The following is a 72,089-nucleotide window of genomic DNA, read 5'->3' as shown; positions in this document are numbered from 1 at the left end:
CTCTCAATACATCCCCGCACTCTTCCACAAACTCCCTCATCCGCCATCAATCCCACATCTAATCGCCAGAGTGCTCGCTGCTCCCTTTCCTCTCCTAGTTCCAGGTCCACCCAGTGTGGGGCATGATCCGAAACAGCTATGGCTGAATACTCAGCTTCTTCCACCCTTGAGATCAACGACCTTCCCAGAACAAAAAAATCTATCCGGGAGTACACTTTATGAACATGGGAGAAGAAGGAGAACTCCCTGGCCCTCGGTCTAAGAAATCGCCATGGATCCACTCCCCCCATTTGGTCCATAAACCCCTTGAGCACCTTGGCCGCTGCCGGCCTTCTTCCGGTCTTAGATCTGGATCTATCTAACCCTGGGTCCAGCACGGTGTTGAAGTCCCCTCCCAATATCAAGTTTCCTACCTCCAGGTCCGGTATACGACCCATCATCCATCTCATAAATCCTGCATCGTCCCAATTCGGGGCATATACGTTAACCAGCACGACCTCCATTCCCTCCAGCCTGCCACTCACCATTACATATCTACCTCCGCTATCTGCTACACTGCTCCTTGCTTCAAATACTACCCGTTTCCCCACCAGTATGGCCACCCCTCTATTCTTTGCATCTAGCCCTGAATGGAACACCTGTCCCACCCATCCTTTCCTTAACCTAACTTGGTCCGCCACCTTCAGGTGCGTCTCCTGGAGCATAGCCACGTCTGCCCTTAGTCCTTTAGCACTCGGGCCCTTTTAATCGGTCCATTTAGGCCTCTCACGTTCCACGTGATCAGCCTCACTAGGGGGCTACCTGCCCCCTTCCCGTGTCGACTAGCCATCACCTTCTCTAAGCCAGTCCCGCATCCCGTTTCCGCGCTCCCACTCGCTCCCCAGGCGTCGCATTCCATCCCCGACCACCCACTCTTTAGCCATTTCTTCTTTGATTTCCGCAGCAGCAACCCAGTCTTCCCTGTCTTCCCGCCATTATCTTTCTGGCGCGGGAACATCCCTATAGCTGACCCGCCTCTTGTGGCGCAGCTCCCTTTCCCCTCCCACTCCCATTCCTCATTCTCCGCCTATGTCCCTTCTTTCCCCCCCCCACCGGCGCCCACATTTCTTAGTGTCTCTCCTCTTCCCAATTTACTTCTCTATTTACATCGACAGTAACATTTCCTGCAGTATCAGTCCCTCAGTTCCGATCCAATTTCTCAGCTTTAATAAAGGTCCATGCTTCTTCCGCCGTTTCGAAATAATGATGTCTCTCCTGGTACGTGACCCATAGTCGTGCCGGCTGCAGCATCCCGAACTTCACCTTCTTTTTGTGTAACACCTCCTTGGCTCGGTTAAAACTCATCCTCCTTCTCGCCACCTCCGCACTCCAATCCTCCAATCCTGATACACCCGTACCACTGCATTCTCCCATCTGCTACTCCGTACCTTTTTAGCCCATCTCAGAACCTCTTCTCTATCTTTAAGGCGGTGAAATCGCACGATTATCGCCCTAGGTGGTTCTCCCGCTTTTGGTCTTCTCGCCGGGATCCGATGGGCCCCCTCCACCTCTAAGGGGCCCACAGGGGCCTCAGCTCCCATCAACGAGCTTAGCATCGTGCTTACATAAGCCCCACAATCCGCTCCTTCCACTCCCTCAGGGAGACCCAGTATCCGAAGGTTCTTCCTTCGCGCTCTATTTTCTAGGGCCTCAATCCTTTCAATGCACTTTTTGTGGAGCGCCTCGTGCGTCTGTGTTTTGACCGCCAGGCCCAGGATCTCGTCCTCATTATCTGTCACCTTCTGCTCCACCACGCGGAGCTCTGTCTCCTGGGTCCTTTGTGCCTCCTTAAGCCCCTCAATTGCCTGTAGCATCGGGGTCAGCACCTCCTTCTTTAGTAGCTCCACACACCGTCTTAAGAATTCGTCTTGCTCGGGCCCCCATGTCGCCTGGGCTTTCTCCGCCGCCATCTTGTGTCTTCTCCATTTCTGTCCCTATCGTCGAGGATTCCTCGCGCTGCAGCCGCCGCCGCCGATATTTTCCTATTTCGTTGGGGGGGGGGAAGACTCCCTATTCACTCACCCCACACCGGGTTTCGTCGCGCGAAAATTTCCCGTTGGGGCTCTTAAAAGAGCCGGAAGGTCCGTTGGAGCTGGAGCCGCCGAAACGTGCGGCTTAGCTGGTCATCGCCGCAACCGGAAGTCCATCCAATTCAGGTTCAATGACCGTATTAAAGTCCCCTCCCATGACCAAGTTGTGTGACTCAAGGTCCGGGATTTTGCCTAGCACGCGCCTCATAAAATCCACGTTGTCCCAGTTCGGGGCGTAGACATTCACAAGCACCACTTGGACCCCCTCCAGTTTCCCACTCACCATGATATACCTACCCCCTTTATCAGCCGCTATTCTCCCAGCCTCAAATGCCTCTCGCTTGCTGATCAAAATTGCTACCACCCTGGTCTTCGAGTCCAGCCCTGAGTGGAACACCTGACTCACCCAACCCTTCCTTAATCTCATCTGGTCTGTGAGCTTCAGATGTGTCTCCTGGAGCATTGCCACTGTCGCTCTCTTTGGTTGGCTCTTAATTTGGCTCTGTTTAATCACGTTTGCTCAAGAGTCGCCAGGTATCTTTCGACACTGCCACAAGGTTCAGAACCGAATACTGATCAATGACTCGATACACCAGTTAGTAAGTTCAAAAGCAATGCTCATTTATTTACACAAAGTCAAATCTACTCATGCATAAACTCTACAAACTAAACTACCACTATTACTAAAGCCTATACTTAGCTTCGGGTGCCCACTCAGTCAGAGGAACAATGGCCGTTGCTCGGTTCGGAGGCTGCTGGGTTGAGCTGTTTACAGGGTAGCAACTAGGAGCGTCTATCTCGTAGCGTGCGTTGACTTGGGACTTACTTGGTCTGGTGCAGCTGCCAGGCAGGTCTCTCTCTTCGGTGAGAGCCAAAGCCAAAGGAGGAAGATTCTCCCTTGGGGGATACCTTTTATACTCAAAAGGGCTTTGCGCGCTTTTTGGCGGGCCTTGAACTTGGCCTCAACTAATTGGGTCTTTCCCAATCATCTGTATCGATTTTCCTCCAATAGAGGGGTGGTTCCCTGACCGCTGCGTGTGTCCTGGTGACTGTTAATCTGCTTTGTCTTAGCTTCTTCTGGCGCCTGGGAGTCTGTCCTAACATTGTGTTTCTAAATGTTTCCCTTTTGTCCCCGGAGATGGCTCATTAGTATGTAGAGCTTGCACCTGCTTGTTTCTTAGCATTGTCCAATTTTCCCTGCATTCTTTGCGGGTGTCCATTTTGTAATCGGGACGTGGCTATCCCAGATGGCTACACTCCCTCTTTGTGATCCTCAACGCGAAGCGTGAAGGATCACACTACTATGTCGTCTTCATCCTCTGATCCCCGAGGCACCCATGCTTCGGCTCTACACTGTCTACTATGTAACACAATTTTACCTAACCATTTTAAATACATACATTATCATAAAACTCTACGGGGCGCTATGACATCAATACATGCACTACAGATAAATAAAAAAACTGGAACCTCTAACTATTCTCAATAAGCTATCCTCATTCAAACAATCCAAAAATACAAACAATCCAAAATTAATCTATACATCTTAAACTGTACAAAATAGCAGCACACAAATTTCTCTGGCCTGGCAGTCAGACACAGAGGTTTACATCTCTTTATTCCATAGAATACATTAAACAAAATGGATGCTCTTTAATCCGTCCCAATGGGTTCGGGGGTCTGGTGAAATCCGAAAATGGGGGACCTAAATCTGTATAACCGGGGTGCGAGAGCGATATGCTCTCCTTCGCCATTTCCTAACTCTAAACGTTTGCACGACACTGCAAAGTATCGCCAGCACTAAGAGTGCTTCGACTACATATGAGAGTGAGTACCAGGTGATAAACTTATCACACCAGGTCGGGGTATTGCTAGCTGTCGCAGGGCTAGTTATCTCGGGGTTCCGTGTATTGCAGGGGTGGGAATCATTCACGGCTTGTGTGGCAGGGGTCAGGGGGGTAGCGTCCGCGCGCAACTGAAGGGATCTCGCTAAGATCCATGTGAACACGAAGGCTGTCTTCATCTTTGTCGGTCTGCTTCTTTGTCTTCCTCTGGGGTTCCTGAGGTTCCAGAGTTTTATGAACACAAGCATAATATCTGTTATTATCTTGATTATCTCGTATGTCTGTCTGTCTGTCCTTTATTGCCAATTTCCCTTTGTAATTGGTCACCATCTGTGACTCCCTCATTTATTTTTTAAACTGAATATTTGGACAAGACATCTAAGAAAATACTGCCGTACTGCAAGCCGTCTCGCAGCCTGTGTGATTTACCATCCCAGTGTTTGAGGATGTAAATAGCATAGGGAAGCAACCTAAGGATTGCCAAAACCAAACAAAAGAATTTTAAAGGTAACAAGCCAAAATGGGGTGCGTATGGGCCGCAGCGGGTAAGAAATGGGTGGAATCCCCGGGTAGGACGGTGATCAATGCCGTATGTGCTCTACCCGAGCACAGCTGACCAGGGCGGGGACCAATGCCGTTTCTCCACTGCCTGAGCAATCGGCAAGAATGGGTAAGAATGTGGTCGTCGTGGGGGGCTGCCTCTTGAATTAGGAGAGCAACTATGAGTCGTGTTCTGTCGACAAACTAGTTCCTCTGAACTATTGTCTGGGGACAAACTTGTACCGTTAACAAGTTTCTGGGGACAAACTAGTTCCTCTGAACTATTGTCTGGGGACAAACTTGTTCCATTAACAGCCGGGGGCGTTAAAGGGGTGGTGACGTGGGGCCGTGAAAACTTTTGAGTTTACGAACAACACTTAACAATAACACTAACGAACAAACATTCAACAAACATGGTGCAGGTTCCATCAGAAAGGACACCGTATCTCTCCATCGGTTCCTTTTTTCTCCATCATCTGGACACCTCACTGCTCAATAGCGAACAGGGTCGCAAAGGGATTTGTTTGGTGGAGTCAGACTCTATGTCATCATCTTCTCCCGGCTGTCAAACTCTTGACTGTAGTAACCGTGCTAAAGCTGCTTGGGGCGAATTGGGGTCCATCTCATCATTCCGGATGAGCCTGAACGAATTGTCTCGGTGCCAGAATCGTGTGTCGAGGTTGGAGCTACTATGCTTCAATCCATAATCGTCGGGCGGTGGGTCTGGGTCAGGGGTGTAGTCATAATGTGGTGTGCTGTGGCTGTCGTCATTGTGATCGCTATCACTGTCGCTGCTGGTTGAGGGAAGGGAGAGGCGGAGTTGTGCCTCTGGGGGCGGAGTTGAAGTCGTGTCTGAGGGCGGGCTGGACTGGGTTGGGGGAGGGTAGGAATACGCCATCTGTGGGCGGGGTGTGCTCGTCTGCTGCTGCGAGCAGGATGTGGTGTGTGTGTTTATTCTGCGAGCCATAAGCCTTGAGCTGGTTTATATGAAACCACGCAGACTTACCATTGGGATAGGTTATTTTGTAGACTGAGGGGCTGACTTTGTCCGAAATGGAGTACAGTCCGGAAACTTTTTGGGAGAGGAATGAACTGGGGTTGTAAAGGGAAAGCATAACTTGTTGCCCTACTGTAAACTCAGTGGTGTGTACTGTTTTGTCGAAACAAGCCTTGCTCTGTTTCCTCCTGGTTCCAAGTCTCACTGCGGCTGCGAGTTGGGATGCCTTTATGTTCTGTATCAGTTGTTTAACCGCGTTTTCATGTGTGAGGACTGTAACTGCGGGGCTGGCCAAATCCAGTCCTAATAAATACTCAGTGCCTTTCATGGGGCGTCCGGTCATGAGGGTGTCATGACCGGACGCCCCATGACGTCCGGACGTGGGTACCGTGTTTCTTAAAAACATTAAAGCAAATGGGAGTACTGAATCCCAGGTGCTATTATTTTGCTGAACCATTTTCCTGAGGGTGGCTTTCAATGTCCTATTCATACGCTCTACAACACCACTTGACTGGGGGTGGTATGCGATATGGAACTTTTGTCTTATGCCAAAAATCGTGAGGACGTTTTTCATTACATGTCCGGTGAAATGGGAGCCTTGGTCGGACTCAATACTGCGTGGGAGGCCCCATCTTGTAAAGATGTGGTGTGTTAATATTTTAGCCATTGTCTTGGACATATTAGTTCGCGACGGAAATGCTTCCACCCATATTATGAAGGTGTCTATGACCACCAACACATACTTGTAGCCATTTCTGCACGGGGGTAGGGGTCCTATATAATCTATCTGGAGATTTGTCCAGGGTCCATTAACGGGGCGGGTATGACTAAGTTGAGCTTTTTTTGCATATCAGTCCGGATTGTTCTGGGCACAGATTAAACAATTCTCTACGTAGTGTGTGACATCGATTTTTAAATCAGGCCACCAACAAAGCGGTCTGAGGTGGGCTAGGGTGGGTTCAGTTCCTTGGTGTCCATGATTGTCATGGAACTGACAAATGATCTGGTTCCTGTCCTGGCTGGGAACTATATAAATGCCATCCTTTAAAATCACACCTTCATATGTGGTGATTCCATTTCTAAACTTGTCGTACGGGGCTGGGAAGGTTCCCTTTAAAACTTCCCTGAGTTTCTCGTCCTCTTTCTGGGCCTTCGTCAAATCCTGAATGTTGGTCTGAGACCTGAACTGCGTGTACTGGGGTGCTTTCGGGGGGGGTTCCAAAAATAACCATGCCTGGAGCCCGCCTTCGCTAGGGCCTCTGCTTTAACGTTACTAGGGGGGAAGAACGGTGATGACTGCGAACCTTAATTATTCCGTATTTCCTATCCTTCACTGTCTCTAAGATATGGCGGAGTATTGGGGCAGAGGGTAGGGGTTTACCGGCCGCGGAAACAAATTCTCTTGTTTCCCAGAGTGGTAGGAATTCTGTCAAATTATTACAGACATACAAGCAGTCTGCATAGATGTCTGCTGGGGTCAGGAACGAGTCTGGGTGGTCTACAATATATACAATCGCTGCCAGCTCTGCTGCCTGCGAGCCTAAGTGTCCTGGCAACTTCAAGGAAATTTCATCTAGGGCGTGTCCCTGCGCGTCCTCTACATATATACAGCAACTAGAGGGGTGGCAATACTGGTGGGGAAACGGGTATCGTTTGCGGCGAAGACCATAGTGGCGTCAGTGGGGGTAGGTACGTGATGGTGAGTGGCAGATTGCAAGGTGAAGCGGTGGTGCTGGTGAATGTATATGCCCCGAACTGGGATGATGCAAACTTTATGAAGCGTATGTTGGGGCGCATCCCAGACCTGGAGATGGGAAAGTTGGTAATGGGGGGGGACTTCAACATGGTGCTGGACCCAGGGCTGGACCGGTCCAGATCTAGGACCGGGAGGAGGTCGGCAGCGGCCAAGGTGCTTAAGGGCTTTATGGAGCAGATGGGAGGAGTGGATCCCTGGAGATTTACTAGACCGAGGAGTAAAGAGTTTTCCTTCTTCTCCCACGACCATAGAGTGTACTCCCGGATAGATTTCTTTGTCCTGGGAAGGGCGCTGATCCCGAAGGTGGCAGGAGCGGAGTATTCGGCTATAGCCATTTCAGATCATGCCCCACATTGGGTAGATCTGGAACTAGGGGAGGAAAAGGAGCAACGCCCACTTTGGAGATTGGACGTTGGACTGTTGGCGGACGAGGGGGTATGTGGAAGGGTGAGGGGATGTATTGAAAGATACCTAGAGGTCAATGATGACGGAGAGGTCCAGGTGGGAGTAGTCTGGGAGGCGCTGAAGGCGGTGGTGAGAGGGGAGCTAATTTCCATAAGGGCCCATAAGGGGAAACAAGAGGGTAAAGAAAGGGAGAGATTGATTGGGGAGATTTTGAGGGTGGATAGGCAATATGCGGAGGCTCCGGATGAAGGGCTACACAGGGAAAGACGGAGACTACACACAGACTTTGACTTGTTGACCACGGGTAAGGGGGAGACGCAGTGGAGGAAGGCACAGGGAGTACAGTATGAATATGGAGAGAAGGCGAGCAGACTGCTGGCCCAACAACTTAGGAAGAGGGGGGCGGCGAGAGAGATCGGAGGAGTTAGAGACGAGGAGGGAAGGATGGAACAGAGAGCGGAGAGGGTGAACGGGGTATTTAAGGTATTCTACGAGAGGTTGTATAAGGCCCAACCCCCGGAAGGGAAAGAGGGAATGATGCATTTCCTAGACCAGTTGGAGTTCCCAAAGGTTAAGGAGCAGGAGAGGACAGGACTGGGAGCGCAGATTGAGGTAGAGGAGGTGGTAAAAGGAATCGGGAACATGCAGGCAGGGAAGGCCCCGGGACCAGATGGGTTCCCGGTGGAATTCTATAGGAAATATGTGGACCTGCTGGCCCCACTCTTGACGAGAACCTTCAATGAGGCTAAGGAAAGGGGGACGCTACCCCCGACGATGTCGGAGGCGACGATATCGCTGATCCTGAAAAGAGACAAAGACCCGCTGCATTGCGGGTCTTACAGGCCCATCTCCCTCCTGAACGTAGTTGCCAAGTTATTGGCCAAAGTGATGGCGCCAAGGATAGAGGACTGTGTCCCTGGGGTGGTGCATGGTGACCAAACAGGATTTGTTAAAGGGAGGCAATTGAATACCAATATACGGAGGTTGTTGGGGGTGATGAGGATGCCCCCACCGGAGGGGGAGGCGGAGATAGTGGTGGCTATGGATGCAGAGAAGGCATTTGATAAAGTGGAGTGGGACTACTTGTGGGAGGTACTGAAGAGATTTGGATTTGGAGAGGGGTTCATTAGACGGGTTCAGCTCCTATACGGGGCCCCGGTGGCAAGTGTGATTACGAACAGGCAACGATCCGACTACATCTGACTATATAGGGGCACAAAGACAGGGGTGCCCCCTGTCCCCGTTACTGTTTGCGTTGGCAATTGAGCCATTGGCCATAGCGCTGAGGGGCTCTAGGAAGTGGAGAGGGGTACTTAGAGGAGGAGAAGAACATCGGGTGTCATTATACGCGGATGATCTGCTGTTATATGTCGCGGACCCAGTGGAAGGGATGCCTGAGATAATGCAGACACTCAGGGAGTTTGGAGAGTTTTCGGGATACAAACTGAATATGGGGAAGAGTGAACTGTTTGTGATGCACCCCAGGGAACAGGGCAGGGGAATAGATGTGCTGCCACTGAGGAGGGTAACGAGATTTCCGGTATTTAGGGATCCAGGTGGCCAGGGACTGTGGAACCCTGCATAAGCTTAACTTGACACGACTGGTAGTGCAGATGGAGGAGGACTTTAAGAGGTGGGATATGGTGCCCCTGTCATTGGCGGGCAGGGTGCAGGCGGTTAAAATGGTGGTCCTCCCGAGGTTTCTTTTTGTGTTTCAGTGCCTCCCCATACTGATTACAAAGACCTTTTTTAAGAAGGTGGACAAGAGTATTATGAGCTTTGTGTGGGCCAGAAAGACCCCAAGGGTAAAGAGGGGGTTCCTGCAGCGCAGTAGAGATAGAGGGGGATTGGCACTGCCGAGTCTGAGTGATTATTATTGGGCCGCTAACGTGTCTATGATATGTAAGTGGATGAGGGAAGAAGAAGGAGCGGCGTGGAAAAGGCTGGAGATGGCGTCCTGTAGGGGAACTAGCTTAAAAGCACTGGCGACGGCGCCGCTGCCGTTCTCCCCGAAAAGGTACACCACAAACCCAGTGGTGGTGGCGACTCTGAAGATTTGGGGGCAGTGGAGACGACATAGGGGAGTGACGGGAGCCTCAGTGTGGCCCCCGATAAGGAACAACCACAGGTTCATCCCGGGAAGGATAGACGGGGGATTTCAATCTTGGCAGCGAGCAGGAATTGCGAAACTGAAGGACTTGTTCTTGGACAGGACGTTCGCGAGTCTGGGAGCACTGACAGAAAAATACGGGTTGCCACCTGGGAATGCATTTCGTTGTATGCAAGTGAGGGCATTTGTGAGGCAACAGATGAGGGAATTTCCGCAGCTCCCGGCGCAAGGGATCCAGGACAGAGTGATTTCGGGGGCATGGGTGGGTGATGGTAAGGTGTCCGATATATATAGGGAAATGAGAGACGAGGGGGAGACGATGATAGAGGAACTGAAAGGAAAATGGGAGGAGGAGCTGGGGGAAGAGATTGAGGAAGGGCTGTGGGCAGATGCCCTAAGTAGGGTAAATTTCCTCGTCCTCGTGTGCCAGGCTCAGCCTGATCCAATTCAAGGTACTACACAGGGCGCATATGACGGGAGCAAGATTGAACAAGTTTTTTGGGGTGGAGGATAGGTGCGGGAGGTGCGCGGGAAGCCCTGCGAACCACACCCACATGTTTTGGTCATGTCCGGTATTGCACGGGTTCTGGGTGGGTGTGGCAAAAGTGATTTCAAAGGTGGTGGGGGTCCGGGTCGAACCAAACTGGGGGTTGGCTATCGGGGTTGCAGATGAGCCGGGAGTGCAGGAGTCGAGAGAGGCCGATGTTCTGGCCTTTGCGTCCCTAGTAGCCCGGCGAAGGATTCTACTTGTGTGGAAAGAAGCTAAACCCCCGGGCGTGGAGGCCTGGATAAACGATATGGCAGGGTTTATAAAATTGGAGCAGATAAAGTACGCACTAAGAGGTTCGGCTCAGGGGTTCACCAGGCGGTGGCAACCGTTCCTCGACTATCTTGCAGAGCAATAAGGGAAAATAGGAAAGACAACAGCAGCAACCCAGGGGGGAGGGGGGGGTGCATTCGGGTCTTTGGGGTTTTTTTGTGTGTTGTTACATATTTGTTGTTCATAGTTATCTTCTCAATGTTACTATTTCTTTTCGGTTTTTAAAAAAAAAAATATTTTGTGTTGGCACTTGCCGTTAGTTAATATATTATTTTAAAAACGATCAATGTATATATTGTTACAAAGTTGTAAAAATGGAAAATTCTTGGTTGATCGAAAAACTTTAATAAAATATATATATTTTTTAAAAGAGATTCGACCTACAACGCCAGTATTTCCCACACTGGACTTGACCGAGTCCATTTGTCCACAGGACGTTCCTCGCCACACAACGCCAGACAGTACTCTTGATGACATCAAACCATCATCCCTACTACCACCGTTAAGACGCTCCAGCAGAAGCCGTAAGGCACCCGACCGGCTAGATTTGTAACGACACTTCAACACACGCACAAGACGAATATGGATATTTCTCAGGATGGACTCACAACACAGTTAATTGTTTCTGTATTACTTTTATCATTTTCACAGTGTGCAGATTTGCATATTCTCACCACTTGTTATGTACAGTTTTCTTGAGGCCAGTCTAGAAAACATGTCCAATAAAAGGGGGGGGGATGCAGTGATCTGTACATCTGTACATACATCTGCACATACACCAGGGACTGCAGGCAGATGTAACAGCCACAGCATCACTGGAGGGCAGCATCAGAGACGGGTCTAAAGGGTCCAGCCCAAGGTAGGATCCACCTCTTTCAGAAGCACAGGGCTAGTGAGCAGCAGCAGACAGAGACAGCTCAGCATAGGCAGCTTACCTTAGCTTCACTGGTCACACCTCTTGACTGTATTATATCTAGTTAAGCTCTGGAAACAGAACAAACCTACTGAATAAAGTATTTGTGTTAACTGGAAGTCTACAATCTTTATTCAGACTTAGAGAATAACATATTGGGCTGCTATGATCTGGCACTCGTGGGGTCCCTGCATATTGGAGATTATCGGCCAGAAATGTGTGGGTTTTGGTGCATTTTACCGTAATGTCCCTGCCTTGTAATAGTTGTGTCCAGTGAGCTGCTCTAATTTGGCTGACTGAACCGTCCTTTAATCTACCGTCTAGTAATAGTTGCGTGCTCGGTCAAGATCATGACTGGGCTGAGGCCTGTGATAGAACATAGAACAATACAGTGCAGTACAGGCCCTTCGGCCCACGATGTTGCACCGAAACAAAAGCCATCTAACCTACACTATGCCATTATCATCCATATGTTTATCCAATAAACTTTTAAATGCCCTCAATGTTGGCGAGTTCACTACTGTAGCAGGTAGGGCATTCCACGGCCTCACTACTCTTTGCGTAAAGAACCTACCTCTGACCTCTGTCCTATATCTATTACCCCTCAGTTTAAAGTTATGTCCCCTCGTGCCAGCCATTTCCATCCGCGGGAGAAGGCTCTCACTGTCCACCCTATCCAACCCCCTGATCATTTTGTATGCCTCTATTAAGTCTCCTCTTAACCTTCTTCTCTCCAACGAAAACAACCTCAAGTCCATCAGCCTTTCCTCATAAGATTTTCCCTCCATACCAGGCAACATCCTGGTAAATCTCCTCTGCACCCGCTCCAAAGCCTCCACGTCCTTCCTATAATGCGGTGACCAGAACTGTACGCAATACTCCAAATGCGGCCGTACCAGAGTTCTGTACAGCTGCAACATGACCTCCCGACTCCGGAACTCAATCCCTCTACCAATAAAGGCCAACACTCCATAGGCCTTCTTCACAACCCTTCACAACCACAACCCTTTCAGGGATCTATGTACATGGACACCTAGATCCCTCTGCTCATCCACACTTTCAAGAACTTTGCCATTAGCCAAATATTCCGCATTCCTGTTATTCCTTCCAAAGTGAATCACCTCACACTTCTCTACATTAAACCCCATTTGCCACCTCTCAGCCCAGCTCTGCAGCTTATCTATATCCCTCTGTAACCTGCAACATCCTTCCACACTATCGACAACACCACCGACTTTAGTATCGTCTGCAAATTTACTCACCCACCCTTCTGCGCCTTCCTCTCGGTCATTGATAAAAATGACAAACAGCAACGGCCCCAGAACAGATCCTTGTGGTACGCCACTTGTAACTGAACTCCATTCTGAACATTTCCCATCAACCACCACCCTCTGTCTTCTTTCAGCTAGCCAATTTCTGATCCACATCTCTAAATCACCCTCAATCCCCAGCCTCCGTATTTTCTGCAATAGCCTACCGTGGGGAACCTTATCAAACGCTTTGCTGAAATCCATATACACCACATCAACTTCTACCCTCATCTACCTGTTCAGTCACCTTCTCAAAGAACTCAATAAGGTTTGTGAGGCATGACCTACCCTTCACAAAGCCATGCTGACTATCCCTGATCATATTATTCCTATCTAGATGATTATAAATCTTGTCTCTTATAATCCCCCCCAAGACTTTACCCACTACAGACGTGAGGCTCACCGGTCTATAGTTGCCAGGGTTGTCTCTGCTCCCCTTTTTGAACAAAGGGACCACATTTGCTGTCCTCCAGTCCTCTGGCACTATTCCTGTAGCCAATGATGACATAAAAATCAAAGCCAAAGGTCCAGCAATCTCTTCCCTGGCCTCCCAGAGAATCCTAGGATAAATCCAATCAGGTCCCGGGGACTTATCTATTTTCAGCCTGTCCAGAATTGCCAACACCTCTTCCCTACGTACCTCAGTGCCATCTATTCTATTAGCCTGGGGCTCAGCATTCTCCTCCACAACATTATCTTTTTCCTGAGTGAATACTGACGAAAAATATTCATTTAGTATCTCGCCTATCTCTTCAGACTCCACACACAATTTCCCATCCCTGTCCTTGACTGGTCCTACTCTTTCCCTAGTCATTCGCTTATTCCTGACATACCTATAGAAAGCTTTTGGGTTTTCCTTGATCCTTCCTGCCAAATACTTCTCATGTCCCCTCCTTGCTCGTCTTAGCTCTCTCTTTAGATCCTTCCTCGCTACCTTGTAACTATCCATCGCCCCAACCGAAACTTCACACTTCATCTTCACATAGGCCTCCTTCTTCCTCTTAACAAGAGATTCCACTTCCTTGGTAAACCACGGTTCCCTCGCTCGACGCCTTCCTCCCTGCCTGACCGGTACATACTTATCAAGAACACGCAGTAGCTGATCCTTGAACAAGCCCCACTTATCCAGTGTGCCCAACACTTGCAGCCTACTTCTCCACCTTATCCCCCCCAAGTCACGTCTAATAGCATCATAATTGCCCTTCCCCCAGCTATAACTCTTGCCCTGCGGTGTATACTTATCCCTTTCCATCATTAACGTGATGTACTGTATACCCAAAAGACTGCAAGCAAGTGCCGTTCGCAGGCTGAGAATCCTTGCTCTACGGGGTCTAATACTCTTGTGGCATAGGCTACGGGTCCTAAGTGTTCGTGTTGTCCTTGCAGGAGTACTGCTGATAGGGTTCGGTCGGTGGTTGCTTCTTCTATGGCATAGGGCAAGTCTGGGTCTGGAACTTGTAAAGCGAGGGCTGTGTCTCGGGTGTGTTTTAAATCGTCAATGGTATCTGTGTGCTGTGGAAGCCATTCCCATGGGGCGTTCTTTTTAAGGAGCTCTGAGAGTGGGGCTGCTTTGGTGGAAAAACCATCCATATAATTTCTGCAATATACTACCAAACCTAGGAATGACAGGAGTGCAGTGACATTTTGGGACAGGTGCAATTTAACGATGGACTCGATCCGTTTTTGCTCAGTTTCTCTCTTCCCGTGGGTGATGATGGTGCCTAAATAAACAACCTTTTCCTTTAAAATCTGGGCCTTTTGGGGGTTTACCTTTCATCTGATTGATTGCAGTAGGCCTAGTAATTCAGATAAGAGCTCTACGTGTTCCTCTTTTGTGTCCGTTTGCAAGAGCAGATCATCCACATATTGTATTAGGCATTCGGGGTGGGTAAATTTAGAAAAAGTCCATTTGGTCAATTGTCGGTGGAAAATGGAGGAGGAGTTATGGAATCCTTGTGGGAGGCATGTCCACGTGTACTGCTTCCCTTGAAAGGTAAATGTGAATTTATACTGGCAGGCCTTGACTAACGGGATGGACCAAAAGCCATTGCTGATGTCCAGCACTGTGAAATACTTTGCCTGTACTCCCTGTTGAGCATGGTCGCGGGACTCGTGGCAGCAGTGGGGGCCTCTAAAGGGGTTACCTTATTAAGTCCTCGGTAGTCGATCGTTAGTCGCCATGAACCATCGGGCTTTTTTACGGGCCAAATTGGGGCATTATTTGTGGAAGCTACGGGTTGAATAACTCCTTCGTCTAACAAACTGTTAATAACCTTCAAAATCTAACCCTCGGCTTGCTGTGGGAAACCGTATTGCTTTTGCGGCTTTGGATCGGGACCTGAAATCTTCACTGTACCTGGGATCTTCCCACAGTCGTGTCTGTGTTGTGCGAACGAAGCTTTGTGATTTATGAGGACCTCTCTAATTGTCTGGTCTGCACTAATTGTTTGTGGATTAAACCAATAGTCCCCTACTGAGCAAATCCTATTTTCATAATCCCCTACTGTGAACGTAGTGGGAGCCCTAGCTGTTTTAGCCATTCGCCAGACACATTTGTTTACTGGGTCAAACAAAAGGTTATGGGAGCTCATAAAATCAATGCTTAAGATGTGTTCTGCAGTTTGGGGTAAGTCAACTAAAACAACGGGGTGTTTGGTGCTAATGTTCCCTATCTGGATAGGTACGGGAGCTGTGATATATCCTTGTTGCATGTGGCCTGTGAATCCACTCAGCGTGATGGTGTCTGTGGTGGGGCATTTGTCCTGTTGAAACATGGTGGAGGAGTTCAAAGTGGTGCGGGATCCTCCCTGTGTCCCAAAGAAAATCGACTGTATGTCCCCGGACTGTGCCTGTAACTACTTGTCTGCCTGATTTGTCCCAGCGTGAGTCACAGACCCAAGTTGGAGAGTCCGAACACCGTCAATCTAGGGAGTTAAACGCTAAGTGGTCTGAACGGGTGCTAACATTACGCACGGGCCTAACATTGTTCCTAGGTGGGGGGTTTGGTTGTTGCTATCATTGATGGTTCGGGGGGTTTTGTCGGCAATCGCGGGTGTAATGTCCTACGTGGCCACAATTGTAACAACCTCGTGGTGCCTGTGCTCTGAGATGCTGTCCCTCGTGTCTATCCTCATTTATCCATGCTGGGTCCTGGCTAGTCCTAAGTGGGTGCATGTTTGCTTCTATATCGTCCTGATCTGTCTGTCGGTGTAGGGTTTGTTCCCATGCTCTAGAAAGTCATTTAAGTATCCAAACCTCATTGTGTGTGTGGTCTGCGGGGTCGTAGTTTACACAAGCCTTTTGACCTGCGTCTGTGGCATGTGAGACTAAGGTGCGGGACCATTTAGGCGGTGTCCTCATTTAGGTGTGCGCGGTTCAATTGTCCATAGACTGCAATGAAATGAATCCATAGGCGACCAGCAAACACGGTCAGATGTTCTCCCTTCTTTTGCCTGCAGTGATTTAAACCCTCGACTGGATCTCCTTTGTTCTACCCAATGGCATCTAATATGGCTGTTTTCATTTCCTGTAGGGTTCCTCTTGCTACATTTTGGGGTTCGGGCAAAGCTGATCTTACGGACTGGCTAAGGCTCATAACTATTAGCTTTACTTCCTCCCTCTCAACAAGGCCGTTGTTGGCTCTCTACTTGTTGGCGCACCTCCTCAAAGAGGCTGGAATAATTTGCGGTGGGCTGGAATAATTTTCGTGCAAGTGTGTCTTAATTGGGTTTTGGATAGTGGGGTGGTGTAAATGATATCAGGCTCCTCCTGATCCGATGACTTCCGTTGTGTGGTAACCGGATTCATGAGGGTCGAATAGTGAGTGGGGGTGTGTGCTGCCTGTGCAGTCGGTGCTGCGGGTGCTTTTCTTTTTGGAGCGTGGGGGGGTTCAATTTTGATTTCCTGTGTCCTCTACGTATCTTTGGCACTTTTGTTTAACTCTTGCCAATCGGGACCATCTTCCTCATCTAAATCCTGCCCGAAAATGTACCTGAAGCCATTCTGTACTGCGAGTAGCGACTGTAACTTTTCTATCTTCTGTCGGCATTCAGCATGGTCAATGGTACTCTGCCTCTGTTCCTTGGTGGAGTTGTCGAGTGCTCTCAAAGCTGCTTTTAAATCTGCGCATTTGCTAGTTAACCGGGCGACCTGTTGTTCTGTTTCCTCTCATTTTAAAAAAAATATTTTTTATTTTCCTCCTTTTTCACATTTTCTCCCAAATTTACATCCACCAACAACAAACAATAATCAGTAACAAATGTGTCAATCCCCATATCAATAACAACGATCCCATCCTCCCACCAAATCCCAAACATTAGCCCGCATGTTCACATAAACAAATGACAAAAAGGAATCAGGAATCTCCCATAGTCACCCTTAATACACACCGCCCCCCTCCCCCCAACCCTCCTACCCCCCCACACACTAATGTTCAATGTTATCCAGTTCTTGAAAGTGCATGATGAAGAATGCCCATAAATTGTCAAACCCTTCCATCCTTCCCCTCAGTTCAAACTTAACCTTCTCAAGAGTCAAGAATTCCAACAGGTCCCCCCACCACGCCAGGGCACAGGGTGGAGAGGCTGCTCTCCAACCTATCAGGATCCGACTTTGGCGATCAACGTGGCCTCCCGGGGGCCCGGGTCCAGTTTCACGTGCACCACTTTAGAAATTACCCTAAAAACCTCCTTCCTCTAGCTTTGGACAGGACCAAAACATATGAACTTGAATAGCGGGTCCCCCCGTAACGTTCACACACATCTTCTACTCCTTCAAAGAATCGGCTCATCCTCGCCCTCGTGAGGTGTGCTCTGTATACCACCTTCAGGTGTATCAGCCCCAACCTCGCGTACGAGGTGGAGGCATTCACTCTTTGGAACACCTCACACCTGAACCCCTCCTCCATATCATCTCCAAACTTTTCCTCCCACTTTGCTTTGATCCCTTCCAGTGGTGCCTTCTCCTCTTCCAAAATAGCTCCGTAAACCACTGACACTACCCCCTTCTCCAGTCCCCCTGTCGTCAGCACCTCCTCCAGCAATGTGGAGGCCGGCTCCACCGGGAAACTCTTTATCTCCTTTCTAGCAAAATCTCGAACCTGCATGTATCTAAACATTTTCCCCTGCTCCAGCCCAGACTTCGCTTCCAGTTCCTTCAGCCCTGCAAACCGACCCCTAAGAAACAAATCTTTTAGTGTCTTAATCCCCTTCACCTCCCATTTCCGAAAATTTCCATCCCAACTCCCTGGCTCAAATCTGTGGTTCCCCTGAATCGGCATTTCCCTTGACCCTGCCCCCAACCTGAAGTGTTTGCAAAACTGCCTCCAAATTCTCAATGAAGCTATTATTACCGGACTCCCTGAGTATTTCCCCGGGGCTATCGGGAGCGGCGCTGTTGCTAGTGCTTTCAATTCCGATCACCTGCACAAACTCTCTTCCAATCTGACCCACTGGGAATCAACCCCTCTGACCCAGCTCCGCACCTTCCCCACATTCTCCGCCCAGTAGTAATACATCAGATTCGGAAGACTCAAACCCCCTCCCTGCCTTCCCCTCTGTAGCAGCACCTTTCTAACTCTGGCCACCGTCCCTCCCCATATGAACGACGTAATCCTTCCCTCAATCTCTCTGAAAAAAGCCTTTGGCAGGAAAATCGGCAGGCATTGTAAAATAAACAGAAATCTCGGCAGCACATTCATGTTAACCGCCTGTACCCGGCGGCAGGCAGACAGTGCAGGGATCCCTCGTGGCCGTTCCCCTTCAAAACAAGTATACCGTTTTGGATGCTGTTGGGGGGGATGACCTACCGGGGGAAGGCCCTAGTGGTCAGGTCTCTGGCACGGAGTCTGGCTCTGGGGCTCAGAAGGGAAGGGGGGAGAATAGAAAAGCAATAGTTGTAGGAGATTCAATGGTTAGGGGAATAGATAGGAGATTCTGTGGTCGCGAGCGAGACTCCCGGAAGGTATGTTGCCTCCCGGGTGCCAGGGCCAGGGATGTCTCGGATCGTGTCTTCAGGATCCTTAAGGGGGAGGGTGAGCAGCCAGAAGTCGTGGTGCACATTGGTACCAACGACATAGGTAGGAAAAGGGGTGTGGAGGTAATAAACAAGTTTAGGGAGTTAGGCTGGAAGTTGAAAGCCAGGACAGACAGAGTTGTCATCTCTGGTTTGTTGCCGGTGCCACGTGATAGCGAGGCTAGGAATAGGGAGAGAGTGCAGTTGAACACGTGGCTGCAGGAATGGTGTAGGAGGGAGGGCTTCAGGTATTTGGATAATTGGAGCGCATTCTGGGGAAGGTGGGACCTGTACAAGCAGGACGGGTTGCATCTGAACCAGAGGGGCACCAATATCCTGGGAGGGAGGTTTGCTAGTACTCTTCGGGAGGGTTTAAACTAATTTGGCAGGGGAATGGGAACCGGATTTGTAGTCCAGCAACTAAGGTAGCCGATATTCAGGACGCCAAAGCATGTAATGAGGCAGTGGGGAAGGGAACACTGACAAAGGAGAGTATTTGCAGGCACGGAGATGGGTTGAAGTGTGTATACTTCAACGCAAGAAGCATCAGGAATAAGGTGGGTGAACTTAAGGCATGGATCGGTACTTGGGACTACGATGTGGTGGCCATCACGGAAACTTGGATAGAAGAGGGGCAGAAATGGTTGTTGGAGGTCCCTGGTTATAGATGTTTCAATAAGATTAGGGAGGGTGGTAAAAGAGGTGGGGGGGTGGCATTATTAATTAGAGATAGTATAACAGCTGCAGAAAGGCAGTTCGAGGAGTATCACCCTATTGAGGTAGTATGGGTTGAAGTCAGAAATAGGAAAGGAGCAGTCACCTTGTTAGGAGTTTTCTATAGGCCCCCCAATATTAACAGAGATGTGGAGGAACAGATTGGGAAACAGATTTTGGAAAGGTGCAGAAGTCATAGGGTAGTAGTCATGGGCGACTTTAACTTCCCAAATATTGAGTGGAAACTCTTTAGATCAAATAGTTTGGATGGGGTGGTGTTTGTGCAGTGTCCAGGAAGCTTTTCTAACACAGTATGTAGATTGTCCGACCAGAGGAGGGGCAATATTGGATTTAGTACTGGGTAATGAACCAGGGCAAGTGATAGATTTGTTAGTGGGGGAGCATTTTGGAGATAGTGACCACAATTCTGTGGCTTTCACTTTAGTAATGGAGAGGGATAGGTACGTGCAACAGGGCAAGGTTTACAATTGGGGGAAGGGTAAATACGATGTTGTCAGACAAGAATTGAAGTGCATAAGTTGGGAACATAGGCTGTCAGGGAAGGACACAAGTGAAATGTGGAACTTGTTCAAGGAACAGGTGCTACGTGTCCTTGATATGTATGTCCCTGTCAGGCAGGGAAGAGATGGTCGAGTGAGGGAACCATGGTTGACAAGAGAGGTTGAATGTCTTGTTAAAAGGAAAAAGGTGACTTATGTAAGGCTGAGGAAACAAGGTTCAGACAGGGCATTGGAGGGATACAAGATAGCCAGGAGGGAACTGAAGAAAGGGATTAGGAGAGCTAAGAGAGGGCATGAACAATCTTTGGCGGGTAGGATCAAGGAAAACCCCAAGGCCTTTTCCACATATGTGAGAAATATGAGAATGACTAGAGCGAGGGTAGGTCCGATCAAGGACAGTAGCGGGAGATTGTGTATTGAGTCTGAAGAGATAGGAGAGGTCTTGAATGAGTATTTTTCTTCTGTATTTACAAATGAGAGGGGCGATATTGTTGGAGAGGACAGTGTGAAACAGATTGGTAAGCTCGAGGAAATACTTGTCAGGAAGGAAGATGTGTTGGGCATTTTGAAAAACTTGAGGATAGACAAGTCCCCCGGGCCTGACGGGATATATCCAAGGATTCTATGGGAAGCAAGAGATGAAATTGCAGAGCCGTTGGCAATGATCTTTTCGTCCTCACTGTCAACAGGGGTGGTACCAGGGGATTGGAGAGTGGCGAATGTCGTGCCCCTGTTCAAAAAAGGAACTAGGGATAACCCTGGGAATTACAGGCCAGTTAGTCTTACTTCGGTGGTAGGCAAAGTAATGGAAAGGGTACTGAAGGATAGGATTTCTGAGCATCTGGAAAGACACTGCTTGATTAGGGATAGTCAGCACGGATTTGTGAGGGGTAGGTCTTGCCTTACAAATCTTATTGAATTCTTTGAGGAGGTGACCAAGCATGTGGATGAAGGTAAAGCAGTGGATGTAGTGTACATGGATTTTAGTAAGGCATTTGATAAAGTTCCCCATGGTAGGCTTATGCAGAAAGTAAGGAGGCATGGGATAGTGGGAAATTTGGCCAGTTGGATAACGAACTGGCTAACCGATAGAAGTCAGAGAGTGGTGGTGGATGGCAAATATTCAGCCTGGATCCCAGTTACCAGTGGCGTACCGCAGGGATCAGTTCTGGGTCCTCTGCTGTTTGTGATTTTCATTAATGACTTGGATGAGGGAGTTGAAGGGTGGGTCAGTAAATTTGCAGACGATACGAAGATTGGTGGAGTTGTGGATAGTAAGGAGGGCTGTTGTCGGCTGCAAAGAGACATAGATAGGATGCAGAGCTGGGCTGAGAAGTGGCAGATGGAGTTTAACCCTGAAAAGTGTGAGGTTGTCCATTTTGGAAGGACAAATATGAATGCGGAATATAGGGTTAACGGTAGAGTTCTTGGCAATGTGGAGGAGCAGAGAGATCTTGGGGTCTATGTTCATACATCTTTGAAAGTTGCCACTCAAGTGGATAGAGCTGTGAAGAAGGCCTATGGTGTGCTCGCGTTCATTAACAGAGGGATTGAATTTAAGAGCCGTGAGGTGATGATGCAGCTGTACAAAACTTTGGTAAGGCCACATTTGGAGTACTGTGTACAGTTCTGGTCGCCTCATTTTAGGAAGGATGTGGAAGCTCTGGAAAAGGTGCAAAGAAGATTTACCAGGATGTTGCCTGGAATGGAGAGTAGGTTTTACGAGGAAAGGTTGAGGGTGCTAGGCCTTTTCTCATTAGAGCGGAGAAGGATGAGGGGCGACTTGATAGAGGTTTATAAGATGATCAGGGGAATAGATAGAGTAGACAGTCAGAGACTTTTTCCCCGGGTGGAACACACCATTACAAGGGGACATAAATTTAAGGTGAAAGGTGGAAGATATAGGAGGGATATCAGAGGTAGGTTCTTTACCCAGAGAGTAGTGGGGGCATGGAATGCACTGCCTGTGGAAGTAGTTGAGTCGGAAACATTAGGGACCTTCAAGCAGCTATTGGATAGGTACATGGATTCCGGTAAAATGATATAGTGTAGATTTATTTGTTCTTAAGGGCAGCACGGTAGCATTGTGGATAGCGCAATTGCTTCACAGCTCCATGGTCCCAGGTTCGATTCCGGCTTGGGTCATTGTCTGTGCGGAGTCTGCACGTCCTCCCCGTGTCTGCGTGGGTTTCCTCCGGGTGCTCCGGTTTCCTCCCACAGTCCAAAGATGTGCGGGTTAGGTGAATTGGCCAATGATAAATTGCCCTTAATGTCCAAATTACCCTTGGTGTTGGGTGGAGGTGTTGAGTTTGGGTATGGTGCTCTTTCCAAGAGCCGGTGCAGACTCAAAGGGCCGAATGGCCTCCTTCTGCACTGTAAATTCAATGATAATCTATGATTAATCTAGGACAAAGGTTCGGCACAACATCGTGGGCCGAAGGGCCTGTTCTGTGCTGTATTTTCTATGTTCTATGTACCCGACCCGCCAGTGACAGAGGGAGACCATCCCACCTTGCCAGATCAGCTTTCACTCTCCCCACCAAACTAGAAATGTTGTACCTGCGGAGCCCTCCCTACTCCCGGGCAACTTGCATCCCCAGGTACCTAAAGTGAGTCCCTGCCCTACGGAATGGCAGCCCCCCCCCCACCCCTGGCCGAGACACCACAAAATACTCACTCTTGTCTAGATTTAGTTTGTACCCCGAGAAAGACCCAAACACTAGAAGCAGCTCCAATATTCCCCCTATCGCCACACTCAGTTCCGACACGTATAACAGCAAATCATCGGCATATAAGGACAACCAAGATCTATCCCCCCCGCACTATTTCTTTCCATACCCCTGAACTTCTTAATGTGATGGCCAACGGCTCATTCGCGAGTGCAAACAGCAGGGGGGACATAGGAGATCGCTGCCTACTCCCCATGGTGGAGAGAAAAGTATCTCGAGCTGATGTTGTTTGTGCGGACTGTTTCCTCTCTTACCAGGACTGCGCGCTGTGTATCTTGGTAGGCTTTATCATACTGGGTCTGGAAGCTACTAAGGTGAACTAGACAAGATTGATGTGCACATTTTACATCGGCCATTTCCTTATTCTTAGCTGCTAACTGTTCCCGGAGTTGCTCAATTATCTTCTCGCTTTCGTTACTGTTTCCCTCGTTCTTTTCTTCCTTCTCAATTAACTGACTACGGAGCATCTTCATGGCCTTCTCTGTGCCTCGCAACTGTGCCAAACAGGACACTATTGCCTTCGGCTATCTGACTTTCCCTACGTTTTTCTTGTGAACCTTGCTTTGGTTCTCCTACAAAATCTGTCCTATCTTTCCTGGACCTGACTCACCATTAGCACAAAAATTCGACCTATTCGACCAGGTATCCATCCTTTCCCCTTTCAGTATTTCCTTCACTCTTCCTCCCATATGGAGCATTGCTCTGCTCTGTTGGTCGCTGCGACCTCGGGTTCCTGTGGATTCATCAGTCCTTCCATTGCTTTAGTGGCCATTACTTCTCTTATCTCTTGCTCCACTTTTAATTTGGGACAGGGGAATAAGGCGGCAATTTGAACAGCGGGTATGGCTTAAGCTATGTTCTGGCTCACAATCCCTCGATAGTTGTACACAATTCTAACGAGTTTACCTTACTCTTCCTGTTAGGTACACATGTGGGTTAGTACACACTTCCGAAATTCGGTTATTTGGTCGATATGGGACTTACACTTGTGGTTCTTTTGCTTTCTCGCAATTGGATTCAAAGTTTGTGGGTTCTCTCGGAGTGACAAAGTCACTTCTAATCGAGTCCCGTCAGAGGTCGCCAATAATGTTGCTCTATTTATTTATCTCGGTGAACCACAAGCCTTTCCCTTGTATCGATCAAATGACCACACAACCAGTTAGTTAGTTCAAAAGATGGTTTATTTACATACACAAGAGTTATCTCAACATGCAAACATAATATCTACTAGGAGTTAAACTACACCTATCAACTACAATAACCTATACTTATTGTATTGTCCTGGGAAAATGGGCCATTGAAATGTAAACGAGCGGGGGTTTCGGTCAGGTCTGGTTATCTGTGTTTTAGATACACATAGGCTGTGTATTTGTCTGAGTCCTGGGTTGGCCATAATTCCCATGGTCCTTTGCAGGTGGCCATCGTAGATGGCTACACACCAAAGTATATCATGGAGTTCACCTGACCCACAACTTTTAATAGATTTTGGTTATGGGGAGCACAAGGGCCCACTTTCCAGATGTTATGCAACAGAGACCTTAAGTATTTTTAAACAAAACAATGTTTATTCTATGAATCCAGTTAACATTTTATAAACAAACAGTAAACAGTTTATCAACTACCAACACAGATATTCCCCACAGATACAATACTCTATAGGTAACCCTCAATAACTTTCCTGACAACATCCATAAGTCAAATACCCTTTTTAACAAAGACAGCAGATTTGAATTCTCTTCAGAAAGCAATTATCACTTTTAAATTATATGAAGACATTATTTAGCATGCAGAGAGAGAGATCAAAATACACCTTCTTGTTTGAATGCAGCTCCTAACTGAAAACAAAACCAAAAACTCAGCTACAAAACAGCCTCCAGCTCAAAACGATTGTAAAAGCCAGAAACACAGCTCAACTCCACCCACACAATGACATCACTGTAGATATTTGATACACACACTTTTCTGAAAGGGACCCTCACATAACAGGGGGTAGGATCAGTAAGTTTGCAGATGACACAACGATTGGCTGGGTGGTTAACAGTGAGCTTGAGTGTCTTGAGTTACAGGGGGATATAGACGGGATGGTCAAATGAGCAGAAAGGTGGCAGAAGGGGGCGGCACGGAGGCGCTTGTGGTGATATACACGTGCACGTCAATGTATACAGTTACGTCAATAATATTACTGTTGGTGGTTAAGACTTCTCAACTGACCTCATGCGACTAGGGTGGGGAATGAAGTTGGGAGGAAGCAAAGGAATATTGCTATATTCTATGCTGTTACAAATCAATAAGAACATGAATTTGGAAATAAAATGGTGGCACAGTGGTTAGCACTGCTGCCTCACAGCTCCAGGGTCCCAGGTTCAATTCTGGCCTCGGGTGACTGTGTGGAGTTTGCACTTTTTCCCCGGGTTTCCTCCGGGCGCTCTGGTTTCCCCCCACAATCCAAAGATGTGCAGGTTAGGTGGATTGGCTATGCTAAATTGCCCTTAGTGTCCAAAGGTTTGGTGGGGTTTCTGGGTTACAGGGTGTTCTTTCCAAGGGCCAGTGCAGACTCGATGGGCTGAAGGGCCTCCTTCTGCACTGTAAATTCTATGAGGGGACACAAGTTCAAAGTGAGGGGGGGGATTTGAGGAAAAACTTTTTTCCCAGAGGGTGGTGACAGTCTGGAAGAAAAGCCTGGGAGGGTGGTAGAGGTGGGTTGCCTCACATCCTTTTAAAAGTACCTAGATGAGCACTTAAAACGTCAGAACATTCAAGGCTATGGGACAAGTGCTGGCAAATAGATAGGTCAGGTGTCTTTCATGTGTTGGTGCAGGCTTGATGGCCGAAGGGTCTCTGCTGCACTGTATTATTCTATGATTATGTAATTCTCTTGCCACTCACTATTCTTCCGATCAAATAGAATCACTTCTCACTTCTTGTAATTCTTTTCTCCAATGAAGAAATTTAATAACAGTAAAACCGGGAAACAGCCAGGATTGATTCACACTGGAGTTTCATTTTAAGGTACACAAGACCAGTTTGGACAGTACCAGTAGCCGGTCTGTTTTTCCTTCTGGAAGATGTTTCCCCTTTGGAAGAGTCTGGAACTGGGGGACACCGTTTAAAAATAAAGGGTCATCCATACATGAGTGAGATGAGGAGAACTTTTTCTCTCAGAGTCATTAGTTCGAAGTCTCTTCCCAGAGAGGAGTGGGTGGACAAGTAGCAGATAAAAGAACATAAGAATTAGGAGGAGTAGGTCATTTAGCTCCTTGATTCAATAAGACTTGGGCTGATCTCATTGTTCTCTCAACTTTCCGCTTTCCTGTCCGCCCCCCACATAACCCTTGACTATCAAAAACCAAACTCAGTCTTGGAAATATTCAATCACTCAGTCTACACTAAACCTTGACACCATTTTAGTACAAGTCTACTTCGCCCTATTAAATTCTGCCCACCGCTTGGCCAGATCAGCCCCAATGTCCTGGTAGATCTGAATCCGGTGGCTTTCCCAGTTGTGGTTTGTCTGGCTCAGCGCAGGATTCGTTCCCAGTCCTGGTAGCGGTGCATTTGGGCTATTATTGCTCTTGGTTGTTCCCCGGCTTTGGGCGAAGCCAATAGATTGGTCCAAAAGGCTGTGCTGTGCCTGGTAACAGGTGGGAATTGGATCTGATCCCACTGGAATGCTCCAAGGTTTGAGTTTGGTTTCAGTTTTGATTCTGGCAGAAAGAAGGAGACAAGAACCTCTCCACTTTTCCCCAGAAAGGCTTTGTTTCTGAACTGGCAGAGTGCCTGGATGAATCTATTTATAGGAGAACCATTACAGGCTGTCCAAGCAAAGTCTAGACTCTGCTAACCCTCTCCAGAAAAGGCTGATGTGAACCGACTAACTCTCTTTCCTGAAAGATCCAGCTAACTCTCTCCAGAAGGATATTGTGAAGACCGACTCTCTCCACAGAAAGCCTGTGGGGTGCAGAATTTTTCAGACTACAAAGGTCTGAAAACAAACTACAGAAAGCACAGTTTGATGTGAAATAAGGTACCGCTCCAGGGAAAGTTGTGAGTAATGCATTTCTAACCTACAGAATATCTGATTGAATGAACCTACAAAGAAGGTCATTACAGGCTGCAAACCAAAGACTTTATCTGCAAGCTTGCTATGGAGAAAGTGTGTGAAAACCATCATCTGGAACAAAGACCCTTTCTTCCCTCTACTTATGATTCTTATCCCTTACCCTACCCCCCCCCCCCCCCCCCCCCTCCGTGTTTGTCGGTCTTGTGTGGGAGTTAAAGTGGGAGTCAGGAGTTAAATGACAGTTAATAAGAAATGCAGTAAATACAACTGATTATGCTTCTTGTTACAAATAAACCGCGATTGTGTTTAAACTAATAAACCTGGTGACTGTAATTATTGAGCAGCCAAGGGCCAAAGACTTTGGGTATTTTTATAAGAATTATTGGCTTGTTCACTTGTGTTGTGACTCCCGGGCCTGTGGGGCTGGAATTGACCGCACACTTGCCCAGGGTGTTGTAACAGCTGAAATAATGCTTCAGCCCAGGCAACATCCTGGTTTACTATATAAAATCATTATATAATTACAAGTTTACTAACGGAGTGCAATAATTTAAAACATCACAAAACTGACTCTTCAATTTACTTTAGATTTTTCTATTTTCTCTTTTTATTCTCCTTATTGAAAGAACATAGAAGTGAGACTTCCGGTGACGGGGATGTGCTGGGAAGTCACACATCAGGTGGCTCTCCTCCCACAAGCCTGAAGAATAGGCTCTTTTCACCCGAAAAAGCCCACTGACACCAAACAAAACCATACCCACACCACTACCAACAACACGACAAGAGAGAAAAGAAACTGCCAAATAGTAGCCATTCCAGAGGACATGTGGAAACCAGGAGCAGAAAAGCCTGGACAAACAAACGACCAAGCCGGCGAAACCCGGGTCTCGCCAGAAAGAGAGGGACCGGCCCACCGCACGGGAACCCCCCCACCCACCAGGGGATGGGTGAAGGGTGTTTTTCTCAAGAGAATTGAGAGTATCGGGAGGAAACAGACGAAGCCTGTGTGGCAGATAAGGAAAGTAGGAAGGAACTTAAGCAAGGAGTCAGGAGGGCTAGAAGGGGTCACGAAAAGTCATTAGCAAATAGGGTTAAGGAAAATCCCAAGGCTTTTTAAACGTACATAAAAAGCAAGAGGGTAGCCAGGGAAAGGGTTGGCCCACTGAAGGATAGGCAAGGGAATCTATGTGTGGAGCCAGAGGAAATGGGCGAGGTACTAAATGAATACTTTGCATCAGTATTCACCAAAGAGAAGGAATTGGTAGATGTTGAGTCTGGAGAAGGGGGTGTAGATAGCCTGGGTCACATTGTGATCCAAAAAGACGAGGTGTTGGGTGTCTTAAAAAATATTAAGGTAGATAAGTCCCCAGGGCCTGATGGGATCTACCCCAGAATACTGAAGGAGGCTGGAGAGGAAATTGCTGAGGCCTTGACAGAAATCTTTGGATCCTCGCTGTCTTCAGGGGATGTCCCGGAGGACTGGAGAATAGCCAATGTTGTTCCTCTGTTTAAGAAGGGTAGCAAGGATAATCCCGGGAACTACAGGCCGGTGAGCCTTACGTCAGTGGTAGGGAAATTACTGGAGAGAATTCTTAGAGACAGGATCTACTCCCATTTGGAAGCAAATGGACGTATTAGTGAGAGGCAGCACGGTTTTGTGAAGGGGAGGTCGTGACTCACTAACTTGATAGAGTTTTTCGAGGAGCTCACTAAGATGATTGATGCAGGTAGGGCAGTAGATGTTGTCTATATGGACTTCAGTAAGGCCTTTGACAAGGTCCCTCATGGTAGACTAGTACAAAAGGTGAAGTCACACGGGATCAGGGGTGAACTGGCAAGGTGGATACAGAACTGGCTAGGCCATAGAAGGCAGAGGGTAGCAATGGAGGGATGCTTTTCTAATTGGAGGGCTGTGACCAGTGGTGTTCCACAGGGATCAGTGCTGGGACCTTTGCTCTTTGTAGTATATATAAATGATTTGGAGGAAAATGTAACTGGTCTGATTAGTAAGTTTGCAGACGACACAAAGGTTGGTGGAATTGCGGATAGCGATGAGGACTGTCTGAGGATACAGCAGGATTTAGATTGTTTGGAGACTTGGGCGGAGAGATGGCAGATGGAGTTTAATCCGGACAAATGTGAGGTAATGCATTTTGGAAGGTCTAATGCAGGTAGGGAATATACAGTGAATGGTAGAACCCTCAAGAGTATTGAAAGTCAAAGAGATCTAGGAGTACAGGTCCACAGGTCATTGAAAGGGGCAACACAGGTGGAGAAGGTAGTCAAGAAGGCATACGGCATGCTTGCCTTCATTGGCCGGGGCATTGAGTATAAGAATTGGCAAGTCATGTTGCAGCTGTATAGAACCTTAGTTAGGCCACACTTGGAGTATAGTGTTCAATTCTGGTCGCCACACTACCAGAAGGATGTGGAGGCTTTAGAGAGGGTGCAGAAGAGATTTACCAGAATGTTGCCTGGTATGGAGGGCATAAGCTATGAGGAGCGATTGAATAAACTCGGTTTGTTCTCACTGGAACGAAGGAGGTTGAGGGGCGACCTGATAGAGGTATACAAAATTATGAGGGGCATAGACAGAGTGGATAGTCAGAGGCTTTTCCCCAGGGTAGAGGGGTCAATTACTAGGGGGCATAGGTTTAAGGTGAGAGGGGCAAGGTTTAGAGTAGATGTACGAGGCAAGTTTTTTACGCAGAGGGTAGTGGGTACCTGGAACTCGCTACCGGAGGAGGTAGTGGAAGCAGGGACGATAGGGACATTTAAGGGGCATCTTGACAAATATATGAATAGGATGGGAATAGAAGGATACGGACCCAGGAAGTGTAGAAGATTGTAGTTTAGTCGGGCAGTATGGTCGGCACGGGCTTGGAGGGCCGAAGGGCCTGTTCCTGTGCTGTACATTTCTTTGTTCTTTGTTCTTTGCTTGAAACAAATGCGGACAGTCAAGCTGCGGTGAAGGGTGCGTTGCGAAAGCTATGGCGACCATGCATATGGCCCTTGATAAGGCAGAAAGGCGACTGGAAGCCCAGGAGAAAACAATCAAAGAGGTGGAACAGACCAGAGCGACTGGATCGTTGCCCTGGAGAAGGAGGTGGCAAGGCTGGTCATGATGTAGGGGAATTTGATGGGGAAAATCGAAGACCGGGTGAACCGATCGAGGTGTCGAAACCTACGAATCGTGGGCCTATCAGAGGGGATCAAAGATAGGAACCCCACAGACTATGTGGTCCAAATGGTGGCCAACCTGGTGAAAGGGACAGCTTCCCCAACCCACCAGAAATTGACAGATTTCTTTCTAAATGGAAAGTGATTAAGTACAGTGGATATCCAAAGAGACTTGGAGGTTCAGGTGCGTAGGTCCTTTAAAAGTACCAGGAACAAGTGCAGAAAATAATCAAAAAGGCTAATGGAATGCCAGCCTTTATATCTAAACGATTGGAATATAAAGAGTTACACTTGCAGCTATACAAAATGGTGGTTAGACCCCACTTGGAGTCACTGTGAGCAGTTCTGGGCACCACATCTTAGGAAGGATATTTTGGTCTTGGAGGGAGTGCAACGTCTTTTTTACGCAAAGAGTAGTGAGGCCGTGGAATGCCCTACCTGCTACAGTAGTGAACTCGCCAACATTGAGGGCATTTAAAAGTTTATTGGATAAACATATGGATGATAATGGTATAGTGTAGGTTAGATGGCTTTTGTTTCGGTGCAACATCGTGGGCCGAAGGGCCTGTACTGCGCTGTATTGTTCTATGTTCTATGTTCTATGTAGGTTTACAAACAGGATACCTGGATTACAAGCATTGAGTTACCGGGGGAAGATTACTCAAATTAGACTTGTTTTTGCTAGATTTTAGAAGGTTAAGGGGTGATCGGATCAAAGTATTCAAGATATTAACAGGGAAAGACAGGGTAGATAAAGATAAGCTATTTCCACTGGTTGGAGATTCTAAAACTGAGGGTCATAGTCTAAAAATTAGGGCTAGACCGTTCCGGAGAGATGTTAGGAAGCACTTCTTCAATCAAAAGATGGTAGACATTTGGAACTGTCTCCCACAAACAACATTTGAAGCTAGAACAGTTGAGAGTTTTGTTAAACAAAGATATGGGCCAAAGACAGGTTTATGGAGTTAGGTCACAGATCATCCATGATCCCATTGAATGGTGGGACAGGCTCGAAGGGCTGAGTGGCCTATCTCTGTACCTATGTCCATTAATCATCAATGGATCAAAAATATAATGGCAAAAAGAAAAGAAAAGAGAAATAAGGGAATAAACAGAAAGGACCCTTACACAGCTGTGAAGAGAAGCTGGGTTAGGCTGGAGTTGTTCTCCTGAAGGCTGAGTGGGAACATGACTAAGGTGTACAACATTATGAAGAAAATAGAAAGGGGAGATAGGAAGTCACTTTTCCCCTTAGTAGAGGGGTCAATGACCAGGGGACAGTTTTTAAGTTAAGGACAGGAGATTTAGAGGGGATTTGAGGGAAAACCTTTTCATTCAGAGGGTGATGGGAATCTGGAGCTCACTGCCTGACAGGGAAGAGGCAGGAACCCTCACAACATAGAACATAGTAAGAAATTTTACTACACCAGGTTAAAGACCAACAGGTTTGTTTCGATGTCACTAGCTTTCGGAGTGCTGCTTCTTCCTCAGGTGAACATAGAAAAATACAGCACAGAATGTTGTGCCGAACCTTTGTTCTAGATTAATCATAGATTATCATTGAATTTACAGTGCAGAAGGAGGCCATTCGGCCCATTGAGTCTGCACCGGCTCTTGGAAAGAGCACCCTACCCAAAGTCAACACCTCCACCCAACACTAAGGGCAATTTTGGACACTTAGGGCAATTTATCATGGCCAATCCAATTAACATCTTTGGACTGTGGGAGGAAACCGGAGCACCCGGAGGAAACCCACGCAGACACGGGGAGGATGTGCAGACTCCGCACAGACAGTGACCCAAGCCGAATCGAACCTGGGACCCTGGAGCTGTGAAGCAAATGTGCTATCCACAATGCTACTGTGCTGCCCTTAAGAACAAATAAATCAACACTATATCATTTTACCGGAATCCATGTACCTATCCAATATCTGCTTGAAGGTCCCTAATGTTTCCGGCTCAACTACTTCCACAGGCAGTGCATTCCATGCCCCCACTACTCTCTGGGTAAAGAACCTACCTCTGATATCCCTCCTATATCTTCCACCTTTCACCTTAAATTTATGTCCCCTTGTAATGGTTTGTTCCACCCGGGGAAAAAGTCTCTGACTGTCTACTCTATCTATTCCCCTGATCATCTTATAAACCTCTATCAAGTCGCCCCTCATCCTTCTCCGTTCTAATGAGAAAAGGCTTAGCACCCTCAACCTTTCCTCGTAAGACCTACTCTCCATTCCAGGCAACATCCTGGTAAATCTCCTTTACACCTTTTCCAAAGCTTCCACATCCTTCCTAAAATGAGGTGACCAGAACTGTACACAGTACTCCAAATGTGGCCTTACCAAAGTTTTGTACAGCTGCATCATCACCTCACGGCTCTTAAATTCAATCCCTCTGTTAATGAACGCTAGCACACCATAGGCCTTCTTCACAGCTCTATCCACTTGAGTGGCAACTTTCAAAGATGTATGAACATAGACCCCAAGATCTCTCTGCTCCTCCACATTGCCAAGAACTCTACAGTTAACCCTGTATTCCGCATTCATATTTGTCCTTCCAAAATGGACAACCTCACACTTTTCAGGGTTAAACTCCATCTGTCACTTCTCGCCCAGCTCTGCATCCTATCTATGTATCTTTGCAGCCGACAACAGCCCTCCTCACTATCCACAACTCCACCAATCTTCGTATCGTCTGCAAATTTACTGACCCACCCTTCAACTCCCTCATCCAAGTCATTAATGAAAATCACAAACAGCAGAGGACCCAGAACTGATCCCTGCGGTACGCCATTGGTAACTGGGATCCAGGCTGAATATTTGCCATCCACCACCACTCTCTGACTTCTATCGTTTATCCAGTTCGTTATCCAACTGGCCAAATTTCCCACTATCCATGCCTCCTCACTTTCTGCAGAAGCCTACCATGGGGAACCTTATCAAATGCCTTACTAAAATCCATGTACACTACATCCACTGCTTTACCTTCATCCACATGCTTGGTCACCTCCTCAAAGAATTCAATAAGACTTGTAAGGCAAGACCTACCCCTCACAAATCCGTGCTGACTATCCCTAATCAAGCAGTGTCTTTCCAGATGCTCAGAAATCCTATCCTTCAGTACCTTTTCCATGACTTTGCCTACCACCGAAGTAAGACTAACTGGCCTGTAATTCCCAGGGTTTTCCCTAGTCCCTTTTTTGAACAGGGGCACGACATTCGCCACTCTCCAATCCCCTGGTACCACCCCTGTTGACAGTGAGGACGAAAAGATCATTGCCAACGGCTCTGCAATTTCATCTCTTGCTTCCCATAGAATCCTTGGATATATCCCGTCAGGCCCGGGGGACTTGTCTATCCTCAAGTTTTTCAAAATGCCCAACACAACTTCCTTCCTAACAAGTATTTCCTCGAGCTTACCAGTCTGTTTCACACTGTCCTCTCCAACAATATGGCCCCTCTCATTTGTAAATACAGAAGAAAAGTACTCGTTCAAGACATCTCCTATCTCTTCAGACTCAATACACAATCTCCCGCTACTGTCCTTGATCGGACCTACCCTCGCTCTAGTCATTCTCATATTTCTCACATATGTGTAAAAGGCCTTGGGGTTTTCCTTGATCCTACCCGCCAAAGATTGTTCATACCCTCTCTTAACTCTCCTAATCCCTTTCTTCAGTTCCCTCCTGGCTATCTTGTATCTCTCCAACGCCCTGTTTAAACCTTGTTTCCTCAGCCTTACATAAGTCTCCTTTTTCCTCTTAACAAGACATTCAACCTCTCTTGTCAACCATGGTTCCCTCACTCGACCATCTCTTCCCTGCCTGACAGGGACATACATATCAAGGACACGTAGTACCTGTTCCTTGAACAAGTTCCACATTTCACTTGTGTCCTTCCCTGACAGCCTATGTTCCCAACTTATGCACTTCAATTCTTGTCTGACAACATCGTATTTACCCTTTCCCCAATTGTAAACCTTGCCCTGTTGCACGCACCTATCCCTCTCCATTACTAAAGTGAAAGTCACAGAATTGTGGTCACTATCTCCAAAATGCTCCCCCACTAACAAATCTATCACTTGCCCTGGTTCATTACCAAGTACTAAATCCAATATTGCCCCTCCTCTGGTCGGACAATCTGCATACTGTGTTGGAAAAGCTTCCTGGACTTCCGGGTGCGGCGATGACCAGCTAAGTCGCACGTTTCGGCAGCTCCCGGTGGAACGGACTTTTGGGCTCTTAATAAGAGCCCCAACGGCAATTTTGACGGCTAAAAACACTGTGCGGTAAACCAGAAGGGAATCCCCCCTGGAAACGGATGGAAAAAGGAGAGGGAAGTGGCCAGATTGCAGTGGATCCTTTGGAGCAGCGGCAAGGAAGGCAAGCAAGAACCAAGATGGCGACGGAAGGTGGCAGTTTAACATGGGGCCCTGAACAACAAGAGTTTTTGGAATGTTGCGTGGAAGAACTTAAAAAGGAAATGAAGAAGGAGCTGTTGGCCCCAATATTACAGGCGATCGAAGGGCTAAAGGATGAGCAAAAGACCCAGGAGCGGGAGCTTCGGGTCGTGAAGGCAAAGGCTGCCGAGAACGAGGACGATATACAGGGCCTGGTGGTGAAGACGGAGATGCACGAGGCACACCATAAACGATGTGTGGAAAGACTGGAGGTGCTGGAGAATAACGCGAGGAGGAATAATTTAAGGATTCTTGGTCTTCCTGAAGGTGCAGAAGGAGCAGACGTCGGGGCATATGTGAGCACGATGCTGCACTCGTTAATGGGAGCGGAAGCCCCGGCGGGTCCGCTGGAGGTGGAAGGAGCATACCGAGTGATGGTGCGAGGACCGAGAGCAGGAGAAATCCCCAGAGCCATAGTGGTGAGATTCCTCCGTTTTAAGGACAAAGAGATGGTCCTTAGATGGGCGAAGAAAACTCGGAGCAGTAGGTGGGAGAACGCGGTGATCCGCATATATCAAGACTGGAGTGCGGAGGTGGCGAGAAGGAGGGCGAGCTTTAATCGGGCCAAGGCGGTGCTTCATTAAAAGAAGATAAAATTTGGAATGCTGCAACCGGCAATACTTTGGGTCACATATCAAGGGAGGCACCACTACTTTGAGACGGCGGATGAGGCGTGGACTTTTATTGTGGAAGAAAAACTGGAATAAGCGGGTTATTAAAAAGGAACGTTTGAAACAAAGTGGTGGGGCGAGTATGGGGGGTGAAGAGGGGGGAAAAAGGGGGGGAAAGATGAGTTTTATGTTATTAATTCTGCGATGCGGTAACTTTTCTCTCTTCCACAGGTGGTGGTGGAGGGAGGAAGGGAGGTGGAGGAGATGGGGCGTTGGCCATGGGGGGTGGGGCCAAAAGGGAAGCGCGGGCTTTGTTCCCGCGCTCTGATAATCATGGCGGGAATAGGGAAGCAGGAAGGAGGGGGCGTCACACGGTGCAAGCCGAGGTGACGGGGGGAAGCCGAGGTCGGCCAGAGTTTGCTGACTTCTGGGAGCAACATGGGGGGTGTAACTACGCTAGTGGGGGATCTAGCGGGGGGGGGGGGGAGGGGGGAGCTACTGGGTTGCTGCTGCTGGGGAGAGGGGGGAGCCGGAATGGGGTGGGGTGGGGTGGGCGGGGGGGCACCGCCTGGGGGGGACACAGCTGCGTGGGAACCGGGTGAGGAGCTGGAAAAAGGGGATGGCTAATCGACAAAGGGGGGGGTAAAAAGCCCCCCAACCCGGTTGATCACGTGGAATGTGAGAGGGCTGAACGGGCCGATAAAGAGGGCACGAGTACTCGCACACCTTAAGAAATTTAAGGCAGACGTGGTTATGTTACAAGAGACGCACTTGAAACTTATAGACCAGGTTAGACTACGCAAAGGATGGGTGGGGCAGGTGTTTCATTCGGGGCTAGATGCGAAAAACAGGGGGGTGGCTATACTAGTGGGGAAGCGGGTTATGTTTGAGGCAAAGACCATAGTGGCGGATAGCGGGGGCAGATACGTGATGGTGAGTGGCAAATTACAGGGGGAGGCGGTGGTCTTGGTAAACGTATATGCCCCGAACTGGGATGATGCCAATTTTATGAGGCGAATGCTAGGACGCATCCCGGACCTAGAGGTGGGAAAGTTGGTAATGGGGGGAGATTTCAATACGGTGTTGGAACCAGGGCTGGACAGATCGAGGTCCAGGACTGGAAGGAAGCCGGCAGCAGCCAAGGTGCTTAAAGATTTTATGGAGCAGATGGGAGGAGTAGACCCGTGGAGATTTAGCAGACCTAGGAGTAAGGAGTTTTCGTTTTTCTCCTATGTCCACAAAGTTTATTCGCGAATAGACTTTTTTGTTTTGGGAAGGGCGTTGATCCCGAAGGTGAGGGGGACGGAGTATACGGTTATAGCCATTTCGGATCACGCTCCACATTGGGTAGACTTGGAGATAGGGGAGGAAACAGAAGGGCGTCCACCCTGGAGAATGGACATGGGACTAATGGCAGATGAAGGGGTGTGTCTAAGGGTGAGGGGGTGCATTGAAAAATACTTGGAACTCAATGATAACGGGGAAGTCCAGGTGGGAGTGGTCTGGGAGGCGCTGAAGGCAGTGGTTAGAGGGGAGCTGATATCAATAAGGGCACATAAAGGAAAGCAGGAGAGTAGGGAATGGGAGCGGTTGCTGCAAGAACTTCTGAGGGTGGACAGGCAATGTGCGGAGGCACCGGAGGAGGGACTGTACAGGGAAAGGCAAAGGTTACACGTAGAATTTGACTTGCTGACAACGGGTACTGCAGAAGCACAGTGAAGGAAGGCACAGGGTGTACAGTACGAATATGGGGAGAAGGCGAGCAGGTTGCTGGCCCATCAATTGAGGAAAAGGGGAGCAGCGAGGGAAATAGGGGGAGTGAGGGATGAGGAAGGAGAGATAGAGCGGGGAGCGGAGAGAGTGAATGGAGTGTTCAAGGCATTCTATAAAAGATTATACGAAGCTCGGCCCCCGGATGGGAAGGAGAGAATGATGTGCTTCCTGGACCGTCTGGAATTTCCTAAGGTGGAGGAGCAGGAGAGGGTGGGACTGGGAGCACAGATCGAGATAGAGGAAGTAGTGAAAGGAATTAGGAGTATGCAGGCGGGGAAGGCTCCGGGACCGGATGGATTTCCAGTCGAATTTTATAGGAAATATGTGGACTTGCTTGCCCCGATACTGATGAGAACCTTTAATGAGGCGAAGGAAAGGGGACAGCTGCCCCCGACTATGTCGGAGGCAACGATATCGCTTCTCCTAAAGAAGGAAAAAGACCCACTGCAATGCGGGTCCTATAGACCTATTTCCCTCCTAAATGTAGACGCTAAGATTCTGGCCAAGGTAATGGCAATGAGGATAGAGGATTGTGTCCTGGGGGTAGTCCATGAGGACCAAACTGGGTTTGTGAAGGGGAGACAGCTGAATACGAATATACGGAGGCTGCTAGGGGTAATGATGATGCCCCCACCAGAGGGGGAAGCGGAGATAGTGGTGGCGATGGATGCCGAGAAAGCATTTGATAGAGTGGAGTGGGATTATTTGTGGGAGGTGTTGAGGAGATTTGGTTTTGGAGAGGGGTATGTTAGATGGGTGCAGCTGTTGTATAGGGCCCCAATGGCGAGCGTGGTCACGAATGGACGGGGGTCTGCGTATTTTCGGCTCCATAGAGGGACGAGGCAGGGATGTCCTCTGTCTCCATTATTGTTTGCACTGGCGATTGAGCCCCTGGCAATAGCATTGAGGGGTTCCAGGAAGTGGAGGGGAGTACTCAGGGGAGGAGAGGAACACCGGGTATCTCTTTACGCGGACGATTTATTGGTGTATGTGGCAGACATATTTTTGCAGCGTAGTAGGGATAGGGGGGGGCTGGCGCTACCGAGCCTGAGTGAGTACTACTGGGCCGCCAACATCTCAATGGTATGTAAGTGGATGGGAGAAGAGGAGGGAGCGGCGTGGAAGAGATTGGAGAAGGCGTCCTGTAGGGGGACTTGCCTACAAGCCATGGTGACGGCGCCGTTGCCGTTCTCACCGAAGAAATACACCACAAGCCCGGTGGTGGTGGCTACTCTGAAAATTTGGGGGCAATGGAGACGGCATAGGGGAAAGACGGGAGCCTCGGTGTGGTCCCCGATAAGAAATAATCATAGGTTTGCTCCGGAGAGAATGGATGGGGGATTTGGAACATGGCAAAGAGCAGGAGTAACACAATTGAGAGATCTATTTGTAGATGGGACGTTTGCAAGTCTGGGAGCGCTGATCGAAAAATATGGGTTGCCCCAAGGGAATGCATTCCGGTATATGCAACTGACGGCTTTTACGAGGCAACAGGTGAGGGAATTCCCGCAGCTCCCGACGCAGGAGGTGCAGGACAGAGTGATCTCAAAGACATGGGTGGGGGACGGTAAGGTGTCAGACATATATAGGGAGATGAGAGACGAGGGGGAGATTATGGTAGACGAGCTGAAAGGGAAATGGGAAGAAGAGCTGGGGGAGGAGATTGAGGAGGGGCGGTGGGCTGATGCCCTAAGTAGGGTAAACTCATCGTCCTCGTGTGCCAGGCTAAGCCTGATACAATTTAAGGTGTTACACAGGGCGCATATGACTGGAACACGGCTTAGCAAATTTTTTGGAGTAGAGGATAGGTGTGCGAGATGCTCGAAAAGCCCAGCGAATCACACCCACATGTTCTGGTCATGTCCGGCACTACAGGGGTTTTGGGTGGGGGTGACAAAGGTGCTTTCGAAGGTAGTGGGGGTCCGGGTCGAACCAAGCTGGGGGTTGGCTATATTTGGGGTTGCAGAAGAGCCGGGAGTGCAGGAGGCGAGAGAGGCTGATGTTTTGGCCTTTGCGTCCCTAGTAGCCCGGCGCAGGATACTGTTGATGTGGAAGGAAGCCAAGCCCCCGGGTGTGGAGACCTGGATAAATGACATGGCAGGGTTTATAAAGCTGGAACGGATTAAGTTCGTCCTAAGGGGATCAGCTCAAGGGTTCACCAGGCGGTGGCAACCGTTCGTCTAATACCTCACAGAAAGATAGAGGGAATGGAAAAGAAGAAGACAGCAGCAGCAGCCCAGGGGGGGTGGGGGGGGGGGGGGGGTGGGAGGAACCAGGGGGATTCTCAGGGATGTTAATATATAAGTATAATATGTATAGGTTGTTGTTATAGATAATTGTATATTGGACTGTTAAAACATATTTTTGGAGAATATTTATCTGGGACAAGGCAGTTGCCATTTAGTTTTGTTTTTGTTTTTGTTTATGTATTATTTATTTCTTGTTTATAAAACTGGCCATTGTTATTTATATTGTTATATTACTGTGTAAAGAATACACAATGTACTGTGATGGTTGGCCAAAAATTTTCAATAAAATATTTTTTTTTAAAAAGAAAAGCTTCCTGGACACACTGCACAAACACCACCCCATCCAAACTATTTGATCTAAAGAGTTTCCACTCAATGTTTGGGAAGTTAAAGTCACCCATGACTACTACCCTGTGACTTCTGCACCTTTCCAAAATCTGTTTCCCAATCTGTTCCTCCACATCTCTGCTACTATTGAGGGGGCCTAGAGAAAACTCCTAACAAGGTGACTGCTCCTTTCCTATTTCTGACTTCAACCCACACTACCTCAGTAGGCTGATACTCATCGAACTGTCTTTCTGCAGCTGTTATATTATCTCTAATTAACAATGCCACCCCCCACCTCTTTTACCACCCTCCCTAATCTTATTGAAACATCTATAACCAGGGACCTCCAACAACCATTTCTGCCCCATTTCTATCCAAGATTCCGTGATGGCCACCACATCGTAGTCCCAAGTACCGATCCATGCCTTAAGTTCACCCACCTTATTCCTGATGCTTCTTGCGTTGAAGTATACACACTTCAACCCATCTCCGTGCCTGCAAGTACTCTCCTTTGTCAGTGTTCCCTTCCCCACTGCCTCACTACACGATTTGGCGTCCTGAATATCGGCTACCTTAGTTGCTGGACTACAAATCTGGTTCCCATTCCCCTGCCAAATTAGTTTAAACCCTCCCGAAGAGTACTAGCAAACCTCCCTCCCAGGATATTGGTGCCCCTCTGGTTCAGATGCAACCCGTCCTGCTTGTACAGGTCCCACCTTCCCTTGAATGCGCTCCAATTATCCAAATACCTGAAGCCCTCCCTCCTACACCATTCTTGCAGCCACGTGTTCAGCTGTACTCTCTCCCTATTCCTAGCCTCGCTATCACGTGGCACCGGCAACAAACCAGAGGTGACAACTCTGTCTGTCCTGGCTTTTAACTTCCAGCCTAACTCCCTAAACTCGTTTATTACCTCCACATTTAAGAAGCATTCAGATGAGCCATACAAGACTATGGGCCAAGTGCTAGAAAATGGGATTAGTATAGATAGGTGCTTGATGGCTGGCACAGGCCCAATGGGCTGAAGGGTGGCATGGTTGTGCAGTGGTTAACACTGTTGCTTCACAGCACCAGGGTCCCAGGTTCGGTTCCCGATTTGGGGGATTGTCTGTGCGGAGTCTGCACGTTCTCCCCGTGTCCACGTGGGTTTCCTCCGGGTGCTGCGGTTTCCTCCCACAAGCTGGAATTTGGCGACTCGGGGATTTTCACAGTAACTTCGTTGTAGTGTTAATGTAAGCCTACTTGTGAAGATAGTAAAGATTATTATTATTTCTGTGCTGTATGATTCTAAAATGTGACAAATAATAAGCAGCTGAAATATTGACAGAGATCAATACTGTTCCCATGATTGACCCTGAGGGAAACTGCACGATTCACCAGCCGCTTATGTTCCAGCCGGACGTTGAATTTGTCAGTCCCGAAAGCGAATGGAAACAGTCAATGCGGCGCCATGTTGGGTAGGGCGGGCCGGCGCGAGCGCCATGTTGGGAAGGGCGGACAGGCGCGAGCGCCATGTTGCGAAGGGCGGGCCGGCGCGAGCGCCATGTTGCGAAGGGCGGGCCGGCGCGAGCGCCATGTTGGAAGGGCGGGCCGGCGCGAGCGCCATGTTGCGAAGGGCGGGCCGGCGCGAGCGCCATGTTGGGAAGGACGGGTCGGCGCTGCACCATGTTGTGTGCCGGGGCCCAGTTGCTGCGGCTTCCAGCCTCTTTCCTGTGCTCCCGCGGTCGGCTCCTCCTGCGGGAATACCGCAGCGCTTATAGTCTGGAAGTGCTTTATCCAAACAGCAGGCCGGATTACAGTGGGAGCGGAGGCCGCCATCAGGAAGAGGTGCGAGTGAGTCTGGAAGTCCCTGAGCTCCCGGTGTCGAGTTTAAAATCCTCATTTTTGTTTCTGAGACCTTTCTGGCTTCATCCTCCCCGTCACCCCCGTCTCCTCCCCGTCACCCCCATCTCCTCCCCGTCACCCCCATCTCCTCCCCGTCACCCCCATCTCCTCCCCGTCACCCCCATCTCCTCCCCGTCACCCCCATCTCCTCCCCGTCACCCCCATCTCCTCCCCGTCACCCCCATCTCCTCCCCGTCACCCCCATCTCCTCCCCGTCACCCCCATCTCCTCCCCGTCACCCCCCATCTCCTCCCCGTCACCCCCATCTCCTCCCCGTCACCCCCATCTCCTCCCCGTCACCCCCATCTCCTCCCCGTCACCCCCATCTCCTCCCCGTCACCCCCCATCTCCTCCCCGTCACCCCCCATCTCCTCCCCGTCACCCCCATCTCCTCCCCGTCACCCCCATCTCCTCCCCGTCACCCCCATCTCCTCCCCGTCACCCCCATCTCCTCCCCGTCACCCCCCATCTCCTCCCCGTCACCCCATCTCCTCCCCGTCACCCCCATCTCCTCCCCGTCACCCCCCATCTCCTCCCCGTCACCCCCCATCTCCTCCCCGCCACCCCCATCTCCTCCCCGCCACCCCCATCTCCTCCCCGTCACCCCCATCTCCTCCCCGTCACCCCCATCTCCTCCCCGTCACCCCCATCTCCTCCCCGTCACCCCCATCTCCTCCCCGTCACCCCCATCTCCTCCCCGTCACCCCATCTCCTCCCCATCTCCTCCCCGTCACCCCCATCTCCTCCCCGTCACCCCCATCTCCTCCCCGTTACCCCATCTCCTCCCCGTCACCCCATTTCCTCCCCGTCACCCCCGTCTCCTCCCCGCCACCCCCGTCTCCTCCCCGTCACCCCATCTCCTCCCCGTCACCCCATCTCCTCCCCGTCACCCCCATCTCCTCCCCGTCACCCCCATCTCCTCCCCGTCACCCCATCTCCTCCCCGCCACCCCCGTCTCCTCGCCGTCACCCCCGTCTCCTCCCCGTCACCCCCATCTCCTCCCCGTCACCCCCATCTCCTCCCCGTTACCCCATCTCCTCCCCGTCACCCCCGTCTCCTCGCCGCCACCCCCGTCTCCTCGCCGCCACCCCCGTCTCCTCGCCGCCACCCCCGTCTCCTCGCCGCCACCCCCGTCTCCTCGCCGCCACCCCCGTCTCCTCCAGCCTCACTATCCTCATACATATGGTCTCTTTTGCCATTTATTCCTCCACCATTTGGTGAAACCGAAAACTCTGGGATTCCCTCCCTATAACTCTGCCTCTCTCACTTCCCTCCCTTAAATCACTTCTTTAAATCTGCCCTTTAACCAGGCTTCTAGTCAAAGATCCGGTATCTCCTTTGGTGTGTTTTGTTTTAGAAGTTGTGTAAACCAACTTGTGATGTTCTATCACATTACAGAGCAGCTGGGTGCAGGTCAATGCAGCAATCTACAAACAGACTTGGAATCATGGAATCCCTACAGAGCAGGAGGAGGTCATTCAGCCCATCGAGTCTGTGCCAACCTTCCGAAAGAGCACCCTCCCCAGACCCAATCACCATCCTTTCCCTGTAATCCCACCTAACCTTTTGGACGCTACAGGGTAATAGGATAAAAGCAAATTACTGCGGATGCTGGAATCTGAAACCAAAAAGAAAATGCTGGAAAATCTCAGCAGGTCTGGCAGCATCCGTAGGGAGAGAAAAGAGCTAACGTTGAGTCCAGATGGGCTTTGACAAAGGGTCATCTGGACTCGAAATTTTAGCTCTTTTCTCTCCCTACGGATGCTGCCAGACCTGCTGAGATTTTCCAGCATTTTCTTTTTGGTTTAAGGAGCAATATAGCATGGCTGATTCATCCAACCTGCAAACCTTTGGATTGACTCCACACAGACAGTCACCCATGGTGTCACCCTGTCTGTCCAGTTTAAATTTATTAAAACAAGACTGAAAACTGTGCCGTTTGTTGTACTGCTGATCCGGTGATTCACATTTCTCTGACACCATAGAACCCCTACAGTGCAGAAGGAGTCTATTCGGCCCATTGAATCTAAACCGACCCTCTGAAAGAGCACCCCACCTAGGCCCACTCCCCCGTCCTATCGCTGTAACCCCATCTAACCCGTGGTCATCACAGGACAATTTTTTAGAATGGCCAGTCCACCTAACCTGTACATCCTTGGACTGTGGGAGGAAACTGGAGCACACGGAGAAAACCCACACAACGCGGGGAGAATGTGCAAACTCCACATCATCACTCAAGGCTGGAATTGAACCCAGGTCCCTGGTGCTGAGAGGCAGCAGTGCTGTTCCCCCGTGCCATGATGTGCTACTTGTGTGACATGACTTTGTGTAATGCAATTTGTTTTCTGTTCACAGGGCAGAGTGTTACAAAGTTCCTGCAACACGGATATACCTGCAGGTACGTGAACGTGTCACACGTGTGTGAATTTGTGAGTTGTATTTCTGATTAGTTTGAACCGTCAACCCTCAAGCAATGATATGTGAGGGGAATCTTAAAAGATAATAAAGCAATATGGAAAAATTAATCCAGAACATTCCATTAAATGATACGAGTAGGAGAAAAGACATCAGTTAAAACTAGTAAAAGATGCATTCAGGGCTGTAATGCAGAGAGATCAACTGGAGTGAGGAAGCGACACTCCCAGAATCAGTTAGATGTTGCAATGAGGACAGCCCGGAGGTCTGTCTAGCTGAACTGAATGACCACTTCATTCAGAGTTAGCCTCTTGTTGTGATGACTCACACAAGCAGGGCCTTGCAACCCAGCGACACAGTCCTCCGACACCTCTGTTTCATTTTAACTTCAGCTTGCTTTGAATTTTTTCCCCCAACCGTGGCGGCACAATGATTAGCACTGCTGCATCACAGCGCCAGGAAACCAGGTTTCATTCAGACCTTGGGTGACTGTCTTTGTGGAAGTTGCACGTTCTCCCTGTGTCTGCGTGGGTTTCCTCCGAATGCTCCAGTTTCCCCTCTCAGTCCAAAGATGTGTAAATTAGATGGATTGGCCATGGTAAATTGCCCTGAACTGTCCAAAGATGTTTAGGTTAGGTGGGATTACGAGGATAGGGCAGGGGAGTGGGCAGAGGTAGGGTGTTAATTTGGAGGGTCGGTGCAGACTCAATGGGCTGAATAACTGCACTGTAGGAATTCTATGAATTCACTGAGAGTTCCATGGGTACTTTCTGTTCTCTGGTACCCCTTCACCAATCTAGCTCAGTGGGGGGACACTCTTGCCTCTGAATCAGAAGGTTGTGGATTCAGGCCTCAGAGACTTGAGCACAAAAATCAAGGCTAATACACCAGTGCCGCTGAGAGTGTGCTGCATTGCTGGAAGTGCTACTCTTCAGATGAAATGTTAGCCAAGGCCCCATCTGGCTTCTTGGGTGAGTGTACAAAAGATTCCATGGCACGATTTGACAAAGAGCAGGGTAATTCTCCTTGGTATTCTGGCCAATGTTTATCAAACAAAACTAATCAAATATATTATCTGGCCCATTTCATATTGCTCATCATTGGATTTTGCTGTGCTGCAATTGGTTACTACTGCATTTCAACACTTTGTGAAGTGGGATGTCCTGAGATTGTGAAAGCAGCTATCTAAATGCAAGTCTGTTATTCTTGCTTCATAAAAGTTGCTGTTTTTCCCATGTGACCTTGGTAGTCAGTATTGTAGGTTTGGTTGGGGGTTCGGGGGTGGGGGTGGATGAGACTGCAGCCAGACTGCATCTGCCAATCCCTGGGGGTTACCATTGATCAGACACTAAACTGGACTAGCCATATTAATACTGCAGGTCAAAGGCTAGGAATCCTATGGCGAATAACTCACCTCCTGACCCCCCCCACCCCCCACCAAAGCCTGTCCATCATCTGCAAGGCACAAGTCAGGAGTGTAATGGAATACTCCCCACTTTCCCAGATGAATGCAGAAGGAAGGTGCTGTCACTGCCGCTGTGTGTTGGTGGTAGAAGGAGTGAATGTGGACGTGGTGTTGGTCAAGTGGGCTGCTTTGTCCTGGATGGTTTTGAGCTAATTGAGTGTTATTGGAGCTGTGTGAAGAATATTCCATCACACTCCTGACTTGTGCCTTGTAGGTGCCGGACAGGCTTTGCTGAGTCAGAAGGTGAATTCCCAGTATCTGACCTGCTCTTGTAACCACAGTATCTATATGGCTAGTCCAGTTCGGTTTCTGGTCAATGCATCCACCAGGATGTTGACAGTGGGGGAGTCAGCGATGGTAATGCCATTGAATATCAAGGGGTGATGCTTGGATTCTCTCTTGTTGACGATGGTCATTGCTTGGCTTGAAGCTGCTGACATGGGCACGGATGACTTTACCCTCTGTCAGTCTCCAGTTTATATTTAAGGTGCTAAGTGGGGATGTTAATACGAGCATGCATGTTCTGAAGCATGGACCCTCACTCTGGTATTTTGTTCTGTTCTCAGACCGTCTCACGGTGACATACTGTCGGAGCAGTGGACCCGGGGGTCAGAATGTTAACAAGGGTGAGGAAACTAGTATCAGAATATTTTCAAATGTTCCTGCTGTCATTGGGTACAACCCAATCCTACCTCACCCCAATGGCCTTCGAGGGGATCCATCTCCTATTTAACAAAGTGGCAACATGTTGCGACCAACCCTGTTCTGACTTGACAACCTGACTGGTTTCTCTCTGGGAGTTGGGGGTTTCACTGGATTGTGATCAGGAGCTGGAACCTTGGCTGATTTTCACCTCTTTTTGTGACCCAGTTGACCAGAGATGGCAGATGAAACTTTCTGCATTGTTTCAGCAATGGGACTGAACCAGTGAGGTGTCCTCTCTCACCCATACATAGAAGATAGGAGCAGGACGTGGCCTTGTGGCCCTCCGAGCCTGCTCTGCCATTCATCACAATCATGGCTGATCGTCCAACTCAATAGCCTAATCCTTCTTTCTCCCCATAACCTTTGATCCCATTCACCCCAAGTGCTATATCCAGCCGCCTCTTGAATATATTCATGTTTTAGCATCAGCTACTTCCTGTGGTAATGAATTCCACAGGCTCACCACTCTGTGAAGAAACGTTTCCTTATCTCTGTCCGAAATGGTTTACCCTGAATCCTCAGACTGACCTCTGGTTCTGGACACACCCAACATCGGGAACATCTTCCCTGCATCGACCCTGTCCAGTCCTGTTAGAATTTTATAAGTCTCTATGAGATCTCCGGCTCTGCTCCTGGAGACTTACCAGTCATTTCTCTCCCTTGTTGTTTCAGCTGCCAGTTTCTCCTTCTCCCAGTTACACCTTACTCCCAGTTTTCACCCAACTCCAAGAGTACTCTCACTCAGCCAAGGCAGCACTCGCTGTGCAGACATAACCCCACACATAACCTTCGAGCACTCGCCTGTTGAATAGCCTCTGGGAAGGGCATGGGAGGTGCTGGCCCCTGAGTGGGCTGCTGGGTTTAATGGGCATATTGGTGGGTTATCTGGGGTAGGGTGTGTCTAGGTGAATGTTTAATACTCCCCTGGTTTTGGGTTATGCTTTGTTGTTACAGTGAACACAAAAGCGGAGGTCCGGTTCCATGTTGCGACTGCAGACTGGCTTCCTGAGGATGTGCGGAGTGCAATTACTGCCAAGGTAAGCTATTCTGCTGAGGATCGGAAGATGGTTAGAGTGGTCACAAAATAACTTCCTTATTTATTAGCCACTCTCCAATCCAACATTTCCCTCATCCCTCTCCTGAAGTTATTGACTTGGGGGGTGCATTTCTCCCTGCAAACCCCACCCCACTCCAGTCTGAAAAGCACCACTCTCCACTTTCTATCCTTGGCCAATGTTGTATTTATGCTGCCATTGTCTCTTTAATCCAAGTTCAGCAGGTAATTAGGAAGGCAAATGGAATGTTGGCCTTTGGGAGGTCCTGCTAAAACTGTACAAGGCACTATTTCATAGATTATCATAGAATTTACAGTGCAGAAGGAGGCCATTCGGCCCATCGAGTCCGCACCGGCTCCTGGAAAGAGCACCCCACCTAAGGTCAACACCTCCACCCCATCCCCACAACCCAGTAACCCCACCCAACACCAAGGGCAACCTTGGACACTAAGGGCAATTTATCATGGCCAATCCACCTAACCTGCACATCTTTGGACTGTGGGAGGAAACCGGAGCACCCAGAGGAAACCCACGCACACAAGGAGAGGATGTGCAGACTCCGCACAGACAGTGACCCAAGCCGGAATCGAACATGGGACCCTGGAGCAGTGAAGCAATTGTGCTATCCACAAGGCTACCATGCTGCCCTATTGAAGATAGAGATAAATAACCTTTATTGTCGCAAGCAAATAGGCTTACATTAACACTGCAATGAAGTTACTGTGAAAAGCCCCTAGTCGACGCATTCCAGCGCCTGTTCAGTTACACGGATAGAGAATTCAGAATTTTAAGCTGATATGGGAATTGAACCCGGGCTGCTGGCCTCGTTCTGCATCACAAACCAGCTGTCTAGCCCACTGACTAGTTAGACCACATCTGGAATGCTGCGAACAGTTTTGGTCCCCCATCTTAAGAAAATATATAGAATCATAGAGTTTACAATGCAGAAGGAGGGCATTTGGCCCATCGAGTCTGCACCGGCCCTTGGAAAGAGCACCTTACTTAAGCACACGCCTCCACCCTATCCCAGTAACCCCAACTAACACATTTTTTTGGACACTAAGGGGCAAATTAGTATGGCCAATCCATCTAACCTGCACATCTTTGGATTGTGGGAGGAAACCGGAGCACCCGGAGAAAACCCACGCAGACATGAGGTGAAAGTACAAACTCCACACAGTCACCCGAGGCCAGAATTGAACCGGGAGCTGTGAGGCAGCAATGCTAACCACTGTGCCACCGTGTCATAGACATAGAATTTACATTGCAGAGGGAGACCATTCAGCCCATCGAGTCTGCACCAGCCCTTGGAAAGAGAACCCCACTTAAGCCTACACCCCCGCCCCATACCCGTAACCCAGCATCCCATCTTTGGATACTAAGGGCAATTTAGCATGGCCAATCCACCTAACCTGCACATGTTTGGACTGTGGGAGGAAACCGGATCAACCGGAGGAAACCCACGTAGACACGAGGAGAACTTGCAGACTCCGCACAGACAGTGACCCAAGCCAGGAATCAAACCTGGAACCCTGGAGCTGGGAAGCGACGGTGCTAACCACTGTGCTGCCGCGCTGCCCTGGCATTGAAGGCAGTCCAGAGAAGATTCACGAGGTTGATCCCAGGTTGGAGGGATTTTCTTATGAGGAAAGGTTGAGTAGATTGGGCCTGTATTGGTGGCAGTGGTTAGCACTGCAGCCTCATAGTGCCTTGAACCCAGGTTCGATTCTGAACCAGGGTAACTGCAGAGTTTGCACTTTCGCCCGGGTCCGCGTGGGTTTCCTCCGTGTGTTCCGGTTTCCTCCCCCAGTGCAAAGATTTTTTTTTTTTTTTTTTTTTTTTTTTTATAAATGTTTTATTGAAAATTTTTTCCCAAACAACAATTTTTCCCCTCTTACAAAGCAAACGCAACAATAACAATACAGAAATTTTAAACAATACACAAGTAACAAAACCCCTTTATCTTTGACCTAAACTAAACCCCCCCTCCCCCCCCCCCCCCCTCCCCCTGGGTTGCTGCTGCTGGTCATCTGTCTTCCCTCTAACGTTCCCCTAGGTAGTCGAGAAATGGCTGCCACCGCCTGGTGAACCCTTGAGCCGATCCTCTCAGGGCAAACTTTATCTGCTCCAGTTTAATGAACCCCGCCATATCATTTACCCAGGCCTCCAGTCCGGGGGGTTTCGCCTCCTTCCACATGAGTAGGATCCTGCGCCGGGCTACTAGGGACGCAAAGGCCACAACGTCGGCCTCTTTCGCCTCCTGCACTCCCGACTCTTCCGCAACTCCAAATAGAGCTAACCCCCAGCCTGGTTTGACCCGGGCCTTCACCACCCGCGAAATCACTCCCGTCACTCCCTTCCAATACCCTTCCAGTGCCGGGCATGCCCAAAACATATGTGCGTGGTTTGCCGGGCTCCCGCCACACCCCCAGTGCAAAGATGTGCGGGTAGGTGAATTGGCTGCTAAATCTGCCCTAGGAGCCAATTATGGGGATAGTGTGGGATTTGTGCGGAGGTAGGGTGCTCTTTCAGAGGGCAGGTGCAGACCTGATGGGCCGCAAGGCCTCCTTCTGCACTGTGGGTTTCTATGATTTCTATATGTTCATTGGAGTTTAGAATGAAAGGTGACCTTATTGAGACTTATAGGAATCTCAGGGGGCTAGAGAGGGTATATGCTGTGAGGTTGTTTCCCTGTGAGGGAGAGTCCAGGACCAGGAGGCATAATCTCAGAATAAGGTGTTTCCCATTTAAGACCGAGAAGAAGAAGAATTTCTGTGAATCTGTGGAATTCCTTACCACAGAGGGCTGTAGATGCTGGGTTGTTAAGTATGTTCAAGGCTGAGATAGACAGACTTTTAATCAGTAAGGGAATCAAGGGTTATGGGGATGGGGCAGGAAAGTGGAGTTGAGGATTATCACATCAGATCATATCCATTGGCTTTTGAAGCTTCACAAATAGAGCGACTACATTATTTTGATCAATCCTCTCCCACCACTTCATCAAAGAACCAGATTAAGTTATTCAAGCATGATTTGCCTCTAATGCTGGCTCTCATTTATTAGCCCATCATTTTCCAATTAGTACTATCCTGGATTATTGTCTCTCTCCGACCACCAGTGTTGAACTAGCTGAGCTGTGGTTTGCAGATTTATTCCCCACACATTTTTTTGAACAACTGTGACATTTGCAATCCTCCAGTCTTCTATCACCACCTCCATATCTGAGAATTGGAAGATTGTGGTCAGGGCCTGCACAACCTCCACTGCATGTTCCCGTCTGGACTTGAATAACTTATTTTTTGAGGACCGCTAAACTTTTAAGTGCCTCTTTATCTATTTTAGTTCGATCCAATATCACTACTCCCTCTTCCTCCAAGAAGCCTCTTCTCCAGTGAAGCGACTGCAAATGTCTCACTTTTTGAGTTTTTATTGGGTTTTCACATGTTTTCTTACATTTCACAATTCATAAGTTAGATATTCCAAAACAATGCCAAAAAAAGGAAAGTAAAAAAGACAAACCAAAATCAGCACACATATTTACAGGCAATAGTCTTCCCTCTCGCTGTGCCGTGGACCCCCTTTAGTCGGCGTACATCTGTTACAATCCCAGTATGGCCAGAGCACGTACTTTCAGGTATCTATTTACAATTTAGCTTCGGCTTCAGCTTGCCCTCAGACCAGTCCCCTGTAACTTTGTCCCTCGTTTTCTTGGCGTGCCCTCGCCCCTTGTTTTCTCTTCTCCCCCCCCCCCCCCCCCCCCCCACTTCCCTCTCACTCCCCCCCCCCTTTCCCTCTCACTCCCCCCCCCCCCCCCCCCTCTCACTCCCCCCCCCCCCCCCCCCCCTCTTCCGAACCCCGGATGTCTGCACAGGTCTCACCCCCACAACCCAAAAAGATGTGCTGGGTAGGTGGATTGACCACTCTAAATTGTCTCTTAATTGGAAAAAAGAATTGGGTACTCTAAATTTAAAAAAAGGTCCCCTGACGTTCCACATGACTATTCTGATGGGGGTGGGGGGTTTCTGTCTAAAGGCCTGTTCCTGTGCTGTATTGTTCTTGGCGTCCATTGTGTCGCTACCAAAATGGCATCTGTCTCCAGTGAGGCGATCTGGTCACTCTGGTTGGTTGTGGTCTCCAGTTCTCTGATCGTCGCCTCCTGTGCCTCCAGCTGCTGCTCCTTCGTTTTCAGCGCTGCTTGAGGGGGGCTTAACGTCACCGCTACCGTTACTTTCACCATCACCATCATTTCAAGTTTAATGGCGTATTTGAGCATTTGGAGCTTGTGTGTTAGAAGATTCCTCCATTCATTTATCGGGTGGAGGTCTGACAGGGCAGCACGGTAGCCTTCTGGATAGCACAATTGCTTCACAGCTCCAGGGTCCCAGGTTCAATTCCAGCTTGGGTCACTGTCTGTGCGGAGTCTGCACATCCTCCCCGCGTCTGCGTGGGGTTTCCTCTGGGTGCTCCGGTTTCCTCCCACAGTCCAAAGACGTGCAGGTTAGGTGGATTGGCCATGATAAATTGCCCTTAGTGTCCAAAATTGCCCTTAGTGTTGGGTGGGGTTACTGGGTTATGGGGATAGGGTGGCGGTGTTGACCTTGGGTAGGGTGCTCTTTCCAAGAGCCGGTGCAGACTTGATGGGCCGAATGGCCTCCTTCTGCACTGTAAATTCTATGATTCTATATGTTCTGGTGGCCCATCCTGTTTGGGTGTGGCCGGATCCTCGTCGCCCCACGTGTAGGCTTTCACCTCAATCTTCCTCTCCTGACTTTTACTGACTCTGCCGTCTTTTCAGCTCGTCATATTGTTGCCTGGCATACCTCGTTCGTTGTGGTGGTGTTAGAGTGTGGGGTGGAGGGGTTTGCTGGGTTTAGCGATCTGTTTTTAGACTAAAAGTGGCTAATTTCAAACTTCCAGAAGGAGAGCTACCTTTTGTGCGTCCGTTCAGCACACCCCTGTCACTGGAAGTCAAATATCTTATTTATTACTTCAGCCATACCCCTGCCTTCACAACCTTCCTTTAAATATTCTCATTATTTATGAAATGCTTTGGGTTTCTTTTTATTTTATCTGATCTGTTCTCATACTCCCTCTCCCCCTCTTATTTTCTTTTTCAGTTCTTGTGCACTTTTTCTTTTAAAAAAAAATTATTTATTGAAGTTTTTTGACACAATTTTTCACCCTTACAAACCCCCTCGTAACAAAATAGAAAGAAAACGCACATAGCAAGATATAAACATGGTAAAACGATATGTTACAGAGCTTTGTACACTGGATTCCTCCCATACATGCCAATTTTCCAGATCTTTCATGTGTTCTCTTGCTCAAATAACCCCTAGGCAGTCCCCCCTCCCCCCCCCCTCCCTCCCCCTCCCTCCCCCTCCCTCCCCCTCCCCCCTCCCCCCCCTCCCTCTCCCTCCCCCTCCCCCTCCCCTCCCTCCCCCCCTCTCCCCCTCCCCCTCCCCCCCCCCCTCCCTCCCCTCCCCCCCTCCCCCCCCCCTCCCCCCCCCCCCTCCCCCTCCCCCCCCCCCCCCCTCCCCCCCTCCCAAGACATCCCCCCCCCCCCCCCCCCCCCGGGTTGCTGCTGCTGCTGACCGACCTTCATCTGACGCTCCGCGAGATAGTCTAGGAACGGTTGCCGCCGCCTGTAGAACCCCTGCGCAGACCCTCTCAAGGCAAACTTTATCCTCTCCAGCTTAATGAACCCAGCCATGTCGTTTATCCAGGCCTCTACGCTGGGGGAGGGCTTCGTCTCCTTCCACATTAGCAAGATCCTTCGCCGGGCTACTAGGGACACAAAGGCCAGAATGCCGGCCTCTTTCGCCTCCTGCACTTCCGGCTCGTCCACTACTCCAAATATTGCTAGCCCCCAGCTTGGCTTGACCCGGACTTTCACCACCTGAGATATTGTTCCCGCCACTCCTCTCCAGAACCCCTCCAGTGCCGGGCATGACCAAAACATATGGACATGGTTTGCTGGGCTTCCTGAGCACCTCCCACATCTGTCCTCCACCCCAAAGAACCTACTCAGCCTCGCCCCCGTCATATGCGCTCTATGAACCACCTTAAATTGTATCAGGCTAAGCCTAGCACACAAAGAAGAGGAATTAACCCTACTTAGGGCATCAGCCCATAGCCCCTCCTCAATCTCCTCCCCCAGCTCCTCCTCCCATTTACCCTTCAGCTCCTCTACCAACGCCTCCCCCTCTTCTTTCATCTCCTGATATATTGCCGACACCTTGCCCTCTCCCACCCATACACCCGAGATCACCCTGTCTTGAATTTCCTATGCCGGGAGCAATGGGAATTCCCTCACCTGCCGCCTCACAAACGCCCTCACCTGCATGTACCTGAAAGCATTTCCCGGGGGTATCCCAAACTTCTCCTCTAGTGCCCCTAGGCTCGCAAACGTCCCATCAATGAACAGGTCCCCCATTCTTCTAATCCCCGCCCGATGCCAGCTCTGAAACCCCCCATCCATCCTCCCCGGGACAATCCGGTGGTTACCCCTGATCAGGGACCACACCGAGGCTCCCATTGCACCCCTGTGCCGTCTCCACTGGCCCCAGATCTTTAGCGTTGCCGCCACCACCGGACCCGTGGTGTACCTTGACGGTGAGAGCGGCAGCGGTGCCGTCACCAGCGCCCCCAGGCTCGTTCCTTTGCAGGACGCCATCTCCAACCTCTTTCATGCGGCCCCCTCTCCCTCCATCACCCACTTACGGATCATCGCCACATTTGCTGCCCATTAGTAGCTCCCTAGATTCGGCAGCGCCAACCCTCCTCGGTCCCTACTCCGCTCCAAAAACCCTCTCCTTACCCTCGGGGTCTTATTCGCCCACACAAACCCCATAATGCTCCTGCCTACTCTCTTAAAAAAGGCCTTGGTGATCACGATGGGAAGGCACTGAAACACAAAGAGAAACCTCGGAAGGACCACCGTTTTGCCCGACTGCACTCTACCCGCTAGCGAGAGCGGTAACATGTCCCATCTTTTGAAGTCCTCCTCCATCTGCTCCACCAGTCTCGTCAGACTCCTGGCTATCTGGATCCCCAGGTACCGAAAGCCCTCCTCAGCGGTAGATCGCCTATCCCCCTTTCTTGGTCCCCTGCCTGTACTACAAAAAGCTCACTCTTCCCTACATTAAGCTTGTAGCCTGAAAAATCCCCAAACTCCCTTAGAGTCTGCATGACCTCCACCATCCCCTCCACTGGATCCGCCACATACAGCAACAGGTCGTCCGCATAAAGTGACACTCGACTTGTGCACTTTTTCTAATCAGCTTGGTCTCTAATGCATTATAAATGGAACATTTGCATTAAGGCTTTTTGTTTCCTTTTAATCTCTAGGAATCTCGACCTTTGGAGGCCTCCCTGGGAGGGGAAGAATATTTAAAGTTTGTTATAGAACATAGAACAATACAGCGCAGTACAGGCCCTTCGGCCCACGATGTTGCACCAAAACAAAATCCATCTAACCTACACTATGCCATTAACATCCATATGTTTATCCAATAAACTTTTAAATGCCCTCAATGTTGGCGAGTTCACTACTGTAGCAGGTAGGGCATTCCACGGCCTCACTACTCTTTGCGTAAAGAACCTACCTCTGACCTCTGTCCTATATCTATTACCCCTCAGTTTAAAGTTATGTCCCCCTCGTGCCAGCCATTTCCATCCGCGGGAGAAGGCTCTCACTGTCCACCCTATCCAACCCCCTGATCATTTTGTATGCCTCTATTAAGTCTCCTCTTAACCTTCTCCTCTCCAACGAAAACAACCTCAAGTCCATCAGCCTTTCCTCATAAGATTTTCCCTCCATACCAGGCAACATCCTGGTAAATCTCCTCTGCACCCGCTCCAAAGCCTCCACGTCCTTCCTATAATGCGGTGACCAGAACTGTACGCAATACTCCAAATGCGGCCGTACCAGAGTTCTGTACAGCTGCAACATGACCTCCCGACTCCGGAACTCAGTCCCTCTACCAATAAAGGCCAACACTCCACAGGCCTTCTTCACAACCCTATAAACCTGGGTGGCAACTTTCAGGGATCTATGTACATGGACACCTAGATCCCTCTGCTCATCCACACTTTCAAGAACTTTACCATTAGCCAAATATTCTGCATTCCTGTTATTCCTTCCAAAGTGAATCACCTCACACTTCTCTACATTAAACTCCATTTGCCACCTCTCAGCCCAGCTCTGCAGCTTATCTATATCCCTCTGTAACCTGCTACATCCTTCCACACTATCGACAACACCACCGACTTTAGTATCGTCTGCAAATTTACTCACCCACCCTTCTGCGCCTTCCTCTAGGTCATTGATAAAAATGACAAACAGCAATGGCCCCAGAACAGATCCTTGTGGTACTCCACTTGTGACTGTACTCCATTCTGAACATTTCCCATCAACCACCACCCTCTGTCTTCTTTCAGCTAGCCAATTTCTGATCCACATCTCTAAATCACCCTCAATCCCCAGCCTCCATATTTTTTGCAATAGCCTACCGTGGGGAACCTTATCAAACGCTTTGCTGAAATCCATATACACCACATCAACTGCTCTACCCTCGTCTACCTGTTCAGTCACCTTCTCAAAGAACTCAATAAGGTTTGTGAGGCATGACCTACCCTTCACAAAGCCATGCTGACTATCCCTGATCATATTATTCCTATCTAGATGATTATAAATCTTGTCTCTTATAATCCCCTCCAAGACTTTACCCACTACAGACGTGAGGCTCACCGGTCTATAGTTGCCGGGGTTGTCTCTGCTCCCCTTTTTGAACAAAGGGACCACATTTGCTGTCCTCCAGTCCTCTGGCACTATTCCTGTAGCCAATGATGACATAAAAATCAAAGCCAAGGGTCCAGCAATCTCTTCCCTGGCCTCCCAGAGAATCCTAGGATAAATCCCATCAGGTCCCGGGGACTTATCTATTTTCAGCCTGTCCAGAATTGCCAACACCTCTTCCCTACGTACCTCAATGCCATCTATTCTATTAGCCTGGGGCTCAGCATTCTCCTCCACAACATTATCTTTTTCCTGAGTGAATACTGACGAAAAATATTCATTTAGTATCTCGCCTATCTCTTCAGACTCCACACACAATTTCCCATCCCTGTCCTTGACTGGTCCTACTCTTTCCCTAGTCATTCGCTTATTCCTGACATACCTATAGAAAGCTTTTGGGTTTTCCTTGATCCTTCCTGCCAAATACTTCTCATGTCCCCTCCTTGCTCGTCTTAGCTCTCTCTTTAGATCCTTCCTCGCTACCTTGTAACTATCCATCGCCCCAACCGAAACTTCACACTTCATCTTCACATAGGCCTCCTTCTTCCTCTTAACAAGAGATTCCACTTCCTTGGTAAACCACGGTTCCCTCGCTCGACGCCTTCCTCCCTGTCTGACCGGTACATACTTATCAAGAACACGCAGTAGCTGATCCTTGAACAAGCCCCACTTTTCCAGTGTGCCCAACACTTGCAGCCTACTTCTACACCTTATCCCCCCCAAGTCACGTCTAATGGCATCATAATTGCCCTTCCCCCAGCGAAAACTCTTGCCCTGCGGTGTATACTTATCCCTTTCCATCATTAACGTAAACGTCACCGAATTGTGGTCACTGTCCCCAAAGTGCTCTCCTACCTCCAAATCCAACACCTGGCCTGGTTCATTACCCAAAACCAAATCCAACGTGGCCTCGCCTCTTGTTGGCCTGTCAACATATTGTTTCAGGAAACCCTCCTGCACACACTGTACAAAAAACGACCCATCTATTGTACTCGAACTATATCTTTTCCAGTCAATATTTGGAAAGTTAAAGTCTCCCATAATAACTACCCTGTTACTTTCGCTCATATCCAGAATCATCTTCGCCATCCTTTCCTCTACATCCCTAGAACTATTAGGAGGCCTATAAAAAACTCCCAACAGGGTGACCTCTCCTTTCCTGTTTCTAACTTCAGCCCATACTACCTCGGAAGAAGAGTCCCCATCTAGCATCCTCTCCGCCACCGTAATACTGCTCTTGACTAGCAGCGCCACACCTCCCCCTCTTTTGCCTCCTTCTCTGAGCTTACTAAAACACCGAAACCCCGGAACCTGCAACATCCATTCCTGTCCCTGCTCTATCCATGTCTCCGAAATGGCCACAACATTGAAGTCCCAGGTACCAACCCATGCTGCCAGTTCCCCTACCTTGTTTCGTATACTCCTGGCATTGAAGTAGACACACTTCAAACCACCTACCTGAACACTGGCCCCCTCCTGCGACGTCAAATCTGTGCTCCTGACCTCTATAGTCTCATTCTCCCTTACCCTAAAACTACAATCCAGGTTCCCATGCCCCTGCTGCATTAGTTTAAACCCCCCCAAAGAGCACTAACAAATCTCCCCCCCAGGATATTTGTGCCCCTCAGGTTCAGATGTAGACCATCCTGTCTGTAGAGGTCCCACCTTCCCCAGAAAGAGCCCCAGTTATCCAGAAATCTGAATCCCTCCCGCCTGCAGCATCCCTGTAGCCACGTGTTTAAATGCTCTCTCTCCCTATTCCTCATCTCACTATCACGTGGCACGGGCAACAACCCAGAGATAACAACTCTGTTTGTTCTAGTTCTGAGCTTCCATCCTAGCTCCCTGAAAGCCTGCCTGACATCCTTGTCCCCTTTCCTACCTATGTCGTTAGTGCCAATGTGGACCACGACTTGGGGCTGCTCCCCCTCCCCCTAAGGACCCGGAAAACACGATCCGAGACATCACGTACCCTTGCACCTGGGAGGCAACATACCAAACGTGAGTCTCTCACGCTCCCACAAAATCTCCTATCTGTGCCCCTGACTATAGAGTCCCCAATTACTAATGCTCTGCTCCTCTCCCCCCTTCCCTTCTGAGCAACAGGGACAGACTCCGTGCCAGAGGCCCGTACCCCATGGCTTACCCCGGTAAGTCGTCCCACCCACAAGTATCCAAAGCGGTATACTTGTTTCTCAGGGGAACGACCGCAGGGGATCCCTGCACTGACTGCTTTTTCCCAGTCCCTCTTACAGTTACCCACCTATCTCCAATCTTTGGTGTAACTAATTCCCTGAAGCTGCTATCTATGACCCCTTCTGCCTCCCGAATGATCTGAAGTTCTTCCAACTCCAGCTCCAGTTCCCTAACTCGGTCTTGGAGGAGCTGGAGATGGCAGCACTTCCTGCAGGTAAAATCAGCAGGGACACTAACTGCATCCCTCACCTCAAACATCCTGCAGGAGGAACATTGCACTCCCTTCCCTGCCATTCCTCCAACTTTCTACCAAGATCTGGCTAACAACAAAATTAAATTTTTATAAAAAATAATAATAATATAATAAAATATGGTACTTACCTCAGACCAATGGGTTTTATTATTAGGTTAGAGGAGGAGGGCGGGTGGGAGACACTACACGTGTAGTGTCTCGGGTTTCCTCTCCCACCAGAATTTATTGGTGAGGGTCTTCCCAGACGTCCGCGGGTCGACTTCCTGTTCCCGCCTAAAAAACTAATTTAAAAAAAAAAGAAAAATTCTCAGCTCCTGCTGAAATTGACTAACCAGCCAGCTCCACTCCCGCCGAAATCGACTGGCCTGCCTCTGCAAAGACAAGTGCTTTTAAAGGACAGACTTACCTCCCAGCAGCCACTTCCGCAATGCTCTGATCTGAAATGCTCTGTCTTAGAGCAGTGGAAACAGATTCACCTCACTCTCACTTCTGAGGCAGCAGAGCTAGGTTTAAGTCCCACATTCAGAATAGGGTGGCATGGTTAGCACTGCTGCCTCACCGCGCTCGGCACCTGGGCTTGATTCTGATCTTGGGTGACTGTGTGGAGTCTGCACACACTCCCCATGTTTAACAAAAAACAATACAGCAGAGGAACAGTCCCTTCGGCCTGCCAAGCCTGTACCGGTCATGATACCACCCTTGGCCAAAACCCTCAGCACTTCCTAGTTCTGTATCCCTTTATACCCATCCTATCCATGAATTTGTCGAGATGCCTTTTGGACGTCGTTAATGTATCTGCTTCCACAGCCTCCCCTGGCAACGCGTTCCAAGCACTCACTGTCTAAGAAAACCTGCCTCTCACATCTCTAAACGTTGCCCCCCAGACCTTAAACCTATGCCCCCTGGTGACTGGCCCCTCCCCCCGGGAAAGAGTGCCTGTCCATCCACTCTATCCATGCCCCTCATAATCGTGTAGACCTCAGGTCACCCCTCAACCTCCGTTGTTCTAATGAAAACAAAGAACAAAGAAAAGTACAGCACAGGAACAGGCCCTTCGGCCCTCCAAGCCCGTGCCGACCATGCTGCCCGACTAAACTACAATCTTCTACACTTCCTGGGTCCGTATCCCTCTATTCCCATCATATTCATGTATTTGTCAAGATGCCCCTTAAATGTCACTATCGTCCCTGCTTCCACCACCACCTCCGACAGCGAGTTCCAGGCACCCACTATCCTCTGTGTAAAAAAACGTGCCTCGTACATCTGCTCTAAACCTTGCCCCTCTCACCTTAAACCTATGCCCCCTAGTAATTGACCCCTCTGCCCTGGGGAAAAGCCTCTGACTATCCACTCTGTCTATGCCCCTCATAATTTTGTAGACCTCTAACAGATCGCCCCTCAACCTCCGTCGATCCAGTGAGAACAAACCGAGTTTATTCAACCGCCCTCATAGCTAATGCCCTCCATACCAGGCAACATCCTGGCAAATCTCTTCTGCACCCTCTCTAAAGCCTCCACATCCTTCTGGTAGTGTGGCGACCAGAATTGAACACTCTACTCCAAGTGTGACCTAACTAAGGTTCTATACAGCTGCAACATGACTTGCCAATTCTTATACTCAATGCCCCGGCCAATGAAGACAAGCATGCCGTATGCCTCCTTGACTACCTTCTCCACCTGTGTTGCCCCTTTCAGTGACCTGTGGACCTGTACACCTAGATCTCTCTGTCCAAGTCTATTCAGCCTTTCCGCATAGCTATACCCTCCAGACCATGCAACATCCTGGTAAACCTCTGCACCCTTTCCAAAGCCTCCACATCCTTCTGGTAGTGTGGCAACCAGAATTGTGTGCAATATTCCAAGTGCAGCCTTACCAAGGTTCCATATAACTGTAGCAGCATGACTTTTGCCCGTTTTTATACTTGATTCCCTGTCCAATGAAGGCAAGCATTCTGTATGCTTTCTTGGCTACCATGTCCAATTGTGTTGCCACTTTCAAAGATCTGTGTACCTGCACGCCAGATCTCTCTGACTTTCTATATTCCCAAGAGTTTTGCCATTTACGGTATATTTCCCCTCGATGTTAGACCTAATAAATGCATTAGCTCGTATTACCTCACATTTGTCTGGATTAAACTCCATTTGCCATTTCTCTGTCCAAGGGGAAGTAGATTTAGGACTAAGCTTAGGAGGAACTTCTTCACCCAAAGGGTTGTGAATCTATGGAATTCCTTGCCCAGTGAAGCAGTTGAGGCTCCTTCATTAAATGTTTTTAAGATAAAGATAGATAGTTTTTTGAAGAACAAAGGGACGGAAAGTGGAGCTGAGTCCACAAAAGATCAGCCATGATCTCATTGAATGGTGTGGCAGGCTCGAGGGGCCAGATGGCCTACTCCTGCTCCTAGTTCTTATGTCTCCAATCTATCTATGTTCTACTGAAGCCTCTTGACAATCCTCAACACCATGCCACCCCATCAACCTTGGTGTCATCCGCGAACTTACTAATCAGAACAGCTACATTTTCCTCCAAATCATTTATGCATACTACAAACAACAGAGGCCCCAGAACAGATCCCTGTGGAACACCACTAGTCACAACCTTCCATTCAGAAAAACACCCTTCTACTGCTACCCTTTGCCTTCAGTGACCGAGCCAGTTCTGTATCCATCTTGCCACCTCGCCTCTGATCCCATGTGACTTCACCTTTTGTACCAGTCTGCCATGAGGCACTTTGTTAAAGGCTTTACTGAAGACCATGTAAACAACATCCACCGCACTCCAATCATCAATCATCTTTGTCACCTCCTCAAAATACGCGATCAAGTTAGTGAGGCACGACCTCCCCTTCACAAAACCACGCTGTCTATCGCAAATGAGTCCATTTGTTTCTAAATGGGTATAAATCCTGTCCCTGAGAATTCTCTCCAATAATTTACTTACTATCGACGTGAGGCTCACCGGCCTACAGTTTCCTGGATTATCCCTGCTACCTTTTTAAAAAATAAATTTACAGTACCCAATTATTTGTTTTTCCCAATTAAGGGGCAATTTAGTGTGGCCAATCCACTTATCCTGCACATCTTTGGGATGTCGGGGTGAAACCCACGCAGACATGGGGAGAATGTGAAAACTCCACACGAACAGTGACCCAGAGCCGGGATTCAACCTCAGTGCCGCAGTCCCAGTGCTAACCACTGCTCCACCGTGCTGCTCTTTCCTACCTTTCTTAAACAGCGGTACCACATTGGCTTTTCTCCAGTCCTCTGGGTTCTCACCTGTAGCCAATGAGGATACAAAGATGTCCGTCAAGCCCCAGCAATTTCCTCCCTTGCTTCCCTCAGTATTCTGGGATAAATCCCATTCGGCCCAGGAGACTTGTCTACCTTAATATCTTTTAAAAGACCCAATACCACCTCCTTTTCAATGTCAACATGACAGACTGTCCACACACTCTACCCAAGAATCATCTTCCACAAAGTCCTTTTCTTTGGTGAACACTGATGCAATGTACTCATTTAGTACCACGCCCATTTCTTCTGGCTCAACACATAGATTCCCCCTACTGTCCTTAAGTGATCAATCCTTTCACTGGCCACCCACTTGCTTTTTACATATGAATAAAAAGATTTGGGATTCACCTTATTCCTACTTGCCAAGGACTTTTCAAAGAACAAAGAAAAGTACAGCACAGGAATTCAAAGACTCCTCCTAGCCCTCCTAATTTCCCACTCAAGTATCTTTGTGTGGGGTTCCTCCGGATGGTCCAGTTTCCTCCCACAGTCCAAAGATTAGGTTCGGTGGATTGGCCATGCTAAATTGTCCCTTAGTGTCCAAAGGTTAGATGGGGTTCCGGGGATAAGGTGGGGGAGTGGGCCAGAATGGGTGCTCTTTCAGGGGATAGGTGTGGCCTCAATGGGCAGAATGGCCTCCTTCTGCACTGCAGGTATTCCAAGATTCTATATTGACTTTCAGTAGGAAATTGGATAAATACTTAATGAAGAAAGATATAGGGCAATGGAGGAAGAGTGAGATATATTGGATAGCTCTTGCAGAGGCATGATAGGCCTCATTCTATGACTGAATCCCATTAGGGGAGAACTCTGCTCCCTAAAGTGGTATCCCAGAGGGTTTGCTTTCAGTACCTCACCATTTATTTTCCCCCCTCTTCCATCAGCACCAGAACAGAATCAATCGGGTTGGGCAGCTGATCGTCACTTCGGAGGCCAGCAGGTACCAGATGAGAAACCTCGCTAATTGTCTGCAGAAGATTCAGGACATTGTTGCAGGAGTGAGTCAGAAACCCAAGCAGCCATCCAAAGAGGAAGCTGAGAATCGGAGAATGAGGTGATGTTTTTAAAAAAATGAGGAACAAATCATTGCTTGGGGCCCTTTTGAGGTGGTGATGTTTCCTAGCGTCACGGTACCGGACCAGACCCCAATTTGTGTTAGAAAACTGGATGAGATCCCAATAATTCTTCCATTTGTAAAACTGAGGAAAGGACACTTTGCCCCAGGAATGATTCGACTGACAAATTGGGATCTTTTATGTTAAAACAAACAAACTTTTCTCCGAGAGTAGTAAGGGTGTGGAATGCCCTGCCTGCAACAGTAGTGGACTCGCCAACACTAAGGGCATTCAAATGGTCATTGGATAGACATATGGACGATAAGGGAATAGTGTAGATGGGCTTTAGAGTGGTTTCACAGGTCGGCGCAACATTGAGGGCCGAAGGGCCTGTTCTGCGCTGTAATGTTCTATGTTCTAACACTGCTGCCTCACAGCACCGAGGACCCGGATTCAATCCCGGCCCCAGGTCACTGTCCGTGTGGAGTTTGCACATTCTCCCCGTGTCTACGTGGGTCTCACTCCCACAACCCAAAGATGTGCAGGGTAGGTGGATTGGCCACGCTAAATTGCCCCTTAATTGGGGAAAAATGGATTCAAAGAATCTTTATTATTAAAGATTATTACAGGAGTAACCACATTAATATCACAGAAAATAGCTATTCAATTAACAGTTAAACCATTCTTAAAACAAAAGGAAACACTTGAACTACCAACTTATACTTGTAAACAAAGTTAGCAAACGCATGGATACTTGCTGTACTTTTGTGTAGAGCTTTTTTGGAAAGACTGCTTGGAGAGAGAGAGAGAGACTCTTGCAGAAACAGCCTGCAGATTCTTCTGTCTTTGCCAGACTCCTGATCAACCTGACCGCATTTGGCAAAACTGCTGCTCAACTCAGAAACCCCCGCAGACTGCCAAACGTATATCAAACTGCAAAACTACAGACAGCCCTGGCTCCTCCCATTCATTACCTCATCTTTATCCCACTCAGATCAGATTACCTAAGTCTAAACTGTGTTGACCGCGACGCAGAATTCGTGGACTTTCACGACAACAAAACTGGTGCCGAACCTGGATCAATTCCACAACTGTAGAGGAGCTAGCACCATCGCCACGTGGAACACAATCGATTCCAACGAAAAACGTGGGATTCGCCGGGTCCGTGATTGACGCTCAGGAGGCTGATGAGCTCCAGCTGCATTTACACACTTTACTCCCCACACACACTCATCCCAGCCATCAAGATGGCACTGGTTGTGCTGGAGTGTGCCCATACAGCTGATGGATCAGCTGGGGCCAGAGTGCACCTAGCGGGAGTGGCCCGGGAAGGACACATGTATGACCGTGGCCCTAAGCTCACAGTAGGCTGTTAGCGCCGTGTAAAGCTGCATGGCTGCCTTGCTGGCTGCAACAATGGTGTTCTGTGCCCATCCACCCCGACCCCACATCCCCCCCATCTGGCCATTCCCCCACTACTCCCCCCGGCCCTGGCAGAAGCACCCTGGCCAGCGGCCACAACTGTCAGCAAACTATGGCGATGTTGGACACTTTCCGTACCCCCTCTCTTTCCCTCAGCAGCCACGACGCCGGTTTCATGATTTTTAAAAGTACAAGTGAACCGTGCCGTTGGGAACTCGGCCCATCAGAGGCGGAGAATCGCGGAGGCCCTGCAGGATACCCCACTAATGATATGCAAACAGTGTTTACTGCACGTGTGTTCTGGACCTCATTGACGCCACTATCGAGGTGACGGAGAATTGCGATTTGGCGTCAAAACGGCGCCCGTCGTGATTTTTGAGTAGGAGCCTATTCACCCAATTGCAATGTGCGATTTTAGTGTCAGCCAACGGAGAATCCTGCCCAATGTCTCAAATTATCTACTCTTCAGGGACTCCAGCAATCATAACTAAGTTCTGTTCAGCATCTCTCTGTAAACATGGTTAAAATTAATAATGACATCACCTTTTACGACTTCTTAATTGCAGTTTTAACAGGCACAGAGTCTGGATACCTTAACCTAGGTTCTTTAATAATACTGCAACTTATATATATATATAATACAATCTACATTAAAAAATTCCTACATTCATCACACCAATGTGGCGGCACGGTAGCATAGTGGTTAGCACAATTGCTTCACAACTCCAGGGTCCCAGGTTCGATTCCCGGCTTCCTGTCTGTGCGGAGTCTGCAAGTTCTCCCCGTGTCTGCGTGGGTTTCCTCCGGGTGCTCCGGTTTCCACCCACAGTCCAAAGATGTGCAGGTTAGGTGGATTGGCCATAATAAATTGCCCTTATTGTCCAAAAAGGGCAGATAGAGTTACGGGGATAGGCTGGAGAAGTGGGCTTAGGTAGGGTGCCCTTTCCAAGGGTTGGTGCAGACTCGATGGGCCGAATGGCCTCCTGCACTGTAAATTCTATGATTCTAGTGTCACCTCAGTTGGTATCGCTCTCACTTTTGAGGCAGAAGAGCTGGGTTCAAGTCCAACATTAGGACTCATAGAATTTGCAGTGCAGAAGGAGGCCATTCGGCCCATCGAGTCTGCACCAGCCCTTGAAAAGAGCACCCTACCCAAACCCACGCCTCCATCCTATCCCTGTAACCCCACTTAGCCTTTTTGGACACTAAGTGCAGCATGGCCAATACACACAACCCGCACATCTTTGGACTGTGGGAGGAAACTGGAGCACCCGGAGGAAACGCACGCAAACACGGGGAGAACGTGCAGACTCTGCACTGACAGTTACCCAAGCTGGGAATCGAACCTGGAACCCTGGAGCTGTGAAGCAACTGTGCCAACCACTGTGCTACCGTGTTGCCCCCCCTAGGAAATGCAGCAACTAATTTACATACACCAAAGCCCCGACCTCAGTAATATAATCCCCCCTAGGACTAGGGCACAAAATCGAAGCTGGCATTCCAGTACTGAGGGAGTGCTTTGTGAGGGTGAGACATTAAAATAAGGCCTTTCTCTCAGGTGAATGTAAAAGATCCCATGGCTCTATTTTGAAGAAGGGTAGTAGAGTTCTCCGTAGTGTTCTGTCTTCAATCTACATCACTAGACAGGTTATCTACCCATTTAGATTAGATTTAGATTTATTGTCACTTGTACCAATGTACAGTGAAAAGTATTGTTCTGTGTACAGTTCAGGACTTACGATAAATACACATTGTAAATACATCGACATCGAGTGAAGCATGCAGAGTGCAGTGCTACAGAGTAGAGAAGATCAGTTCAGTCCAAAAGAGGATTATTTAGGTGTCTGGTAACAGCGGGGAAGAAGCTGTTTTTGAGTCGGTTATTGAGTATCCTCAGACTTTTGTACCTTCTGCCCGATGGAAGAGAGAATAACCTGGGTGGGAGGGGTCTTTGATTATGATTATATTACTGAGGGTGGGGCTTTGGTGTATGTAAATTAGTTGCTGCATTTCCTACATTACAAAAAACATTTTATAAGTATTATGTTGGTTGGAAAGCGCTTTGAGGTTATGAAAGGTGCTATATGAATGCAAGTTCTTCCCCCCCCAAAAAAGCCATTTTGAAGACACTAATTCAAAGGAAGATCTTATTTTATTGGGGTTTCCCCCCTCACCACCCTGTCCCCATTGGTAGCTGAGTGCCAGGTGCTTTGGCACAATTGGCGCTGCAACCTTGAGCTGTGTTGGACTTTGGGCACGGTGCTGATGGAGGTGGGGGGAGGAAGGTGAAGATCAGCTTTCCACTGTCTATTCCTGGTCGGAATGGCAGGAGAAAGACAAGGCTGAGTGGTCTTCTGTCCAAATTGAACTCATGAATATTAGTTCCGAGGAACCATCCCCATCAAGTGTTGAGTGAGTGAAGGGTGCAGGACAAAGAAAGTGAGGGAGGGGTGGAGGGAAAATACTGAGTTTTTACTGACTAGTTGTAACGATTCCAGGGTTGAGTGTATGCAACGGGAACGACTACGGCAGAAGAGGATCCAATCGGCCATCAAACGAGACCGACAGGTGGGATTCGACTGAAAAGATGGACATGGAACAGCAACTGTGAACCCCGGGGTGAGGGGGGGGGGGGGATCAGCTCCCTCCGCATCTGTCATCTTCTACAAAGCAAATTAATAAAATTATTGTAAAACTCCAGAAAGTCATCTTGTTCCGCTTTTTGTAATATCAGTGAAATTTTAGTTAACAACTGGTCTCTTTAAAACCTCAACCACATAGTTCCCTGTATGAGTATTGACGAGCCGGAAATCTTGAGTGCAACAATTCAATGTCAGGGTGCTTGGCACTGCTGAAGACTATTCCCAATCACTCTTGGTACCTTGAATGTATTGTGCTCCCTTTACCATTGAGAATTGCTTCTTATATTAGAAGTTCCAAAGGACATAAATATGAACAAGTTAGAGGAAAAGGGTGTCAAAGAGAATATTTTCAACAAAAGGGGAGTTAAATTGGATGATGCAGTCGAACAGATGATTTGGGGGTACATGGAACACCACCACTTGAAAGTTCCCCTCAAAGTCACTCACCATCCTGACTTGGAAATATATCGCCGTTACTTCACTGTCGCTGTGTCACAGTGATGGGGGATGCACACACAGTAATCACACACTGTCACAGTGATGGGGGGGGAAAGCACACACGAACAGTAATTGCACGCTGAGTCACAGTGATTGGGGGAAAGCACACATGTAACAGTAATCACACTAACAGTGTAGGAAGGTATTCACACACTAATAGTAATCACTCGCAGTGATGGGGGAAAGCACACACTAAGAGTAAGTACACACAGTGATGGGGAAAAGCATACACACAGTAATCACAGTGATGGGGGGAAAAGCACACACTAGCTAATCACACTTTCACAGTGATGAGGGAAAAGCACACACTAACAGTAATCACACTCAGTGATGGGGGAAAAGCACACACTAACAGTAATGACAGTGATGGGGAGAAAGCACACACTGTAACAGTGATCACACTGTCACCGTGTTGGGGGAAGCACACTAACAGTGGTCACAGTGATGGGGGAAAGCACACACTAACTGATCACAGTGTTGGGGGAAGCACACACTAACAGTAATCACACTCTCAGTGATGGGGGAAGCACACACTAACAGTAATCACACTTTCACAGTGTTGGGGGAAAGCACACACTAACAGTAATCACACTCAGTGATGGGGGAAAAGCACACACTAACAGTGATCACACTGTCACAGTGTTGGGGGAAAGTACACACTAACAGTAATCACACACAGTGATGGGGGAAAGCACACACTTAACAGTGATCATACTGTCACAGTGTTGGGGGAAAGCACACACTAACAGTGATCACACACTGTCTCAGTGATGGGGGAAAGCACACACTAACAGTGATGGGGGAAAGCACACACTAACAGTGATCACACTGTCAGAGTGTTGGGGGAAAGCACACACTAACAGTAATCACACTCTGTGATGGGGGAAAAGCACACACTTAACAGTAATGACAGTGATGGGGAGAAAGCACACACTAACAGTGATCACACTCATAATGTTGGGGGAAAGCACACACTAACAGTAATCACACTCTGTGATGGGGGAAAAGCACACACTTAACAGTAATGACAGTGATGGGGAGAAAGCACACACTAACAGTGATCACACTCATAATGTTGGGGGAAAGCACACACTAACAGTAATCACACACACTGATGGGGGAAAGCACACACTAACAGTGATCACACTGTCACAGTGATGGGGGAAAGCACACACTAACAGTGATCACACTGTCACAGTGTTGGGGGAAAGCACACACTAACAGTGATCACACTGTCACAGTGTTGGGGGAAAGCACACTAACAGCAATCAAACACTGTCACAGTGTTGGGGGAAAGCACACACTAACAGCAATCACATACAGTGATGGGGGAAAGCACACTGTAATTACACTCGCAGTGATGGGGGAAAAGCAAACTAATTACACACTGTCGCAGCGATAGGGGAAAAGCACACACGAAAAGTAATCACACTCAGTGATGTGGGAAGCACACAACAACAGGAATCACTGTCACAGTGATGGGGGAAGCACACAGGAATCACACACTCGCAGTGATGGGGGGAAAAGCACACACTAACAGTAATTACACGCTGTGTCACAGTGATTGCGGGAAAGCACACATGTAACAGTAATCACACACTAACAGTGTAGAAAGGTATTCACACACTAATAGTAATCACTCGCAGTGATGGGGGCAAACACCCACTAAAAAATCATGCACTGTGTCTCAGAGATGGAGGGGAATCATGCACTGTGTCTCAGTGATGGGGGAATCATACACTGTGTCTCAGTGATGGGGGAATCATGCACTGTGTCTCAGTGATGGAGGGGAATCATACACTGGGTCTCAGTGATGGGGGAATCATACACTGTGTCTCAGTGATGGGGGAATCATGCACTGTGTCTCAGTGATGGGTGAATCATGCACTGTGTCTCAGTGATGGGGGGAATCATACACTGTGTCTCAGTGATGGGGGGAATCATACACTGTGTCTCAGTGATGGGGGAATCAGACACTGTGTCTCAGTGATGGGTGAATCATACACTGTGTCTCAGTGATGGGGGGAATCATACACTGTGTCTCAGTGATGGGGGGAATCATACACTGTGTCTCAGTGATGGGGGAATCATACACTGTGTCTCAGTGATGGGGGAATCATACACTGTGTCTCAGTGATGGGGGAATCATACACTGTCTCAGTGATGGGGGGATCATACACTGTGTCTCAGTGATGGGGGAATCATACACTGTGTCTCAGTGATGGGGGGAATCAGACACTGTGTCTCAGTGATGGAGGGGAATCATACACTGTGTCTCAGTGATAGGGGAATCATACACTGTGTCTCAGTGATGGGAGAATCATACACTGTGTCTCAGTGATGGGGGGAATCACACACTGTCTCAGTGATGGGGGAATCATACACTGTGTCTCAGTGATGGGAGAATCATACACTGTGTCTCAGTGATGGGGGAATCATACACTGTCTCAGTGATGGAGGAATCATACACTGTGTCTCAGTGATGGGGGAATCATACACTGTGTCTCAGTGATGGGGGAATCACACACTGTCTCAGTGATGGGGGAATAATACACTGTGTCTCTGATCGGGGGAATCATACACTGTGTCCCAGTGATGGGGGAATCATACACTGTGTCTCAGTGATGGCTAATCATACACTGTGTCTCAGTGATGGGGGAATCATACACTGTGTCTCAGTGATGGGGGAATCATACACTGTCTCAGTGATGGGGGGGAATCATACACTGTGTCTCAGTGATGGAGGGAATCACACTGTGTCTCAGTGATGGGGGAATCACACACTCTGTCTCAGTGATTGGGGAATCATACACTGTGTCTCAGTGACGGGGTGAATCACAGAATGTGTCTCATTGATGGAGGGGAATCATGCACTGTGTCTCAGTGATGGTGGAATCATACACTGTGTCTCAGTGATGGGGGAATCATACACTGTGTCTCAGTGATGGAGGAATCATACACTGTGTCTCAGTGATGGGGGAATCATACACTGTGTCTCAGTGATGGGGGAATCATACACTGTGTCTCAGTGATGAGGGAATCATACACTGTCTCAGTGATGAGGGAATCATACACTGTGTCTCAGTGATGGGGGAATCATATACTGTGTCTCAGTGATGGCTAATCATACACTGTGTCTCAGTGATGGGGGAATCATACACTGTGTCTCAGTGATGGGGCTAATCATACACTGTGTCTCAGTGATGGGGAATTCATACACTGTGTCTCAGTGATGGGGGGGGAATCATACACTGTGTGTCAGTGATGGGTGAATCATACACTGTGTCTCAGTGATGGGGGAATCATATACTGTGTCTCAGTGCTAGGGGAATCATACACTGTGTCTCAGTGATGGAGGAATCATACACTGTGTCTCAGTAATGGGGGAATCATACACTGTGTCTCAGTGATGGGGGAATCATACACTGTGTCTCAGTGATGGAGGAATCATACACTGTCATCGTGATGGGGGAATCATACACTGTGTCTCAGTGATAGGGGAATCATTCACTGTGTCTCAGTGATGGAGGGAATCACACACTGTGTCTCACTGATGGGGGAATCACACACTCTGTCTCAGTGATGGGGGATCATACACTGTGTCTCAGTGACGGGGTGAATCACAGAATGTGTCTCATTGATGGAGGGGAATCATGCACTGTGTCTCAGTGATGGGGGAATCATACACTGTCTCAGTGATGGGGGAATCATACACTGTCTCAGTGATGGGGGAATCATACACTGTCTCAGTGATGGGGGAATCATGCACTGTGTCTCAGTGATGGGGGAATCATACACTGTCTCAGTGATGGGGGAATCATGCACTGTGTCTCAGTGATGGGGGAATCATGCACTGTGTCTCAGTGATGGGGGAATCATACACTGTGTCTCAGTGATGGGGGAATCATACACTGTGTCTCAGTGATGGGGGAAGCATACACTGTGTCTCAGTGATGGCTAATCATACACTGTGTCTCAGTGATGGGGGAATCATACACTGTGTCTCAGTGAAGGGGTTATCATACACTGTGTCTCAGTGACGGGGGAATCATACACTGTGTCTCAGTGATGAAGGGGAATCATACACTGTGTCTCAGTGATGGGGGAATCATACACTGCGTCTCAATGATGAAGGGGAATCATACACTGTGTCTCAGTGATGGGGGAATCATACACTGTGTCTCAGTGATTGGGGAATCATACACTGTGTCCCAGTGACGGAGGAATCATACACTGTGTCTCAGTGATGGGGGGAATCATACACTGTGTCTCAGTGATGGGGGGAATCATACACTGTGTCTCAGTGATGGGGGAATCATACACTGTGTCTCAGTGATGGGGGAATCATACACTGTCTCAGTGATGGGGGAATCATACACTGTGTCTCAGTGATGGGGGAATCATACACTGTGTCTCAGTGATGGGGGGAATCAGACACTGTGTCTCAGTGATGGAGGGGAATCATACACTGTGTCTCAGTGATGGGGGAATCATACACTGTGTCTCAGTGATGGGAGAATCATACACTGTGTCTCAGTGATGGGGGGAATCACACACTGTCTCAGTGATGGGGGAATCATACACTGTGTCTCAGTGATGGGAGAATCATACACTGTGTCTCAGTGATGGGGGGAATCACACACTGTCTCAGTGATGGGGGAATCATGCACTGTGTCATCGTGATGGGGGAATCATACACTGTGTCTCAGTGATGGGGGAATCATACACTGTCTCAGTGATGGAGGAATCATACACTGTGTCTCAGTGATGGGGGAATCATACACTGTGTCTCAGTGATGGAGGAATCATACACTGTCTCAGTGATGGGGGAATCATACACTGTGTCTCAGTGATGGGGGAATCATACACTGTGTCTCAGTGATGGAGGAATCATACACTGTCATCGTGATGGGGGAATCATACACTGTGTCTCAGTGATAGGGGAATCATACACTGTGTCTCAGTGATGGAGGGAATCACACACTGTGTCTCACTGATGGGGGAATCACAC

At 48.8% G+C, this 72,089-nt stretch overlaps 1 protein-coding gene across 2 annotated transcripts; it reads left to right on the top strand.

Annotated features, from left to right (window-relative positions):
• The first annotated feature begins 41,025 nt into the window (after positions 1-41,025).
• On the top strand, positions 41,026-66,642 carry mrpl58 (mitochondrial ribosomal protein L58). 2 transcript variants are annotated; one of them, XM_072482974.1, is made up of 6 exons: positions 41,026-41,230; positions 43,637-43,679; positions 45,728-45,787; positions 46,821-46,903; positions 62,346-62,515; positions 66,437-66,642. In XM_072482974.1, the coding sequence occupies exons 1-6, from the start codon at positions 41,033-41,035 to the stop codon at positions 66,519-66,521; spliced, it is 639 nt and encodes a 212-aa protein (XP_072339075.1). In that variant the 5' UTR covers positions 41,026-41,032; the 3' UTR covers positions 66,522-66,642. The 2 variants fall into 2 exon arrangements, with proteins under 2 accessions (XP_072339075.1, XP_072339076.1); XM_072482975.1 differs by having other exon boundaries at positions 41,027-41,224.
• The last annotated feature ends 5,447 nt before the right edge of the window (positions 66,643-72,089 follow it).

The sequence above is a fragment of the Scyliorhinus torazame genome, chromosome 18 (genome assembly GCF_047496885.1).
Source record: "Scyliorhinus torazame isolate Kashiwa2021f chromosome 18, sScyTor2.1, whole genome shotgun sequence".
In the NCBI taxonomy this organism is placed as follows: Eukaryota; Metazoa; Chordata; class Chondrichthyes; order Carcharhiniformes; family Scyliorhinidae; genus Scyliorhinus; species Scyliorhinus torazame.
Note: the sequence above shows the minus strand (reverse complement) of the source record. Positions and strands in the feature narration are given on the sequence as shown.

What these genes read in the sequence shown, in the direction of transcription:
- mrpl58 (XM_072482974.1), top strand. Translation starts at nt 41,033, where the DNA reads ATGTTGGGAAGGACGGGTCGGCGCTGCACCATGTTGTGTGCCGGGGCC. An exon ending in GCCATCAGGAAGAGGTGCGA is followed by an intron (nt 41,231 to 43,636) that starts GTGAGTCTGGAA and finishes TTCTGTTCACAG; the next exon opens with GGCAGAGTGTTACAAAGTTC. An exon ending in CAACACGGATATACCTGCAG is followed by an intron (nt 43,680 to 45,727) that starts GTACGTGAACGT and finishes TTCTGTTCTCAG; the next exon opens with ACCGTCTCACGGTGACATAC.